At 46.9% G+C, this 60,948-nt stretch overlaps 2 protein-coding genes across 3 annotated transcripts in view; one reads left to right on the top strand and one right to left on the bottom strand.

Moving 5' to 3' along the window:
- Window positions 1-892: 892 nt before the first annotated feature.
- On the top strand, window positions 893-34,680 carry LOC135809279 (cullin-4A-like). 2 transcript variants are annotated; one of them, XM_065322594.1, is made up of 21 exons: window positions 894-1,280; window positions 4,543-4,762; window positions 5,519-5,662; window positions 8,786-8,884; window positions 11,723-11,786; window positions 12,103-12,258; window positions 12,635-12,844; window positions 14,437-14,574; window positions 15,815-15,869; window positions 16,232-16,269; window positions 16,876-16,942; window positions 17,686-17,796; window positions 19,878-19,963; window positions 21,766-21,867; window positions 23,009-23,122; window positions 23,471-23,576; window positions 24,470-24,543; window positions 24,690-24,788; window positions 26,482-26,535; window positions 32,150-32,248; window positions 33,908-34,680. In XM_065322594.1, exons 1-21 carry the CDS (start codon window positions 971-973, stop codon window positions 34,001-34,003), a joined length of 2,442 nt encoding a protein of 813 aa, XP_065178666.1. In that variant the 5' UTR covers window positions 894-970; the 3' UTR covers window positions 34,004-34,680. The 2 variants fall into 2 exon arrangements, with proteins under 2 accessions (XP_065178667.1, XP_065178666.1); XM_065322595.1 differs by lacking the exon at window positions 33,908-34,680 and having other exon boundaries at window positions 893-1,280; window positions 32,090-32,174.
- Window positions 34,681-60,695: 26,015 nt separating this feature from the next.
- The window catches only part of LOC135809278 (doublesex- and mab-3-related transcription factor B1-like), a 3,756-nt gene continuing 3,503 nt past the window's right edge, over window positions 60,696-60,948 (bottom strand). The window contains exon 2 of the mRNA XM_065322593.1: window positions 60,696-60,948. This exon is cut by the window's right edge and continues 971 nt beyond it. The gene's annotated coding sequence lies outside the window, so the exon portion shown is untranslated.

Raw genomic sequence — 60,948 nt, 5'->3', positions numbered from 1 at the left:
CCCACTCCGCTATAAATGCTCAAATAATCTGTCATCTGCCTGCTCCAACTTGACTGTCCTCTTGACAAGTGAAAATCGCTGGCGTTGTCTGGGCCATAAAACCATTATTGGCATTAGTCCAACGCCTCCCTTGCTCCTCATCTCTGCATCTCGTAACGATAGGTCTGGCACATCGAAATCTAAAACTAAAATACTTGGAGCTCTTATTTGTTCAAGCTATATTTTCAGAGCCAGGAAGTTGCAAATGGCAAGAAACCCAGCTTCTCTTCACCATTGGTATCACGAGCTATGATCATTATCAGTGAGCAACGTTACTAGAGGAAAGTCGCTGGAGTGAACAGAAAGCTTTCCAAGCAGCAACGTTTCTTTCTCAGCAAGAACAAATAAAAATGAAAGAAGCAACACCAAGGATTTGTCTATCCCGGTATAGGTACCCGGGTGTGTGTAGCCTCTGGCATGGCAAGGTTCTGCCACAGATTTCCATTACAACGGCCACGGACAAGTGTCCCACTGAGATGCGGTCGCTCGCCCGGACCGCTCCGACGCGGACACCTGCGAAGAGCAGCCTGTGACGTTTATTTTTTTATGACAGAAAACTGCAAAAATAGTTGGGCTTGTCCCTTTAGTCCTACCCATCCGTGCATCATGTACATGCGCGACTGAACGAAAAACACGAACAAAATCTTTCACGAAAATCTCGTGACGCACGTGTTGACTGTTGTTTCACTGCACTCAGCTCAGCTCATGCTCAGTGCACTGGCGCATCATGGCTCGTAGACTCTACCGTACCAGTGTGGCACTGAGTCTGTACCATGCACCATGGAGTCGTCAAAATACTTATTATTTTGACGACTCCCAGGCTCGTACAATCCGTACATGCCTGGTTTATTTGTGCATTGATCTTGACTTGAAAGAAACCTGAGTGTGGTGTGGAGCAGGTGGAAATATTTTGTTTTACATTTTCTTGTGAATGCTTCCCAAACCGAAAAGCCCCTCTCAAGCCTGCGAGGGTGAAAAGCAGCATGAGGGTGATGTTGTAAATTGCAGGAAGCGACGTCTTTCAGACGCAGAAGATAGACTGGAAGAGCGTCCAAGAAAACGTGTTTCTATATCGACCAATTCTTTCTCAGCAGCCAGACGCAATAACATTTCTTCTTTGGTCGATTCAGTCAGCTCATCTACCACAAGAAACAGGATATCTTCGACTAGCCCGAGCTGCAGTATGGCTGGGCTTGTAAAGTCCAGGCCGGCTAAAGTCCTTGGCATAAAAAGCTTATCGGGTGAGTTCGGTTTGCACATTTTGAATTTCGAATGTCAATTTCACTGATCTTGACTTGAGCAGCATGTAGTGAATGCTCTGGAAAAAGATCCTATCGCTGAGTTTGTTTGATGTTCATTCAACTTACTTGGACATAATATATTGGGGATAAAGTTGAGTTCGTGCAATTCGTTCTTTGCTCCTGGTAATTTCAAATATTGAATGGATGTGTTTATTCAAATTCTAGTGCTCTTTATGCAATGCAATGTACTATGTGAACGCAAGCGTTCCATTCTCTAATTCAACGGGTATCAACATGTGTTTAAGTTGTCAATGTGCGAAGATTACACAAGAAACATGCTAAGCACATCGTATAAAACCAAAGTTACAAAACGCTTGGGTGCGAATGCCAGCAGATTCCTCCCCATGGACTGTGGGCAGAATTTGCCTTGTGTTGTTGTTGTTTCAAATCTTTATTCTCACGATAGCCAGTGGCCAATAAGAGATGTTGTTGTTGTTGTTGTTGTTGTTGTTGTTGTTGTTGTTGTTGTTGTTGTTGTTGTTGTTGTTGTTGTTGTTGTTGTTGTTGTTGTTGTTGTTGTTGTTGTTGTTGTTGTTGTTGTTGTTGTTGTTGTTGTATTTTATTATATTTGGATTCACAAAGCCAACCAGACAAAAGCCCAATTACACCGGAGCGGATGGGTGTGTGTGTGTGTGTGTGTGTGTTTGTGTGTGTGTGTGTGTGTGTGTGTGTGTGTGTGTGTGTGTGTGTGTGTGTGTGTGTGTGTGTGTGTGTGTGAGAGAGAGAGAGAGAGAGAGAGAGAGAGAGAGAGAGAGAGAGAGAGAGAGAGAGAGAGAGAGAGAGAGAGAGAGAGAGAGAGAGAGAGAGAGAGAGAGAGGGCATTCTATACATCCATTGGCTGAGTTACACCCAGCCATGTCATTTCAGACAGAAGGCTTGGAAGGTTATGCAGGGATAATCCTGGATAGCCCATACGTACCCTGCTGAACCCCACACAGACCCTCGTGCGCGTACCCTGCTGAGGATTTCAGCAGAAAATTTTAGCACCCCCCCCCCCCCCCCCCCACACACACACGCACATACAGGAAAGATAAAGAATATAGAGAGATCTTCAGTTTTATAAGGGGGAACTTGAAGTTAGGCAAATTTTCGAATTCTGCAAATTTCGTGATTTAGCGATAGGAGGATTTTGCAAGCCATGCCAAATGAGAATTTTTCGAATTAGTTTTCACTGCGTCCACTTCACCGTCACCACCTTTGCGCTCTGCGGCCGACCACACATTCCCCACAACAGCAACAAGAGGTTCCTCCGGAGTACTGAAATATTTTTAATTCCCGTAGCTATGCAGAAGACGTTACTTCAGTAACGTCTGGCGCTAGCCAGGGTCCACACAGCTTTAATTTGGTGTTTGTTTGTTTGTTTGTTTGTGTCACGCCTGGCGCTATCCCGTATCTGTACCGTACTGTACCGTACCAGCAAAGACAGCTGGCTACTATGTTTGTTTGTTTGTGCCATCGACATGCCTGGCGCTATCCCCTATCTGTCCCGTACCATCAAGAGTACGGTACCATCAAGAGAATGAGTATATATGTGAAGTGTATCGGGGGAATGCATTCAGTGCAGTAACATTTTGTGTGGATTTGTGTGCGAGGCCGAGAACCCACTAGCAGGCTGGCTGGTCCGCCTGTCGACCAGCCCGGGGATCGCATGTAGGCTGATAGCATAATAATTATAACGTATCAGATTGAGTAATTATAACGTATATACAGTCATGTAGATCTATAGCAGGGAGTCATATTATGTAAACGACTCCCAGCTGTATGGGGAGATTTTCTGGAAAAAAAATACGAAGCAGGGAGACGAGTGAATGCAATCAGAAAATCTCCCCATACAGCAGGGAGTCATATTATGTAAACGACTCCCTGCTGTATGGGGAGATTTTCTGAAAAAAATACGAAGTAGGGAGACGAGTAAATGCAATCAGAATGGATGTTAGTTGCCGTCAGTATAATAATAAGAAGAAGAAGAACGCCCGTGATCGGCAGAGTCAGCGCCGGTCCCAAGAAACGTCAGGACAGACATCCCGTCGACTCCAGAACGCCCGTGATCGGCAGAGTCAGCGCCGGTCCCATAGCTATGCAGAAGGCGTTACTTGTACTTCAGTATCTCATTGAAACGTTTTTGCAATACAATGATGTAGCTAATCAAAGGAAAAAGCATTTCCATCAGTTCTAACAACATGCACGATGAGCTAGGCAACAAAGCATAGCGCAGGGCCCTGAGCTTCCAAGCTCTCTCGTTCCTTCTGACAGCTGTTTCGGTCAATAGAACCTCATCAGAGAAGGTTGAGTTGTTGAATGGAAAAGAAACAACTACCTATTATTATTCACTGCGTTGTTGTATACGGTGCTGCTCAGTGAAAACTGATGGCGTTAGTCACGTTTGTACCCTGCAAAGCCCAGTATGTATGCACTGGTCTGGCTGGGGCTGAACAGTGCCTGTCGTGGCATTGACTTGCTTGATCAGATTGCATTGAGTAGCACCAAGAGTTTGCAACTCCCTATCTCGAGCTACAATGGGTTCACCCGCGCCGGAATTTTTTTATTGCGTCATTCTTTGGCAGAAGTATGATCAAGTGCGTATGCTTTCCCGCGCGTGTTGTGTAGATACGGTGAGAGTTCATCAGGTTCAGAACACATCGATCGATCATCCGTTGTTCTGATTTGACTACCGTAGAGAGCGATACTATCACCATACTGTGTCCGTTTCATTCCTGATGGTGATGATGGTGACCCAAACTTTGAAGCGTTCGTGCCTTTGTGAGAATTGCAGCTGTTGAGTGCCAGTCAGTGTTGCTGAATACTACAAGGGACAAGGTTTCCTTGTTGCCAAATTTTCCTGGTTTGCAGTAGGTGGGTGATCTTTTGGGATTGCACTGCCATGCCTCCCAGTCCCACCATTCACTACATACACAGTCATATCATGCCTCATCCAAATGCCAGTATCCCGATGTATTCCCCGGGGAAGCTTTAGGGCGATGTTTTAAACGCTTGAGCATCTTCTCGGCTCCAAAGACTGCTCTTCGTCCTGGAAGCCATGAGATGAGTCCCGTTGAGAGCGTGTAGCAAGAGGTTGCTGTTGGTTGTTCCAGCCATACTTCGTTCTAAAGCCTGTGTCTTCTCTGGAGGGCAACACTGCGCTCCATTAGCCAAACGACTTCTGTTCGTGTTGTTTCTTTTGCCCACGTGTATCTGTTCTCAGTCAAAACTGCTAGTGGAGATGCGTATTACACGAAGACATGGGGAGAGCTGAAAATTGCCATTCGAGCCATCTTGCGGCAAGAAGCACTTTGTGTTAGCCAGCAGCAGCTCTTCAGCTATGTGAAGAACACATGTAACCAGAAGATGGCTGCGCAGCTCTACACAAATCTGATCGAAGTCATCGCTGAGCACGTCAAAAAGCAGATTGTGATGTTCCGTTCGTAAGTGGCATGTGTGCGCTCGTGTTGGTGTCTGTTTGTGTGAGTGCGTGTGCACGTGTGTGTGAGTGTGTGTGCACGTGTGTGTGTGTGTGTGTGTGTGTGTGTGTGTGTGTGTGTGTGTGCTTGTAGGTGTGTGTATGTGTGTGAGTGTATGAGAGTGTGCGTGTGTGTTTGTAGGCGTGTGTGTGTGTGTATGTGTGTACATGTGCATGTGTGTGTGTGCGCGCACGCGCGTTCGCCCATGCAGTGATCTGTGCAGTGCTCTATGCACATCCATACTGTGCGAGAGTATCATTGTGGAGCGCAGCTCAAAACAGTGGTCAAACGTTTTGGAGCATTTTCTTAGTATTAACTAGCGTCATTACCTGTTAAACATTGTGCCATCAAAGGAATGTACTCTATCACCTTCATAACCAGATGAGGGTATGGATAAAACAGGTACAAATTCACCTGCATCAATGTTATCCACCTAATATCCACCTATCGCGGGCTATTCCTCGTATGTGTGCGTGTGCATGTTGTTTGGGTGTGTATGCGTTCATGTGACTGCCGTTACTTTATTCTAAATTACTCGCAATGACCATAGCGCACAAGTAGCCAGGTATGCACTTGCAACTTCTTTTTGCACATCTTGTGAAGTACATCCGTACACATGTGACAAAAGATAGAGAGAGCGGTACATGTGCTGCTAGCTGTACACTATGTCTTAGTGCTGCTGCTGCCGGGCATGCTTTTCTGTTGTGCCACGTCTTGCAGGGACAACATGGACCAAGCGACCTTCTTGCAGAGAGTGCATTCACTGTGGGAGCAGTACTGCCAGCAGATGGTCTACGTACGGAGTATTTTCCTGACTCTGGACCGCACCTACGTGGCGCAGACTGGCAGTGTGCTGCAAGTGTGGTAAGATTCACCTGCATCTTCTTTTACACTGCCAAAGAGTACATACCCCCCCCCCCCCCCCCCCCAAGTGTGCAACTCCACTATGGGTGCTGTCCGGACAGAATTTCAAGTTGACATCGTATTTATGACGCCTGGCATGTACGCAGCGTTGTACGCGTATTATTGGACGTATCCTGGATCTGTGGTGGACTGATCTCCATTTGATCCTGTACAAACTAGGGAAAGGAAACACGTGCAGAGGCGCCGAGTCTCCATATCAGACGGGAGATCTCCTGGGTTTTTTTTTGTAATGCTATTCCATATTCCGACCAGAATTGAAAACCTCCTTCCTCAACACAGATTTTGCGGAAAGTATGGTAACCATGTATGTACAGTCCGACCTCGCTTATCCGGTCCTCTTTTATCCGGATCCCTTGCCATCCGGGAGAAAATAGCTGGTTACATATTTACAGCATACGTGATGCATCCAACATAAACGGTGTTCGGTTATCCGGTTCCCTCGCCTATCCGGATATTTTTGTGGAAAATGGATGTGTGTGTTTAAGCGAGGTCTGACTGTACAGTGGTGCTTTCCTTGGTGTGACCGGCACTCTGTTCCCGTGCACGGTGAATTGTGCTGACATAGCATGCCCGTTTTTACTCCTCGGTGTTGGAGGGCAGGCGCCCTTCCCACTGGCTGTCCAATCTGGAGGTAGATCTCCCTACCACAGATGAAGTGAAGTTTGTAGGTCTGCATGTGTCAGGGGCGTCGGAAGGTATCTTAGTGTGGTACGGTCAGCCATCTGAAGTACAATTTGCTCATGGGGGAGGGGTGGCTGAGCCCAAAAATTTGGAAATTTAGAGCCCAGATGATTGTATTTTATTGATTCACGGGGTACCTGGAGCAAAAAAAGTGGTGCGGTCAATACGGTAGTGACCGTACCGTGTCCGACGCCCCTGTGTGTGATGGCTTGACACCCAGTACGGGGATTGTAACTTGTAAGTCACTTGTACGAGGAGCTTTGCATCGTAAACGAAATGACACTAACTTGAAAGTTTGTGGGACCAGCACTGCATGCGGGAGTTGCACACTCTTGTGGGTTATGTACTCTGGACACTACCCAATAGGCATCTAGTACATGTACATGAAAGTCACGACCAGTCAACCAGACACTGAGACTGAACTATGTTTGGTCCCCGGTCACCACGCAGCTCGCAGCAAGGGCCCAAGTTGACACAGGCCATACAAAGCGAACACTGTACACACATTCATTATACGTTCAGGGCTAGTACTTGTACAGAAACACGTGGGCGCCATCTTGGTTCACGTGACATGTGTCACACCATGCTGTGTACAGGGAATCTAGCCGTACTTCGCGTCGACTCTGGCCTGTTCAAATCCACGCAAGTGAGCCACAGTTCTCTCTAGCAGGCTGAGATTTTGCAGGCACCGAGTTCAGATGTGGGCAAAGGGATTCACCGAAGGATTTTTTGATTTCCGCAATTTAGACTTCAAATAACACCCTCAAACTCGGTAAACGTGTCCCACCTCTAGGATCGTTTTGGCGAAATTGGCTTCGGTGAAAGTATGGAGCATCTTCTACTGAAAATTTTGAGCCATCGATTGTCAAAATCGGCTGATGTGGAGCTCACTTGTGTCGTTTTGAAGGACGCCGTGCCACGCGACTTGCGCTGGTTCTTTCACAAACGGAAGACACCAGTCAGAACTGCAGACTGTGACAGTGCAGTGCGCACGGCAAGGAAAAGAAGGAGACGTGCATTTTCCATTTGTTGCACTGTGTCCTTTGCTTTTATTGTTCACTGATACCATGTTCGCAAAATCTTGAGCTAGAGAGAAGACTGACTTACAATCTTATTCATCTAGGCTTCAGCGTGATGCACGTATTCCAGACCATAGGAAATATTGGGAAAGGAACCGGGAACCACGAGAATAATTTTTCTGGAGCGAATCCAATTATTACCATGGTTCCTTGTTCTTGAACACCGCGCTCCACCACATCGTCAATGTTTCTGCGAGGTAAGGATTTCAGGACTACTGTCGGTTTGTTCGACCTCGGGGCGATCTGATCTACGTCCAGCTGGCCATGATACTGAGCCGAACTGGCCACTAGTTCGTTCTTTCTCGACTCGGGTTAATCAAGCCGGTCAGAGTGCGATTTCCTACCCTGGATGCGATCCATGGTGCGGACTGAAAATAACTACTGAACACCTCCTTGTACAAGCACTGACATACAAGACCGGTGGTGGATACAAACTGACCACAGGAAACCCTAACAGCACCCGCTCTGTCAAAGAAAGTCGAAGGGAAGCAGTTCGAACTAGTTCAAGCACCACCAAAAAATAGAAACTAGCACTTGCTCTTGCAGCTAGGTCAAAGATCTGTACTGGCAAGTACACTTTTGCGCAGTCGCGACCTCGCGGCCCCGCATCACGTGCGGGTATCTGATGACGTAGCGTGATTCAAGATGGCCTCTGACGTGTTCCCGTTTTGTGATCCCAAATACCAGCCCTGACGTTGTGCAGTCAATCCGTACTCACTGCACCGTTTGAATGGCAGTGAGGTCCGCACGAACATTGAGCTAGTGCAGGGCCATGTGTGACTCTACTACCCTCAGTGAGCACTCTATTGGACAGCCTGGAACCTCTCTGTTTTATGGGCGGGGAATCAACCGCGCATGAACTGCAGTGCATGAAAAAATAGGGAAGACCTAAGTAGCAGCACCGATCTCCTCATTCTTCAGCACTCTAGTACTGTAGGTAATACAGTGGAACCTGTCTAAGACGACCACTGCTCATGGGACCTTCAAAACGTGGTCTCCTTATCCAGTGTCATTTGACTGGAAATAGCATCCATTGGTCCTGGTTTCAGTGGTCTTCTAGGACAGATGGTCGCCTTATCCGAGTGGTCGCCTTGACAGGTTTTGCTGTACTGGGAATTCGTGATTATCTACAGTAGTGTGGTGAATAGGGAAAATCCCCAGAATCTCAGTATCAAAATTCCGTTCCCAGGAACACGAGAACACATTCCGATTGCTTCACTTCAAAGTCCTGTTGTAGTATAAGTCAAAGTCCTAAATATAATTATATAAATGTGCTGTGTTCTTGTGCCAACTCTACTGGCAGGGATGCGTCCTTGGATCTTTTCCGACAGCACATTGCCACTGACCCTGCCGTGCAGCCTCGCTTGTTTCCAGGTGTACTGAACCTTGTGTCAAGGGAGAGGTAAGGTAATGAAACACACTGGCAGAATCTTGCTTACTACCAGTGTTGGCCTCATTTCTCTATGATGTCTGCTTCACTGTTGAGCTTTTAGTCATAGGGGTGAAACGAACAAGGAATTTCGAATACGAACGATTTCCCACTCTAACAAACGAACTCGAGCGAATATTCTCTAATAAAATAATTATTGTAGTTACCAAGACAGTATAGCCATTTGTACACTCGATTTGTATTTGGCCAGTATTTGCAGAATTCATTAAGTTGTGATGGTAAACAAACCCTGTAATGCATGACTGTATGTTCATCGTATAATACAGTACTTGTGCACAACATTATTAATATTGCAAAAACAAAGGAAGAAATGAGAGAGAAATTGCACATTGGAGAGGCACAGTTCCAGTTGCACCGACAACGGTAGCGATTGCAGCTGCTAAGGATCTGGAACTGGCAGGACAGCAGTTGCCTAGACATGAACAACCTCCTCTTCCAAAACCTCATCAAGCTCAACTACAGCAGCCTGCTTGACGGCAACCCTCCCTGCAGCTGGCCCTTGTGCGCTCCTAAGCCGCTGATTCTGTTGGAGGAAGATCAGCGCATCGATATTCACCGGTGACGGTGCCGACCAGAGCTTGGACACAATGTGCCCTGCAGCCAAAAACACCCGCTCTGACGGCACAGAAGTCGCAGGGACACACACGACCTGCCTAGCCATCTGGCTTAGCAGACTGAACCGTAATTCATGCATGCGCCACCAGCTTAACGGATGAAGGTGCCGCCTTCTCGCCGAAGAAGTTGGCAACATCCTGCTCAGCTTGAACACTGGCAGACACTTGTGCATCATCAGCTTCGCCGAAGAAGAGGTCATGGTCTTTTGCTGGCCTCTTCGCAGGTGGCTCAGCAGCACTGATGTTGTCATCACCAACCTCTGCCTCAGGCGATACCGTCATGCAGCGGTGGAGTATCTCGTGGCGGAGTTCCTCACACTGCGCCTCATCCAAGAAGGACAAACTACCCGGGCGAAGATGGAGTGCAGCTGCAATAGCAACCGTGCCCTCCACATTCACTGGAGACAACATGAACTTGCGCTTAACCTCCTCAGCCAGCTGCGCACAGAATGCTTTCAAGCATGTTGACTACTGCTCTGCTCGTGTATGCGCCTCGCTGCAACGAACAAGTGATGTCGTTATTGGCAGCACAGAAGACATGGTCAGGTACTGCTGGACACTGAGGACTGTCATTGCCTTCTCATATGGTCGAAGGACTGACACCAGCTCCTCCGCCAATGCCCAGTGCTTCTCTTTCAAAAGGAGGGCACGGTGATCGGACTTCGGTGTGAGCATCGGGTCGGTAAGCACAGAAGAAACTGGCATCTTTAACTCGACCAACCGCTGGATCATGTAATACAAGCTGTTTCAACGAGTTGGGACATCTTGTATTAGCTTCTTTGCAACAGACTCCGGCATGTGCGTCTTCTGCTTCTCTAGCAGGTGCTGTGTGCAAAAGCAGCTGTGGCTGAAATGCGCCACCAATCGTCGGGCCTCAGCAAGCAACTTCTTGGTCGGCGCAGCATCATCAAATGCGTGCCGAAGGCACGTCTGCAGTCGGTGGGCAGCACATATCTCGCTGGACTAATCCAGTTTCCGGCCAGCTGCCACCATGTTTGCGGCCTCGTCATGCACAATGGCAGTTACCTTGTCCGCAATACCGAATTCTGCTGCAATGGACTTGATGTGCTCGGCCACGCTGTGTGACCGCCGTCCATTGATCGTGTTGCCAGCACGAAGCTGTGCAACTCCCAAGAATCGCTCAGGAAATGCACAGTGTACGTTGCAAATGATCGTACGGCCTTCGATGTCCACGCATCAGTGGTCAGTGCAACGGCTGGGACTGCCTTCAGCAGCGCACACAGTTCTGCTTTTCCCTCCTCGTGCCTCTTGACAATCACCTTGGACACATGGCTCCTGCTGGGGATCATATACCCAGGCTCCACGGTGTGAAAACAGACCTCCTTCAGAGACTTATAACGTCTTTTTGGAGCCTGCTAAGACGCTCCGGTTTTTGCAAACGAACGGTGGGTCTTTTCTGCTTCTTTTGAGACCAAAATGGTGCAGATTAGATCAAAAATGAATGAGTTACAGCTTGTCAGTCATCGGCGGATAGTCGTCGATTTTTGACTGGCTATTCGGTGAAGGGTTAAACTTTGGCATTTATCCTATAGGTAAAGCCAGGATAACTAAGGGGACAAAGTATAGTAGATTGCAGTACACACATGCGCACTTTGTCCTGGCTGCAGAAGATTCTTCAATTCTTGCAAGTAGCCAGGTATTGTGTGTGGGCGTGGGCAGGCGGACATGCGTGTGTGTGTGTGTGTGTGCGTGTGTGTGTGTATGTTTGCACGCTGTACTTTGCTGTGACAAGGGTAGAATGGAGTTAGTTGCGCTTCACTTGGTATACACGTTATGCCTATAGAGGTTATGCATGTGATGCAGTGGTGGTGAACTAGTGGCTTGTCTTATGATCGCTACGTGTACAGTGTGAGGGTGCAGTTTCACTTGAGCCAGTTCATCGCTGTGTCGCGGCTTTGCCTAAGCATCTCAAGTTCTCAACTGATGATGCAATCGCATCACCTCTATGGTACCGGTTCGCTTAAGATTGTCTTACGGCGTACATTGCACACGAATGACAGGCCGTTACAGCTTGTCGCACGAGTGAGGGGAGCACGGGGGAGGGGGGGGGGGGGGGAGGTTCCAGCTATATGTAATGCAATCTGTCTCTGTGTGTCAGCTACATGTAATGCAATCCGTCTCTGTGTGTCTTCGTCTTGTGTGTGCTGTGCTATAGGCAAGGTGAAGCAATAGATCGGCAGCTTCTCAGCAGCTTAGTTCATATGCTAATGGCTCTTCAGGTAGGGTTCTTTTGTGTAGTTTGTATTGCCAACTGTCATGTTTACGTCTGATTGGAGTTGTCTGTGTTCCGAGGTTCCAATGTTGTCGATGGCTGCAATCGAGGTGCGTGGCCAACCATTGTTTTCCCCAGTGCGTTTGTTTCTTTTTTGCTGCGAAGCTTTCCACTGCTGCATGTTGCATGTTGCATGTTGCATGTTGGTCCTCCTTGGTGTACAGTCTGATGTGTGCTTACTGGACCACTTTTCAACTTATTTTGTTTTTTCCTACTGGCTGCTGCTGCTGCTGCTTCGTTGACATTGGTGGTTCTATGTACAGATGTACGCGGCCAGTTTTGAGGGACCATTCTTAGCTGAAACGGAACTAGTATATTTCGCCGAGGGCCGGCGGCTGTTGCTTGAGAACAATATGTCAGTGCCTGACTACCTACAGCATGTCGACCAGCGTCTGAAACAGGAGCAGGAGAGGCTGAATGTAGGTGGCCTGAATGGCATTGGCTGTACCATCTATCATGATCGGTTGTGTGTGTGCGTGCGTGGTGGTGGTGGTGGTGGTGGTGTGTGTGTGTGTGTGTGCGTGTGTGTGTGTGTGTGTGCGTGCATGTGTGCGCGCGCGCGTGCGTGCATGCGTGTGTATGTAATATGTATGTGTGTGTGTGTGTGTGTGTGTGTGTGTTTGAGTTTGCCTGCGTGTGTGCATTTATGTGTTTGTGCATGTACTGTTGAATTCTGTTGACCTTTGTACTTATTAGATCTACTACATGTATAAGCAGCAGCCATGTTCGAGTGCTGGAGGTACCACATGCTATTTTAGTATTTGCCTCTTCTGCCTTCCATGTTCTTCTTTTCAGGCCTATCTGGATGTATCAACACGAGCACCTCTCATCACTTGTGTGGAGAAAAACCTTGTTGCCCTTCATGCTGCCGGTATTATTTCCCGTGGACTGGACGACCTGTTGGATTCCAACCGGTCAAGGGATTTGAGGCTGCTCTTTTCACTGTTTGAGCGGATCGACGGCTGTCTGGATAAGCTATGCAAGGCTTTCAACGGTTATGTCAAGGTATAGTTGGGTGTGTTTGTCCTCGTCTCTCTTTCTCTTCATCTCTCTCTCTCTCTCTCTATCTCTCTCTCTCTCTCTCTCTCTCTCTCTCTCTCTCTCTCTCTCTCTCTCTCTCTCTCTCTCTCTCTCTCTCTCTCTCTCTCTCTCTCTCTCTCTCTCTCTCTCTCTCTCTCTCTCTCTCTCTCTCTCTCTCTCTCTCTCTCTCTCTCTCTCTCTCTCTCTCTCTCTCTCTCACACACACACACACACACACACACACACACACACACACACACACACACACACACACACACACACACACACACACACACACACACACACCATTCGACCATTGGACGCCCATCGCCAGAGGCGATGATAGCAATGCTACAGCAGAAGCCATAGCAACTTGTGCTGGGATTGCACCATTCAACAGGTTGCAAGGCTGAAGAATTGGCCGCCACTATTCAGCCTGGTCTACACCACACAGCTATGAAGTGGCTTTTTCTGGCCAGTGAATCCCTACTTTTTGGTCTTTTTTATTATTATTTTTTCCACACACAAATCACACCACATACTCCGGCATGCACTGGCTGTTGGTAACCACCCAGGAGAATGAAAGAAAAGTCAGGAAGAGTCTGAGAAGGAGAAGAAAGACGTGTGTGACCATAATCGTCGGGAATCGAACCCCCCCCCCCCCCCCCCACACACACACTCATTCTGATCCATCAGTGCAAACTTTGCATAATTGGATTTCCGAAATCCGAATTCTGTAAAGTTTGCACTGATGGACCAGAGCCTAGCCCCTAGCCTAGCCCCTAGGGAATCGCATGGAGTCGTACAATTCTGTACAATCCCTGGCTAGCAGCTACACTCTGGTTATCGATCACAACGAAGCGTAGAAAACATGTTCTTTGACTTTGTTTGAATCGGAAATCATCTAGGCCACGTACCTGATGCCAGGTTTCTGTTTGCATGCTCTGGGCCTGGCCAGGCCTCGAGAGCATGGTCTGGCGCGTGCAACAAGTCAAACTGGCTGCTGAACTGTCAGCACCTCGGAGTTATGACTTCACTCTGCAGTTGAATAGGGGACAGCTGAATGACGCTCATTCTTGTGAGAATGTCCTTATTCATGCGGCAATCCTGGTCACATGGCACGAAAATCATGTCGTTTTGGCGTTTGCCGTTATCCAAGCTGCCGTTATTCGTTATACCAGAGGTTGACTGTATGTAGTCAAATGGGCGTTTGCTCTAGCCATCGAAAACATGGCGTTATTTGCGAGTTGTCGTTATGGCTTAGATCGTAATTGGCTAGATTGACTATTATATTTTGAAATGGCCATCTCGTAAAGGTTTCCTGGTTTACTGTACAGGCCTCACTTTCAAGCTGGACCATCAGTGTATAAGAGTATGATAAGGCAGTAGGGCACGTGACTTTTGTTAAGTTCGATCTGTGTGTCTGTATGTGTGTGTGTCTGTATGTGTGTGTGTATGTGTGTGTGTGTGTGTGTGTGTGTGTGTGTGTGTGTGTGTGTGTGTGTGTGTGTGTGTGTGCGTGTGGGTGGGTGGGTGGGTGCGCATGCGTGTGTTTATGTGTGTGTGTATTGGAACAGGGCCGTGGGTCGACGATTGTGATGGATGCTGACAGGGAGGGCAGCATGGTGCAAGACCTTCTAGATTTAAAAGACAAGCTGGATGTGACTGTGGAGGACTGCTTTGTGAATATGAACAAGTTTGTCATCTCACTCAAGGTATGCTACATGGTGCCAAGTACCCGAATCGTATATTTGAAGCGCTGTTGTTGTCACCAAAGTACACTGTTTGTTCTTCAACAACACAAACAAATACAGTAGATGTGGAGCATTGATTATCCGAAACCCTAGAGGCAGACGCTGTTCAGAATGGTTCCGGGTAAGGGAAAAGTTCGGATAATGACAGAGTGTATGTGATTACTACATGCGAGCTGAAGGTCATAGGCAATGGCTTCATCATTGAGAATGCGTTCAAGATCATGCACATGTCTAGTAAATCTACGCTGCGTTGATGGGCATGCCAGCAGCACACACGTACATTGTACCTGGTAGATGTGCAGGCTAGACGACCCGCTCTGGTGCGTAGCCAACTCTAGTCCTGCTTCCTACATCCGTTTTCTTCTTTTTGTTCTCCTTTTGGGGGGGGGGGGGGAGGAGGGCGGGGATGGGAGTGGTCCCAGGCATTCAGGATAATCAAATCGTCCGGATAATCGATGATTTTCTGTGTTGCATTTAGGGAACATGTGCTTTTTGAACCAATTGTAACTGATCCCAGTGATCCGTACCAGTTGCTTAATTCGAGGGCCGTTTGAAGGGAGATGTTTCCATTGCCCACGTGTTTCCTTGGTACCACCACAAAGCACACACTTTCCTAAAGGATAAGTTGCACAGCTCGTACCAAGGGACTCGTCCTGAGCCGTGAGACACGCATGCACAATGGCAACAATGACAATGCCCGTTTTCTTTTCTATCCCGAGCGAAAGTACATTTTGACTAATTTGTTGCAAGTCCTGGCCTGGAACAAGGGTAGCGGATGGGTTTATCGTTCTTTGACCAATTGGAAGAGTGTGACGAATTCACATCCGCCGCATTTTTAGCTGTATGTATGCTTTGATCCTTTTAAAGCGTGGTGGTGTTCCCCCGATGCTGGCAAGTCAAAGTACAGGTTGACACAGAAAATGAAGTTGTGTTTTGAGATACTGTAAGTCGACGAATTTTCGGCCCATTCAAGTTTCGGCCGCATCAAATTTTCGGCCTGTACTGCTGCCGCTTGTATACACTGTCACACTAAACCTTGCAAAACAAATTTCCGGCCAAACATGATCAGGCCGAAAATAGCCGAAAATAAATATGCGCCGAATATTTGTTGACTTTAATACAGTAGCTGTAGAGTTCTTAGTTGAGAGTTGTGCGTCTGTGTGTGCTAATGGCTTGTGCTTCCTCCCTGATATTTCTGTAGGATGCATTCACGGTGGTGGTGAACCAGAGAGCGAACAAACCAGCAGAGTTGATCGGTAATACTGCCAGATTGGATAATCTGTGTGTGTGTGTGTGTGTGTGTGTGTGTGCCCGTGTGTGTGTGCCCGTGTGTGTGTGTGTGTGTGTGTGTGTGTGTGTGTGTGTGTGCCCGTGTGTGTGTGTGTGTGTGTGTACATGTAACATGGTGTGTGTGCACATGAGTAGGTGGGTGGGTGGGCTTTTGCTGCCGTGCACGCGTACATGTGGGCACACATATGTAACTACCTGCATTTGCAGATATACAAGGTGTTAGTGATCCAGCTATTGGTATGCTATTGGTATGCTGTTGTACATTTTTCAAATCCACGCTTGACTATGTTGTATGGCTATTGTTCCCGGCCTTTTCTGTATCCTGTAGCCAAGTTTGTTGATGTGAAGCTACGAGCTGGAAATAAGGTGAGAGCCTCTGAGTACTGGCTTGACTTTGTTGCTATACTGTTTGCACAGTGAGATCAGTCTACCCCCCCCCCTAGAGTGTGTGAGTATTAGCCCTGCCTTTCTGGCTGCATTGCTGCATCACCCAGGCACTCTGCAGAAGGTGCAGGGCTCCCCAGATGGCTACAAGTGTGATCCAACTCACCAGACACGCTCAGCTACCGTAAACCGGGAAACGTTTTCCGCCAGTTTTAGTTCGCGATTTGCGAGCGCAGACAAGTTTGCACCTGGACATGTTTGCGATTGGAGTCAGTTTCCTCAGTTTCTTCACTACAGTCCTACGTTTCATGCCGGCTTACTTTTGCGACTCCACACCCATCACCAAAACCGAGAAGCATTACAGATCACAAAGGTTACCCGCTTTACGGTGATCAGTGTCGAGTCTTGCAACACTAATTTGACCCTAAGGACACTGGCTGAGATGTTACTATCACTTCACTGTCACCGTCCTTGATTAACTGCTCTTCTTTTTCTGACAATGCATGTCATTGCTTTGTGTACACGGCTGTGTGTGTGTGTGTGTGTGTGTGTGTGTGTGTGTGTGTTTGTGTGTGTGCAACTCTACAGGCATCTACTGATGAGGAGCTCGATCTGCTCTTAGATAAGGTGATGGTCCTGTTCCGCTTTATTCAGGGTGAGCTTTCAAGAGTGTGGTATGAAACTGTGCGCTGGGGTCTTCGTCTTTTTGTTGTTGTTTTTTGTGTGTGTTTTTTTCTTCTTCTTTTTTCCACATTAATTTCATCGTTTTTCTCCTCTGCTTGTGGGCATGATTTGCTCGACATCTTCCAAAGTGTAATGTGTGCATGGCAGACGGCAAGAGAACAGAAGCTAACTGTCATCCTACGAAACCAGGCCACCACACCTGGATGATATTGCGTAGGAATTTTGATAAACACTAACCAACAGAACTGTACACTCTGGGATAGTTGTGTCCTCTTGTTCGGACATGTTGACACTGCCTGACTATTTTCTTGTAATACAGAAAGGCATTGGTGTCCATGTAATGTGTGGTGGTTGTATCTTTTTCTGGGAGTAGGTCTAGCTGCCTGAGTAATGGCACAATCCAAAATAATGTTCTGTGCATGTGTATACTGTATATCTTGCATTTCTTGTGTGTGTATGTGTGTGTGTGTGTGTGTGTGCGTGTGTGCGTGTGTGTGTGTGTGTGTATGTGTGTGTGTGTGTGCGTGTGTGTGTGTGTGCACATGTGCATGTGTGCGTTTTGTGTGTGTGTGTGTGTGTGTGCTCGCGCCCTCGCACGCACGCATATGTGTGTGTGTGTGTGTGTGTGTGTGTGTGTGTGTGTGTGTGTGTGTGTGTGTGTGTGTGTGTGTGTGTGTGTGTGTGTGTGTGTGTGTGCCTAATACTGTCACCCAGGCAAAGACTTTTTTGAGGCGTTCTATCAGACTTGCTTAGCAAAACGTCTTCTTGTTGGGAAGAGTGCATCAGTAGATGCTGAGCGAGCAATGCTCTCCAAGCTGAAGCAAGGTAAGTGTGTGCATGTTTTTGTTTTGGTTTTGCTACTGTTTGCTTTGCATGTTTTTCCCAAGGGTGCCTAGTTATAAGAAAGCAAAGGAGCAAAAATCTCTCTCTCTCTCTCTCTATCTATCTATCTATCTATCTCCCTCTAACTATCTATCTATCTACTCAAATCTTTGGACAGCAACTGTTTCGCTCTGTTAGAGCTCCTCAGCACAGCTCAGAGGACCGAAGCGCAGCTCTTCGCAATGAAATACGTTTCCGTGAAGCAAAGCATTTTTATAAAGAGCTGCAAACCCTGCCAAGAGTGCTCGAAATGCTCCAAGAGCAGTGAGCGTTGCACAAGGCGAGCGGCAAGGGTTCGCGCTAAGGTAAGAGCGCTCAACCTAACGGCATTGCTGACTGCTAGGGAGCATAATACTCAAATCTGTGGACAGCAACTGTTTCGCTCTGTTAAGCCTAGTTCACATTCGACGGGGCGCGACGGGACGCGACGTAAGGATCGACGGGACGGACTGACGGCGTCCAATGTGGACACCAGGAACGGGAACGCAACCGTACTACCGTACAGATCGGGAAGCGACGGGAAGAGTTGGATCGATCCAACTTTTCATACCGTAGACGGGCGTAGACGGGGACGCAAGCGTACAAAACGGCTGCAATTCGAGTGTGAACAGGAGACGGCGTCGTGCGCCGACTACTCCCGATTCGTACTTGGAAATTTTTAGCATTTCGAACACTGCGCTTCCCATGATAAGACACAGAATGGCTAGCACGACTTGAGTTGAATTTTAGCAACATAAGATCTCATGTCACCTATTGCATTTAGGGATAGTTCAGAAGCGTGACAGATGAACTATTCTATCATTTCCTGGGGCTATTATTTGAATGCCACAACTTTCAGGGCTAATTTTTTGGTCTTCATGAAAAACTGGTATTGTGAACTTGATTCCGCTTCTTTCAAGGAGAAATAATTGAAGAGAAGTCCCGAAAAACGAGAAATTAGGTCCGAAAGTCACCCCGTCACGGACCGTGCCTTATGACTCGCGCCGTTCGACGTTGAACGTCGCAACGACTGCTGCATGTCGTGTCGTACCAATCGTACAGGATTTTACAGCTCACCCCAGCCCTCCCGACAAGCCCTTACGTCCCGTACCGTCGGCGTTGCGTCGAATGTGAACTAGGCTTTAGAGCTCCTCAGCACAGCTCAGAGGACCGAAGCGCAGCTCTTCGCAATGAAGTACGTTTCCGTGAAGCAAAGCATTTTTATAAAGAGCTGCAAACCCCGCCAAGAGTGCTCGAAATGCTTCCAGTGAGCGTTGCACAAGGCGAGCGGCAAGGGGTCGCGCTAAGGTAAGAGCGCTCAACCTAACGGCATTGCTGACTGCTAGAGAGCATAATACTCAAATCTGTGGACAGCAACTGTTTCGCTCTGTTAGAGCTCCTCAGCACAGCTCAGAGGACCGAAGCGCAGCTCTTCGCAATGAAATACGTTTCCGTGAAGCAAAGTATTTTTATAAAGAGCTGCAAACCCCGCCAAGAGTGCTCGAAATGCTCCAAGAGCAGTGAGCGTTGCACAAGGCGAGCGGCAAGGGTTCGCGCTAAGGTAAGAGTGCTCAACCTAACGACATTGCTGACTGCTAGGGAGCATAATACTCAAATCTGTGGACAGCAACTGTTTCGCTCTGTTAGAGCTCCTCAGCACAGCTCAGAGGATCTATCTATCTATCTATCCCGCTCCTGTCCTAGCAACAGTCGAGCACTCTCACCCCAAACTGCTAACACAATGGACCAACCAATGAGAATGGATATAGACTACTCGCTTAAGAATATACCGATACCTACGGAGAAGGAGTACAAGAAGGCCCCCTTCTCCCCTTCTCCGTATATATTCTAGTGATTGTTAGTCTTGGTAATATGCTGTCTGATGAAGTGTGTTGACACGAAACTCGGAGTAACAGCGGAATGAGACTTGTTTGATTCATTGCTGTGTAATATTTGTATTACTTGCTCTGTCCAGTGGACATGAGCACTGTAAGCAGCCTAGGGACTTTAGACAACTGTCTATCTATCTATCTATTTCTCTACAGAATGTGGACCTGGATACACGAATAAGATGGAGGGAATGTTCAAAGACATGGAACTTTCAAAGGAGATATCATCGGGTTTCAAGGCCGTACGTTTGTTGCTTTTACTTGTAAACTTTTTTCTGGTCATCTATTTATATATTTTGCCTTGGAAGTCTGCATTATTTTATAGTTCACTCCTGAAGGTCTGTATTGAAGATATACATTTTGTCTTTTAGCCCTTTAGGCCCTAACGTTCGGATATATCTATACCGGTATGCAGAGTATACTATAGGGCGACTTCAAACTGTCGTAGTTTTGCAAATACTTGATCAAATCGCCTCATCGAAAGGTATCGGCAAGAGTACATAAACCAGAGTGTGCAACTGTGCATATCTGATCTGAAACAGCGCAGTTCGTGCTAGGGCTGAAACGATCATTCGATAACTCCTAACGATCAACCGATATCGTTAACGATCGATTTATTGGTTTTATCGATTCTTGTTGGCTCTACCTGTGTACGTTGAACACCAGTTTAGGAAGAAATTGCATAAGACCTTCGCTACATTAGAGATTTTTGGCACCGCACTGTTGACATCTGAATCTTGTCATCACCCTCTGGCAACTGCTCTTATCTTCTCTCCCGATCTCTTTCAAAGCCACAAATGAAGTTTATTGTGCTTGAAAGTACATGATTGTACTCATGTTTTCGATTTCGACAGCATGTTAAAGGCGGGGACGCATAGTGCTCCTGACTACAACCATAACTCGGTTGGCAGAGTATCAAGCAAGCGGCTTCTATATATACCCTGATTGTACTCGTATTCACTATCGGATGGAGTCCAAGGGCTAGAATACTGTCACTGATATGCATGCATAAAAATCGTTAGCACTCGTTTTGAACACTAACGATTATCGACTGCACTCTTAACGATCGATATGCGAGTTATCGGTATAATTGTTTCAGCCCTAGTTCGTGCACTACGTCACCATGATGAGGTCAGCCAAGCCGCGACTTGCATACAGCTCAAATTTTCATGTTCCATAGCCCGGAAATCAGCCAAGTTTGCTTGATTTTAGACGTCCTGTTTCAGGATTTCGGTGTTTTGTGTGACTGTGTACGCTGCGTACATCCACCGACAAGTAAAGTCACCAGGCTATCCATCTCAAAAAACCGAAATCAGGACAAACTCAGTGAACTGCACCACCGCGACTGGTGACGCAACTTTTCACCGTGCCTGTGGCTTACCATGCCGTCAGAAATGACGTAGTGCACGAATTACGCTCCCACAGGAACCATCCCGAGTTGCACACTCTGGTTTATGTACTCTTGGTATCGGCATTAGAAAACTCTCAGCTGTCGTCGCAAAGAAACCCGGACGCGGTCCAAGGTCCTGGAGTGGAGTTATGACGCTCGACCGAAAAATCACGTCTCAAGCTGTTTTTTTAGCGTGTAAATGTACTTCAGCTGGGGATTTTCCCATTTTCGCACGTGCCTAGCCAGTCAGGTGCTATGACGCAATCAGGCTACGGGCATCCCGACTTCTTTGCAGTAATCTCAGCGCTTTGCGATAAAATTTGAGGGAATTGCATCGCGAAGAGTATTTTGCTCACAATTGACATGACCCTGGCGCGTACGCTTGCTTTGCTCACTGTACATTTACGTTGCTGCTCGTCGTATCTTCTACAGATGTATTCCTTATGGATAGAGCTTTCCAGGAAGCCCAGGATTGGGATAATCGACCTAGAAATGATGGAGTTGTTCAACTTATTGTCGGAGAAATATGTCCAGGAACTGCGATTTTGCATTTTCTGAAAACAGTTCTCGGGCTTAAAAAAATTCTTGTCCTCCTTTAGCTTGTTGCGGTAACATATGATCTGAATGTATTTGTTTCTTGGCTCTATGTGTTAGGTGGCGTGTCGACTCGATACTGACATAGAACTGTCTGTCAACATCCTCACAATGGGTCACTGGCCTACGTTTCCTTCATCTAACGTCAACCTCTTACCACAGGTATGCATCATGATTGTGCTAATGGAGCAGTAGCCCAGTTGTACAGATGTACGAAGTTCAGTACTAGGGCCGAAGGTGTGTACAAACCCGGCTGGGTGTTCATTGTGTGCTATGCATGCGGATTTGACCAATTTTAGCCTCATAATTAATGGCAAACATTTGCTTTTCCAGCTTCTTCACTTTGGTTAGAACTAATGACTAGCTAGATCTTTGTCAGAAAAAAAGGTGTCGTATGAAATGCTTTCAGGGCCCATTTCTCAGTGGAAATAGCAGAAAACACAATAGGGTCCTGCACATTCAACACCCAACCGGGTCTACGCTATTCTACGACATTCTACGGGATTTCGTGCATCTGTACAACGTGCATAATGCCTATGGAGCAGTAGCCTAGTTGAACAGTGGGCCCGTTATAATCTGGTACCATTTGTGCCAGGGAAATTCTGCTGTATTAGGGAGGGTGCTGGATTAACAAATCTGATTTTCTGCTGCAATGTACACAAAGAGGACACGTTGGATACTGAAAGTTGTGCTGGTTTATAAAGTGCTGGATTAAAGAGGGACCACTGTAGCATACAGGGAGACGATGTGAGACACCGAATAGGCCTAACCCAGTCCACATTCATTATTACAGCAAGCACTGCATTCGCCAACGAATTCTTGCTGCACTATTTTTTACTCATACCAATATAAATCCTTCCATGTAGTGAACCCCTTGAAAGGCAACCAGCCTTTTGGTAGTCCTATGCTAGATAATACGAGTAGTAGATATAGTGCTTTCATTCTCTTTGCACTATTGCACTTCAGCAACAGCTGAAAAAAGTACTCCTTCAGTTTCAGTAAAGGGCTTCATGAAAGTCATGTCTACAGCTTAAAAAAACATAAAGCTATCAAATACTATTGGTACCCATGATCTGTGTTGTGTATATCTTCAATAGTATCTTGTCATGGCTGGTTCTCTCTCTCTCTCTCTCTCTCTCTCTCTCTCTCTCTCTCTCTCTCTCTCTCTCTCTCTCTCTCTCTCTCTCTCTCTCTCTCTCTCTCTCTCTCTCTCTCTCGCTCTCTCTCTCTCGCTCTCTCTCTCTCTCTCTCTCTCTCTCTCTCTCTCTCTCTCTCTCTCTCTCTTTCCTCTTCATCTCTCTAGATGGTCAAGCTGCAGGATGCCTTTTGTAAATTCTACATTAGCAAACGATCAGGTCGCAAGCTTACGTGGCAAAACACATTGGGTCATTGTGTTCTCAAGGCAACGTTCAATACGGTATTGTTCATTATTACGTGCCTAGTCCTCATTTAGATCATATGATAACACTCAAGCTAGCACGGGTACTGCCCCTGCGCTTTTCAGAACTATTACTCATTACTTATCATGTAATTAGGCAAATTTGCTGGTTTTTTCTTCGACAAATAATAAAAAAAAACTTGAACTGAGTAATTTTGTCTAGTTGTTGGCTTGGTTTGGCTTAGGTTTGACTATAGATCGGTACATCTCTTTGTGGAGCTTTACACAATGACGCTTTTTCTGCAGTGTATTCAGGGTTTGCTTACGTGTCTACAATGTCTCGTGTTCTCTTCTCTTTGTCACGGTGTAAATGTACGGTGCTTGCAGGGAAAGAAGGAGCTACAAGTGTCGCTATTTCAGACACTGGTATTGTGTTTGTTCAACCAGTCTGACACAATCACTTTTGGGCACATCCAGCAAAGAACAGGAATTGGTTAGTGCACTTGCTGTACGTCTTGTTATCATTTCATCTTGCTCTTTTCATTGCATGCTGAACCTGTTGATAGTCTCCGCCATAGTATGCTAGCCATGTTGGAAGGCGTTTCAACCATTGTGTGCTGAATGGGCCATCGCCTGTTGGGTTGAGCGCAAGGTGATACAGTCACTGTTGAAGTTGAGCCTACATCCCCTCTCTTCACAACACAAAGGTCACATGACCCTTGCTGTTCTTGCACCCTCCTAGAGTGTGCAAGTGTCTCCTACGTTCACTGATCTCATTGTCAGTGATGTTCACACAGAAAGCAACATGCTAAACTTTAGTTTTCATAGCAAATATGTTTTTTCTAGCCTAATCTCCCCCAAAGTAAGTCTGCCCTTCGCCTCCTGGACTACATGTGCGGAAACACCATTGACTATGTTATTGCAGTGCATTGCAGCCTTGCTGCACGGACTGTAATCCAACATCCCTCATCTCTGTAGTAGGCGGTGTGCTTTTGAAGCCCCTCGTTGGCCCAAGTGCAGCAAAGGCAGAGAGAAATCTTGCCGCAGTTGCCGAACATTGCTTCATAAGTTACATGTATGGCCTTGTGCCGTACTGCTGTATGTACACGCTAGTCTGAATGTACTCTTAGGGGTTCCAGCTGATCTACTACTGCATAGACTCACATTTTTGTTGAAAAACGTCGACGTGGAGACAATAATATAACCCACAATTTGAGTACTCACTACTCACCGAGTAACATGTCAGCTTGAGCCTTGACTGATTGTTTGGGAGTATGGAGGTTTCACTTCACAGCTGTGGCATGTGTGTGTGTGTGCGCGCGCGCGCGTGTGTGCGTGTGTGTGCATATGCATGTGCATGCTTCTCGTCTTCCTATATTGGCGCAGAGGCTGCCGAGTTGAAACGAACACTGCAATCATTGGCTTGTGGCAAAGCCCGTGTTATCACCAAGGAACCCAAGGTACTGTATGTTTCATCTTGTTCGGTCAAGTCCCTTGGATATATCATTCTGCGTATGAACTAATGTCACAAGGAGTGTAAAACCGTATGCTGTATCTGACTCGTTTCCCTCGTGATGCGGCTTTGGTTCTTTGCGTTCGGTTTCAGGGCAAGGAGGTGAATGATTGTGATGTTTTCCGCTTCAACAAGGACTTCAGTCACAAGCTGTTCCGTATCAAGATCAATCAGATTCAGATGAAGGAAACGGTAAGCGATGAACGGGTGTGTGTGTGTGTGGGGGGGGGGGGATTGGCCGACTGTGCAGGGCAGCAAGTGAGACGCAAGCAAGGCGTTTGAAGAATGAGCCTTCATACTCTGGATCTGGCTGCCGGATCGAATGGCATTTTTTAATGGATTTTCAGTCATTGACCACTTTGTAGCGGGTCTGATCTTACATGATGTATTGAGGGCTTGGCCCGGGTTGAAATCTCAATTGCAACAAGAAAACGTGCTATGATAGTTACAGGCGTACTTGGCGGCAGCATTGCATAACGCTGCACAGCATTCATGCCACATTCACTTGTTGTTGGCAGTTGTTTGACGAGCCAGGGCATGTTGAATAGATACAGGTACAAAATACAAATTACCCAAGTTCCCGCTGAAGTAGTTGTGCAGCTGTACAAGACTCCATACACCGACTTTTGTTCGCATATTGATCAGCAGGCGACTTGAGCTCCTGCACCAAGGCACTGGCCTCCTTGGGAAAGTAAGAATGGTAAACATTGAGAGGCCAATGCAGGTGCACTATTGACTCTTCATGCTAGGTTTAATCTCACCTTTACTGTCACGTGTATCACGACATGCTTGCTTAGCTGACAAGCGAGTGCTGTGGTCAAAGCCAGGCCAGCCAGACCAGCAGCTACTCTCCTGTGCTGCTGTGCCGCTCAATGAGATCGGATCGTGTGAGTCCAGTTTGCGCCCTGCACCAGTGATCATCCCAGTGTTCACAGGTCTAGAGCTACACAGCATCCGGCACGTACTTGACTCACTTTATCTGATTTCATTGTGCAGCACGCTGGTAATGCTTTACTAAAAGAAGCTCAAATGCTACATTTCACGGATTGGCCTCGTGTGACAGAGCATTTTCTTTGGGAAATGTTTCAGTTCCAGTGACACTCGACTCACTTTATGTCACGAAAAACCTTGTGCCTTGCGCTGGATGTCGCATAGTAACCCTAAAAAAACACTCAAAACAACTGATTAAAAAAAAAGAAAAAGAGGACCATATTATATATTTACTGCCATATTGCCAGGTGTGTCTTTACCACCATATTCAACCATGAGGACCATAAGTTCGCAAGTTATCTGTTTTGTCCAACACTAACGATTATACAAACGGGCGTTTCGGAAAAAGGAGTTTTAACAATGAGATAAATAGAACAATTGATGCCGACATACTACCATGAAACAATCATGAAATTAAAAATGTATAAAAAATGTGATTCATAAACGTTTTGCTTTCGACGGTCTGTCACATTTCTCACACTGTACACTTAGATTCTTTTCACTCTCAACTTTCGTTTACACTGCTTTCACACAATTGCGGCAATGTAATCACCCTTGCACCCTTGCTGATGTTTGTAGTTTTTGTAACCTCCAATCATGACATTGTAGCTTTGTTTGAGCACATTATAATATCAAGTGTCAAGTCAAGTCGGCGGAATAGCGCGAGCTCCAGTGTGGGAGCAAACCCTTTCCCTTTACATTATAATTATTGTTTATTCAACTAACGATTATACACAACAAACACACACACACACACACAACGGATAACTTGTAAACTTATGGTCCTCTCTTTTCTTTTCTTTTAATCCTTGGCTCTCCATTAGAGTGTAAACCAACTGACGTACATGTATGAATATGTATGAATATGTTATTGTCCTTGGCTTTGTTTGCATAGCAACAAGAGAACAATACCACTGCCGAAAAAGTCATTCTGGATAGACAGTATCAGGTCAGTCATACTCTCTGATCTATGGCAAGCCAAGGGGATCTATGCTTTGTGTTTATGTATCTATCTATGCGTCTCTCTCTCCCTCTCTCTCTCTCTCTCTCTCTCTCTCTCTCTCTCTCTCTCTCTCTCTCTCTCTCTCTCTTTCTCTCTCTCTTTCTATCTATCTCCATCTCTCACTCTCTCTCACTCTCACTCACTCTCTAGCTAGCTAGCTATCTCTATCTCTCCTTCTTCGTTGACCCCAGTACAAATGTCTTCCCAACCTGTTTCATCGGTGTCCTAAGCAGTGGCTGATGGGTGAGGGGGACCCCCTAAAATTATTAATGGATAAGTTCCGCATACATATAACGTCAAGAGTACATAAACCAGAGTGTGCATAACGTCAAGAGTACATAAACCAGAGTGTGCAACTCGGGATAGTTCCTGTGGGAGCGTAATTCGTGCAGTACGTCATTTCTGACGGCATGGTAAGCCACAGGTACGGTGAAAAGTTGCGTAACCAGTCACAGTGGTGCAGGTCACTGAGTTTGTCCTGATTTCGTTTTTTTTAGACGGATAGCATGGTGAATTTACTTGCCAGCGCATGTACACAGCGTATGCAGTCACATAAAAACACCGACATCTTAACCCTTTAAGAGCCGCCCCATACTTGAATGCGTCGTAAACGACGCATTCAAATGCAAAACTTCAAAAGATCGTAACTCAGTCTAATCTCGCTCAAATCCATCGATCGAAATATCCAGGGCGAAGAGAAAACTCTCACCTGTCGGGAGAAACAATCCGCGAAGCGCTGCAAGCAACGGTTCCCGAGATAAATCACTCGTAAGTTGAGCCGCGATCGCGGCAATTTCAAAAGCGCGCAGTGCAACTTTAGTATTGAGATTTTTGAGACTTTTCGTCACGCTGGTTTACTCGAATTTGCACGGGTTTCACTGTTGATATTGTCAAGGGTACACAGCAAAAAAATTGGAACTCCACGATCGAGTAGAATGAAATATCTGGAGCGGGACGCAATTGGACGCATTTGGGGCATTTTTCGTACTGTCGCTGCGATCTAGCGCTGGATAGACGGTGTGCTGGCTATCATGATCGACCTCATTCTCTTCCTCTCGCGAATACCTTTCCAGGAAGCCCTAGATTGTGAGGATTGAGTGAGTAGAACTGAAGCTATGATCCGAGGAACATGAAAAAATGCAGATTTTTGAAAATTTCCTGTGGCTCTTAAAGGGTTAAAACAGGACGTCTAAATCATGCAAACTTGGCTGATTTCCGGACTGTGAAACATGAAAATTTGAGCTGTACGCAAGTCGCAGCTTGGCTGACCTGATCAGGGTGACGTAGTGCACGAACTGCGCTGTTTCAGATCTGATATGCACAGTTGCACACTCTGGTTTATCTACTCTTGGTAACGTACTTAGGGGCCATCCCGAATTATCGGTAATTTTCACAAAACGAAAAAGTTTAGTTTTGACCCTCCCCCACCCACCCCCATGAACGAAAATATATTGACTTGACAGCTAGAATGGACTGATGTGTCAGCTATCAATATTTTCATAACGAAACTCTCCTCAACTGACCCACCCATGAACGAAACTTTTTCTCTTCGTGAAAAAGATCAATAATTTTGGATGGCCCCTTTAACCCTTTAGGGCCCACAATTATTTCAAGAAATGCACTGCATACGCGAGCCCAGTTACTTATCTGATCGTAACTTTGGTGTCCTTTGGCCGATTTTGTTGATCTTGGGCTTTCTGGAAAGCTTTTGGTCAGAGAAACACAGCGATAGCCAGCAATCCATCACTCGATCCACAGAACCAGCTTTGCAGCGCGATACGGCGCTCCAAAGCCAGCATTGCGAGCGCCCAACTCGAATTCTCTGCCATTTCAATAAATTGCATCGCAGATCGCTCAATTTTTTTACTGGAGAGCTGAGAAACATGCCTTTGCGATGACTTGAACTATCTGTAGCTGTGTGGGCCGCAAGTCAGGGAAAACCCCTAAAACGAGTTCAAAATGCACGCGCTCGAGTTGACTCTGCTGAGCGAATTTAATTCGAGTCTGTATCTCGGATCGCCTTCGGGTTTTTTCGAGCCGATAGCTGAGACAATTCTAATGTCAATAGCCCTTTCGGTTTTTTCGAGCCGATAGCTGAGACAATTCTAATGTTGATAGCCCTTTCGATTGTCCGATTTGGTCAAGGGACAGTCGAGTTACGCCAGGTGGCGCTTTGAAAAGTATGCACTGTACACTGGTACGGATATATCCGTACTATGGGCCTCAAAGGGTTAGTCTATCTACGGAAAGTCTAACGTAAACTGCATGCGCATCTGTGTTCCGCCATACGGAGTTTTCAAATCACGTAGCTGCCCTTGGCAACTCCGAACGCGGCATTGTACGACCAGATCGACCTGGCCAGAGAGTCATAAATTTGTACCCCAATCCACTTACGGACCAGTTACGTTATCAGAGCCCTATCTACGTACTCTACGACAACTTTCCGTAAGTGGAGTGCAAACTCGCGAATTCACGGGTTTTCCCTCCCACTACTGTAAGACATGTATATATAACGAGGAAGCAAATCTAACGTTTTAACGGATGACATTTCTTCGTTATAATAAGATCCGTTGCGGCCGTACTGCTTCATATATGCTGTGTGTGGATATGGCAGAATACTGCAAGATCGTTAACATATCTTCTCGTTAACCTATGAATTTTGGACAATCGTTAAATTTGCAACTCGTTATAATAACATGTCTTACAGTAACGTAAAGTTGCTCAACTTTACATAGTGCGGAACCTTTCTAATAATAACATTACTACTGGAAAACATATGCATGTTCATATTATTCAGTGGAGACAATACTTGGATGAAGAAGAACGGAAGGGGACTATTCGACGTCACGATGGGATGCTTCGACGGTGCCGAAGTATGCGAGCTAGTTGGGACGTATGCACTGTCTAAGATTGCACACGAAATCAACAGCAGTGACGTCGGACTGTACCGCGATGACGGCCTAGCAGTGCTACGAGACGTGACAGGCAGCGAAGCAGATCGAATGAGGAAGACAGTCTGCAAGATATTCAGCAACCTCGGACTACGACTAACCATCGACACCGGTATGAAGGTTGTGAATTTTCTGGACGTGACGCTGAACCTAGCAGACGGAACATATCGTCCGTATAGAAAACCGAACGATACACCGGTCTATGTCCACAGCCAATCGAACCATCCGCCAACAATCATCAAGCAAATACCGAAAGCTATTAGTAGGCGGCTAACCGATATTTCATCAAACCAAGATGCGTTCAGAGAAGCCGCACCGCTATACAACAGCGCGCTTAGGAACAGTGGCTATGCTGAAGGACTAGAGTACTTGGAAGAGAGAGACAAGGATTCAAGCAAGAAAAAGAAAAACAGGCGGCGGAATATCATCTGGTACAACCCGCCATTCAGCAAGACAGTGGCCACAAACATCGGACAGAGATTCTTGCGACTAATCGAAATACACTTCCCCGCCGGATCCAGACTACACAAGATCTTCAACCGGAATACAGTTAAAGTAAGCTATAGTTGTATGCCGAATATGTCTGCAATGGTCAAGTCACACAACAACTCAGTTAAACGGAAAAGTGGAAACAACGATGGACAGCCCAAGGAAAGACGATGCAACTGCAGAGACAAAGCGCAGTGTCCGATGGACGGCAACTGCCAAATCAGCTCTATTGTGTACAAGGCAACCGTCCAAATAACCGGAGAGGACAGACAGAAGGAGTATATCGGCCTTACGGAGCCAGAATTCAAGAAGAGATACGGCAACCATCTGACATCATTCAGACATGAGAGACATGAGAAGAGCACAGAACTATCAAAGTGTGTCTGGAACCTGAAGCGTCAAAACAGCGAGTACAGTCTTGGTTGGTCAGTTATCGCCCAGACTCCAGGTTACAGTAACATAACCAAGCGCTGTCCTCTGTGCCTAAGAGAGAAGCTGGAGATCCTTCAGGCGGACAAGCGTGTCAACATCAACAAAAGATCGGAGCTAGTTAGCAAGTGCAGGCATGAAAATAAGTACTACCTCTCAAAATTCTCACCATCAGCCGTCACATAACCTTCTCACCACTCGCAGTCGCAGGTGATGTGCTGCTCATAATTACCGAATTGTCCTTCTTCTTGCCTCCCTCAGAAGAACATGTGGTCGCATGAGCCTAGGCCTAAAGTGTATTCTTTTTTTTTGCGCCTATTTTTGCACCCCATCAACCAACTCACGCATTTTTACAATTACACCATCAGCCCGGATCATCCATTCGCGCTATGATCCAAGCTTGCAGCCTATATCAATCTTATCTTCTGAAAATTGTAGTCAAGTTGCTGTCTGATGATCGGTTAAAACCGTGAAACTCAGAGTTACAGAAGAAACGCTTTTCGTCCCTCTCAAGTGTGTGTACTAGGCTCTGCACCTTGGTGTATTGAGCACTCTCACGAGCAACCACAACTCCCTCCGAGTTTGCATGTTCATATACATGTACCGTAAAGTACCGCCAGAGCGCCCCACCATCTCGTCCTTTCGTGGTCGCCTTATGGAGGTGGATTCCTGTCTGTAGGTCATACGACACGGACCTTGTACAAACATTGCACATTGTGCAGTCAATCCGTACCCAGTTTACCTTCGAGCTCCACATAAAAGCATACCAAGTGTGACCTTAGTACACAAAGGTTCTCACATCGTACAAACTTAGTAGCATTCTGCCATACGATTTTCTTCCCCTGGGTGTAAAATCAAGGTGGGGCGCTCTCGCGAGACGGGGCGCTCTGGCGGTACTTTACGGTATTAGCTATTCAGTTTTGGCTAAACTGCACCCCCTGTAGAGATCTCTGGATCCGCCCCTGCTAAACGTGAGGCTTCTCACACTTACACGTAACACAACACACACACACACAAACGCATACACACGTGCACACACACACACACACACACACACACACACACACACACACACACATTATTTACAGCATAGTTTGCTGAGTCTTAGAACTAAGTTGGGCTAATCGTAAACTGGCCAAGAAAGTGGTGTGCTCAATTTTTAACACTCCAAGATGTTTTCTTTTGTCAACTCCCATATTATCTTACTTTTGCATGGAAGTACGCACGTCAGGCATGCTCCTTTCACAAGCATTACGATGTTCAGAATGTTTTGTTTTGGGTGATGACTGAACAGCCAACATTGCATTGTATGGGTCACCCCCTCCTTTGATCTTGACTCGATCATCATATTGTGCACTACTGTACAGGCAGAAAATTTCGTCGGTCGATAATTTCGTCCAACTCCAAAGAAAGGGAGTTCATCCGGTTGTAAATTTCGTCCATGGATCATAAGAGTGTATTGAAAAGCTGGACAAATCGACATTACATTGTAGTCCGGCATTTATTTAGTCCCAAAGCTCCTTGGACGAAAAAGACGAAATTAAATTCCAGACGAATATTTCTGCTTATACAGTACTTGAAACTTCTCCGTCTGAACTCCTGCCTTGTATGCATGCTGATATCTGCTGTAGATTGACGCTGCCATTGTTCGCATCATTCCTGCCTTGTATGCATGCTGATATCTGCTGTAGATTGACGCTGCCATTGTTCGCATCATGAAGAGCCGGAAAACACTGCCGCACAATGAACTGGTCTCGGAGTGTTTTGGACAACTGAAATTTCCAGTCAAGGTTAGTTGACCATCCTTCTCCGTATGGCTAGGTCCAGGGTTTTTTCATAACTCCATACCTACTGTATCACAATGGGACAAGAGTAGTGGTTGGTGTTCACTGCGCTGGTCACCTTTTTTCTTCTTCTTTTTTTGCTCACTATGGTCACCCTCCCAGCTCGAAAATAATAAAGAAAGACTGCTGCAAATGGTAGCTGGTGCACTGCAGCTGCCTCTGTCTCTGTTCACTCTGTCTATCTTTTCTCTCTCACTGTTGACTTGTCAGACAAACCAGTGAATATTGGCTTTCATGGTGTGCCAGCAGCAAGTAGAAAACTTGGCGTAGAAAAGCGAGGTCCATGTTTGCCTTTCAGCAGCAGCAACATGCAACCTTAAATTTAATGCCTAGGTGTTAAGTTACTGTAGGAATTTGGATTAGAATCCGAGGAATTTTATCGACCCGGTCAAATTTGGTCGATACCGTTGTATAGACGTGTATGGCTGGCTTTGCATGTTGTTCTGTAAACCCTTTGACAGCCCTAGGATAATCACTAAAATCTGACTTAAATATTTTTTATGTTCCTGTGACTCCTACTCAAACAACTTTCACAGACTTGGGAACCCTCGGTAAGTCTCTTCACCCCCTGCGAGAGGAAACGAATGAAGCCATACGTGATGACAATGATACGACATGCCCAGTATTGGTGAGCAGCGATGGTGCCGAAAATGCTCGAACTGCACGCAATCCTGTCCTATTCGAGCGATTTCGTGTTCCAATTTTTTCGCCGCTCACTCCCGAGATCCCAACACCACTCGGGTGAAGCTATGTGCTTGGAAATTTCCGTTATCCGTGACTCAACTTGCAAGTAACTATCTCTGGTGTTGTACCGTAAAAATAACCAAGAGAGCGCCCCAGCTTGCGAGAGTGCCCCACCTTGCTTTTACAGCCAGGGAAAGGGAAATCGCATGACAGAGTGCAACTACGTTATTCACAGTGTGAGAACCTTGGTGCACTGAGGTCACACATAGCATGTTGTTGTGTGTAGCTCGCTTTCCCTCGAAGGTGAACTGAGTACAGGTTGACTGATGTGTGTATAAGGTACATGTTGTGCTTTTATTTATAGTCATTCGACCAAACAAGCAATGGTGCCTTCTCCCAAAGAGACGACTTATAAGAGGAGAGGGCAGAAAGAGAATGGGGAGGGGAGAAAAAACAGGCACGTAAGGGAGATAGAATGGAGAGGATAATATAAGAAAAGGGTTTGCTCCCCACACCGGAGCTCGCGCTATTCCGCCGACTTTACTTGACACTTGACTGACTCACGACTGGATAATATAGTATAGATTAAGAAGCCGGAGTAAGATCCAGATCTTTGGCGCAGTACAAAAAGCGGTTTAGGCAACTGGGAGAATAAGGAGGTCTTGCGAGTGCAATGCATCACGCAACCGCTTCTTCTCTCCAATGGATCAAAGTCACTGATAATTTCCTGAGTCCCTGTCAGCTGCGCATTTCTCTTCGATCTGGTTATCTGAATCACTTTTTTGTTTAAATTTGAGCAAGGTTAGACTAACTTAGAATCACTTTAAAAAGTTTCTCATTTAATAAAAGATATCTATGTATTGAAGCACGATGGTCTGTTCGCAAACGGTGTAACGTGTTGCTTGATTGCTCTGTGTTCAGGCAACGGACCTCAAGAAACGAATTGAAAATCTTATCGACCGTGATTACATTGTCCGTAATGAAGACAACGCCAACGAGTACAACTATGTGGCGTAGTTTTCTTCTAGGGGGGTCTGCACTCCACGTGAGTATAGACCGAGAGTTAGGATGTCGCTGGGATGTTTTGCACATACGCTTAGTCTTTTTCATCAACACAGGATGTTGCTTTTCACATTGAGCCACTTGCAGAAGGATGCTCATTTCCACGTATTGCTTTATTTTAACTATGCTCCTTTCCTGCGCTTTCACTTTATATTAGTCCGCTCGGAGGATTTTTATTGGCGTATGCCTGTGTACATTTGAGCCAGGGCTATGGACCCAAGCCAGAACCTGTATAAAGGCCTTAAGTTTTATTCAGTTGCTGCTGTGCGATAATAGAGTTGATGTGTATGTCGTATACAGCGACGGTTTCGTGTGTGTGTGTGCGTGTGTGTGTACGTTTGTGTTTGTGAGTGAGAATCTAAATTGTGTTAGCGTTGAGGTAGGTGTCTTTTGTTTTGCACGTGTGTTTGTTGAGTCACTTCTGTAGATCCCAAGCTTGTATATAGTGCTTCTGCTTCTGTCTCCACCCGCTGCCACCTTATATCTAGCGCATTTCCTGTTATTTTATTCGTGAGGCCTTAGTGCCATCGTCAATGTACACGGCTGTTATGTAAACTTATTACTCGCAGTGCAAATGTGCTGTTCAAGAATCTGTATCTCTGTCCCGTCTGAATCTTGCTGGTACCACCTTATTTTAGGTTTTCTGCCGTCTGTATGCGTTTCCTGTGATAGCTATGTTCTTTTGGATTGGATTGGATTGGATTGGTTTATTTAACGTCGAATAACAAACAGGCAGTGTTGCCTTATTACATGAGATCGACTAAAGACAAACAGGCACACAAATGTAAGGAAAAGATTAAAAAGAAAAAAAAGAAAATAGAAAAAAAGAGTAGGATTTAAGACAGCAGCTAGCTAGCAGAGGAAAGATTGCATAATTATTTGATCAGTGAGCAACGTAAGTCGGTGAATTTTTCAGGTGGGGTAAGAGAGCGGTCCGGAATTGACCTGGTTTCTTCAGTGATCGTATAGATGCAGGCAACTTATTCCAGAGAGCGGGACATTGATATGAAGGGCTGCGTGTGGCAGCGGCAGATATGATCCTCGGGAAAAGAAGCAGGGGAACATCTGTGCTCCTCGTTCGACGGGTGTGTGACAGAGGTGTGACAAGGTCATGAAGAAGCACACTACAGTTATTATGAATTACACGAAATGTTAGCAGGAGGAGTTTGCGGCAATACATTGATTGCAGGGGTTGAATGCTGAGGCGTTCAAAAAGAGGGGCAGTTGGAGACAGGAACGGAGCAGAGCAGGCAACACGCACAGCTCGCTTGAGAAGTTTCTCAAGACGATCACGTTGTGCAGAGGAAAGGGAAGAGGAAAAGCTGTTGCATGCGTATTGGAATGTGGGTAAAATTATACATCTCAAGTAGGTTGAGCGGCATGGCATTGGGAGGCACTGCCTGTGGCGGAAGAGAATGGCAATCTTTGAGGACACTGTCTTGGCTATATGGTCAACCATTGTGTTCCATTTCAGGTCGTCATCGATGTGCAAGCCCAGGTACTTGGCGCTTGTCACTTGCTGGAGGAGTGTAGCTGCACAGTGCACATTCAATGTCTTGTCGTCATGACGATTGGCAGGAATAAACAATATTTGTGTTTTTCGACTATTCAGGATTAGGTTGCGCTCACCAAGCCAGTTGCTGAGATGGGTGATGGCTGAAGACAGGTTGTGTGACAGCACTACCTTGTCCTTCCTGCTATCGTGTAGCATGATGTCGTCCGCGAATTGGGTTACCTGGACGGCAAACTGATCCACTTCACTGGCCACATCCCTGACATATATGACAAACAATAGTGGTCCCAGTACAGACCCTTGGGGAACCCCACTTGAGCACGTGAAAGATGAGCTACTATCGCCGCTGATGACGACTTGTTGTTGACGATTTGAGAGGTAGTCGCTTAACCAGTTCAGGGCTGTGCCGGAGATTCCAAGCTGGAATAGGTCTTCGACAAGTGTCTGATGCTGGACCTTGTCAAAGGCCTTTGACATGTCCAGGAAAGCAGCGCCAGTTGACAGCCCGTCATCTCGGGCTCTTAGGAATTTGTCTGTAACCATTGTGAGAGCATCCTCTGTAGAGTGCTGGCGTCTGAAGCCAAATTGACAGGAAGGGTAAAGATTATGTTCAGCCAGGTATTGACTGAGTTGCTCATGGACGATACGCTCAAGCAGCTTGGAGACTATAGGGAGCAAAGAGACAGGTCTATAGTTGGTGGGTTGACTGGGGTCACCACCTTTGTAGACGGGAGTGATGTTGGCGATTTTCATGTTCGGTGGCAGCTGGCCTTCGGACAATGATTTGTTGAAGATGAGCATCAGTGAGGGTGCAAGAAGGTCAGCGCATGATTTAAGAATCGTTCCGGGCAAGCCATCACTGCCAGTAGCTTTTGTCATGGCTATTGACGATAGGAGCTTACGCACACGGGCAATGGTAACAGGCTTAAAGATTGAAAGGCTGTTCGGAGACATGGGGCCTTGAGGTAGAGTCAAGGCTGGGGGACGTTGAGGATCATTGACAATGCCTGCAAACACATTACCAATGTCATCCGGGGAGCATTTGGGAAGAGTGTGGACTGGCTGCCGTCCGCTCAGCTGATTCAATACACGCCAAGTCTGCCTTGGGTTCCCTGTAGCGTTCACAAATGCTTCATTGTAATGCTGTTCCTTCAGTGCTCGGCTAGTGCGGGTAACCTCCCGTCTGCTCTGCTGGAAGCTGCGGTAGTCCACATCAAGTCTGGTTCTCAGCCACTTACGATGCAGTTTATTGCGCCTGCGTACAAGCGCTGCGAGCTCCGAGGTATACCATGGTGCGACATTGTGGGCACGGTGCTTCCGAGGCCGGAGTGGTGCATGTTGATCTACGAGTGACATGAGACACTCGTGCCACTGGGTCCACATTTCGGTACAGGTTCCCTTCATGGAGCACAGGTTAGCACACTGGATATCTTGCCGAAACAGGTCCATATTGATACGTCTGATGTTCCGTGTCTGTGCAGGAGCTGCAGGAGGAATTCGAATTGGAACCATGTTGAAAGGGGTTGTCACAGCATGGTGGTCGCTGAAGGAGATAGCATGAGTCGTAGCAGGAGAAGCACATCCCATTGTGCTATATACTAAGTCAATTGTAGTTGGTGGTCCTCTTAGTCCAATACGAGTGGGGCTGCGTACATGCTGCTGCAGTCCATAACTTGTAGCAATATCAGCCAGCCGCATATGATTACTGCAATTGCGACTGGTGTCAACATTAAAGTCTCCACAAAGTATTGTCTGCGTCGTTGGGCTGCAGGCTTTACTCAGCAGGGCTTCAAAGGAGTCCCAGTATGAAACAGTGCACCCTGGTGGCCGGTATAAGCTCCCAATCAGGCATGGCTGATGGCTGGTTTTCACTTCAATCCAACAGCATTCTATGCCTGGAGAAACGAGATCAGGCCTGGGTTGGCAGTTGAGTTCAGCTTTCCAATAGATGCAGACACCACCACCAACATTTCCGCTGCGATCTAGCCTTTCTAAGTTATAGCCTGGGAGGTGGAGATCGCCAGGAGTGACGGATGAGTCCAGCCATGTTTCGCAAATTACAAGTATGTCAGATTTTGTTCCTTCAGCAAGATCCAGAACATCACGCAGTTTGTGGCGCAGGCTTCTGATATTGATGGACAGGATATTCAGTTCATGAGCAGCAGGGTCGTTGCCTAATCTTCTTCCAGTCATTGCACAGATATATTATCCACATCCTGACTTAGAGATGCAAATGCGTTGCCAACAGTGACACTAAACTTCGCAGCTTGCGTCTCTGGCGGCGAGTCACGCTGATAGCCCCGTGATTTCTGGCCTGGAGTCCGGGCCGGTGCTCCACAGGTGTCATCTAGGATATCGCAATCCACGCTGTATCCGCTCTTACTGTCGTCCGTGGGGCTGCTGCTGCTGTTGGTGGTCGTGGTGCTGCTCTGCGCTGTTTGTTGATCTCCACTGGCATCAGACTGGGTGTACTTATCGAAGTTCCACTCTCTTGTGTACACAGGCCTTGGCCAGAAGCGCTTGTTGCTGAGAAACGATTCGTCCGCTGCACTGGCAACAATACGCGCAGTGGAGGATTTTTCTTTTTGAAATATTTTTACGTCAAACACTTGGACATTGTGGTCAGCCTCAGCTGCTCTTGCTGCGATAAACTCCTTCAGCTGGTCTGCAGTAATTGCATGCATCAGATTTCCGACAAACAGGACTCTCTTCTTCGCTGTCGGTTTGGTGGAGGTGATGAGTCGCCATGTGGCGTCCGAATCCTCACTCATCTCTTCAAATTTCGGCAAGCGATCCACACGTGGCGGGGTCAACTCCGAGCTGGGTCCGGGTGAACCATGTGTACGGGAGTTGGACGGCTTGTTGTTTGAGCTGTCAACGTCGGATCTGACACTGCTGGTCGACATGGTCAGGTCCATCTCGGGATCAATGGGTCGTGAACTCTCTACGGGTACGGCGGACTGTGAACGACTTTCTGTGGCTGTACTACGTTTCTTTCGATTTCGGCGCTGCCTCTGGCTGGTTGTTTCTTGCTCTCTCTCTAGGTCTGCAATGGCGGAGGAGTTTGATTTACAAGACGCACACGTAACATTGCCGATGTCCAAATTTTGGCACAGGCGAGTGTCAATGGTACGAACATCACAGGCTTCGAAGAGCTTTTTATTGACTACAGTCGACTTCGCTAATAACGACTGCGGATATAATGACAATTCGCGAATAACGACAGAATTTCCATGCCCAGAGCAAAGTCCCATTTGCTACATGTACATGTGCTGAGTTGTTCACACCTGCTATTCTAGGCTACAGCAGTGTAGATTTAATAGGAAGACTTCAATTCTTAAAACTAATCGCAGTGCATCGATCCGCCAGGCCATGGAAAAGAGGTAAATTAGGGGGAGGGGGGGGGGGGCAAACTGCCTGTATTGTATGCATACTGTTACTTGGGAATTCGCCCCTGCGTGTGCCGTTTTCAGTCTACTCTGCGTCCAAACTTCCGTGTTCGACGAACAAACCTTACCGGTAGCTCAACCTGATAATAAGGGCTATCGTTTAGCACTCTCTGATCTCAACAATCATTCGCAGACTGTCCAACCGTCCAGACCTTGTCTGGACAGTCCAGATTTGAGAGAATTTGTCCTGTGTCCTGCCGACGCCTTTTGTCCAGACTTCATGAAAAATCGACACATTTTAAAAATTTTGTCCCACGTTCCACTTCTTGACTCCGACATGACGACAATGGATTACGATCGATCACACGGATAAGATGGCTGATGCGTGCACTCATCGGACACCGAGCTCGCGAGCTCATGTTCATGCGGCTTGCCACCCAGTAGTACCCAAAAGCACATTTTGTTGGCTGCCGTGGCAGCTTTATATATGCCCACCTGTATCACGTCGGAAGGATCTTTTAGAAAGAAAAGAAATTTTAGACCGGCTGTAGAGGGTGTCCAGATTTGGGGCGGCCAGGAGGTTCGACAGTCTGTTCCTGTAATGTGCATCTGCGACTCTTACTCTGCGTAGATACTCTGCATTGCAAAGGGAAATCTATTTCACAAAATAATTATACTACTTGTGTATTAATTCAGTCCATGAACTTTGACCCTGAGCTGTAGATGTCTACGAGTCGTAGATCTACGCCAGCGCAGACTACGGTTGCTTTGACTTGTCATGGTATCATGTTGCGTGGAAACCGGTATTATCAAGAGTAGACCCAGGTGCTCGAAGTCCGTACATGGTATCCTAAGTTCGTACGCCCATAATTTCATGTTCTGTTATTGTATTCGACTCAAATATTTTAGGGAGGGGACAGTGTGGTATGTTCTCCTCGCGTACCAATTTTCAGGGATCTACGATAAGCAGAAGTCCCATACCATATGTATACCACGCGAGTGGGTTTTCGAGTGTCCATACGAAATACAAATTGGGTTACATTTCATGCAAAAATCAACTTTGCCAAGACCGATTTCGAACGGACACAGCGTCAAACAGACCTTCACTCAATCATCAAGAGCCAGCTTAGAGCTGACAATGGCCAGAGGAGAAGAATTTACAGAGAACCACCAATCCTTGCAGAAAGGTTGACACTCCTGGCATCTCCACCACTGTTTTCCCGCGGTTTTCACAGCGCAGCTGCTTCTTCTCTGAGCCGACTAAAAACAGCTTGCATTTCGGCAACAAACTACGCTTTTGCAAGAAATACTGGTGGAGGCACATGCCAAACATATCCCTTCGGTGCTTTCGTCGTAACCGAGGGATTGTAAGTTAGCAATTAGCGGAAATATGTGTGTATTTCGAGTCACCTCTGATCAGTACGGACTTAGAGTACCCTCTGCGACACCAAAATTTGATATGAAAAATCAGCGAACTCCAGAGAAACAGATCGGATCGAAAGATGGCCTGGTTCAATCGAGCCTGGCCTCAGAACAAACTTGGACAAGATACCTTCCATCCACGAGCAGGATTCTGGCAAGTGATCATTGCTAGTGTGAGTTTCAGCTCGGCAAACACACACTGTAAAAGTGTACGGACTTCGAGCACCTGGGTCTACTCTTGCCTATTATGTTGCACCTTGGCCTTGGGTCCTTGGCCGCAGACAGAGCTAGCTAGAGATGTCGCTTTCTGAGCAGCTAAGAAAGTACAAAGCATCTCTTTTCTCGTCGATCTATCTTTTGTCTTGAAGTTTTGAACCCGCGAAAGCGAGAGAGGATTATTAAAGCAACGCGATGATGCGCTCGCTTCGTCCGAAAAGTCACACTCATAGAGGTGTTGGAACTCCTCGCTCGTGACGATCGTGACGACAGGCCTAGCGAATGTGCTTTCATCCAGCTAGGATGCATCTTTCACTTCCAAAGATCAGAACACGTTCGCGGAAAAGGGATACGCTGGCGGTAAGCCGCCGCCAGTATAACTTGGCTTAGCCTTCAGCATTGTCGAGTTTCTGCCATTGCAGAAGTTGTCACGGAGCGGCCAACTGTCGGGCTGTTGGCGTCGGGGTTTTGGCTTTCGGGCTAAGGCGACCAGCCGGTAAAAACCTGACTCTGCTGCAGCTCGGACATCGGAGGCGAATCACAGCTATGAATGTTGGAGCCCAGCAACAGTGCTGCGACAGCGTCCAGACTCCTCCATGTGTTGCTGCAAGATTGTTGTTACAACTCGGAGAATGTTGCAGTGTACCAGTACAGCAGAAGCGCCGCATATCTTCCCAGTGAGGTTGTAAGGCGAACACGGCCGAGTCCATTGCCCAACTCTGTGGGTTTTGATTGCACGTGTTACGATAAGATCTCCTCATATCCAGGCCCGGCCAGGAGGGCAGGAGACGCCACAGCCGGCCTCGTACAGGACCACGGACACACGTAACGCACCCTTATCAAGTGACTCCTGACAGGATGGGTTCAGGAACTGGCTCCAGGACCTTGAGCGTATTCTAACGCACCCTTATCAAGTGACTCCTGACAAGATGGCTTCAGCAACTGGTTCCAGGACCTTGAGCGTATTCGGCCAGAGGCTGGAGGTGACGTGCGTGCAAGATGTCTTCCCACGGCCACCATGGGCATCATGGTGGACATGATCAAGGACATGGTTGCCATTCGAGGCTGTAGCTTATCGGAACCAGCAGTCACGTTTGAGCATCCCAACACTGCCCCAGTGTTACGAAATGTACGGTGGCAGCATCGAACACATTGGTTAGGCATTAGCTCTGTGAGTCAAGCCGGGACAAGCAGATGATCATGTCAAGTAGCTCTGTGAGTCAAGCCGGACAAGCAGATGATCATGTCAAGACAGCCGCCAGTAACTAACAATCCGTATGTACTTTCTTACTCCATGTCATGTGTGTGGCTGGCATGTGTTATTCTCACGGTGTGTATGTGTGTTTGCACGCGCGCGTGTGTGTGTGTGTGTGTGTGTGTGTGTGTGTGTGTGTTTGCATGCATGTGTGTGTGTGTGTGTGTGTGTGTGTGTGTGTGTGTGTGTGTGTGTGTGTGTGTGTGTGTGTGTGTGTGTACATAAGTAAGCACAATGCTGCTCAATAAAACCTGATGTCGTGTGAATCAAGCTTGCGCCCTACGCCAGCTCACACCCTAGTGTTCGCAGGCCTAGGGCTGCGCTGTGCCCGGCGTGGCATTTACTCATTTGATTGGACTTCAACACTGCAACACTGTGTGTGCTCGCACGTGCGTAACATGCTGACTTGGTACTAATCAGGTGCGGATCCAGCTATCTCTCCAGGGGGGGGATTCCGGTTTAGTCAATAATGAACAGCTGATACATGTACATGCACATGCATACGGTCTCCAAGTGCATTTACAAAATTTAGGGGTTCCCGGTGACGGAACCCCTGGAACCCCGTCTGGATCCGCAACTGTACTTGCATGAAGACAGTAACAGCTGTAGTGGCCATGTTAGGCTGCGAACAGTAAGAACTGCTGTGTGAGAACTGCCTGGTTGACAGGCAGCTGTTGAACAGTGTACACGATGACTAGAAAACGATTGTGTGTATCACGCGCCTAGCATGACGGCGACTGTAAAGAATTTCAGTATAAGCATGCTGGCACGGTATCGGGCACATGGGATACACATGTACACGGTGCACGTCTGTAGTGGTGTCGTGCATTGCACATTGTGCATGACAGCTGTATGTGTTTGTTACACATTCACGTTCAGATGATCCCACGCGGCCTTTGGGGACAGCACACTGCTAGCATTCTTGCAAGGACATGGAGTGTTTTTCGCACTTTGTACTTGTCAACTTGTCATTGAAATGAATGTCATGAAACTCATCTTTTTGTCTTGTCGTCGAATTCTGACATACACCCGTCAGCATCAAACCTTCTGGAACGTGCCACTGTTGTACCTGAGGGCCTCTTTGACTCTTCATGCTTGGCATATGTGGGCAGTCATATGTTTGTTTGAATACGTACACGATACATGCCAGCATACGCTGCTGCCTGGGAAGCCATGCTTTGGCATGTGCAATTACAGTCGGTGTTTGCTTGCAGCAGGCACATGGGTGGTCTCCTTGACATCCACCTTGAGACTGCGTGTACTGGAATCCTGAGCAGTCGTCACCCCCTGGATTGCCTGTAGTGAGGCAGCAGGTATGCTAGTGCTGAATCATGACGTGTTCATGTCATTATCTTCTTCAGACTCTCCTCGTCCACGAGAGAACTTCCTTTGTGCGTCATTTCATTAGAATGCTCAAGGTGAGGCAGGCTGCTGAAAAGTGCAATGTGTGGGCAGCCAATGGGACATTTGCGTTGTTAGTCGCAACACCTGTCCGAGTCCTGGGGATGATACTGACCGCCGTCCGTGTCTTCGTTGACTACCCTGTATACAGAATGTGACGATGAGGACAGCATGGTCCAGCTGTTCTAGTATATCCTGCCCTATTGTTTGGTATGTCAGTCGACCTGCAACTCTCTTGGTATGAAACCACATCAAAAGAATGAGCATATTGTACTTTGGAATGCTGTACTTTGTTGCGAGTTCTAGGCTTCTAGCAGAGGTCTAGCACAAGTCGTACCTTGGTTGAGTAAGTTAGAGACGGGTCTAGACTTTACAGCTAGAATGATGTCTTGAGGCACTGACGAGGGCAATAACACTCTCACATGCAGCCGGAGCATGAAGCATCCCTCAGGCCACGCAGGGAGTTATGCGGTGTAACATCTCACATCTGTTCATCTAGATAATTTGCTGTGAAGTAGCCATCATGTCCGTCTGCAGATTCCTACTTGTAGCACCGATCTACTTCACCCATTCTAACCCAGTCCTACCTCATTCACTTGGCCCATACATCTCAGACTTTCTCTCACCATGGCATAGCGAGTGGTGGATTGTGCTACATTGTGGAAGAGGATCGTATAAGATTTTATTTCAAGTTGATGCGACTGATTAGTAGCAAGTGATACTGTGACACCGGTGGCACGGAGGAATTCATGTTGGCTTGTCTGTGCATGTGAACGATTATCGGCAAGGTGGAGTGACTGTACATAGATACTACAAGTCTAAAGACTTAGCAATTTCACGCTTGCACCTGACTCGTGCGTTATGATCCCCTCAGTATTTCTTACCTGCCCCCCCCCTCTTATGTTCAGGCTGCCCGTTTTGGAGCCATCAGTTGCCTGATGATCGTGGTCACTGAATACGTGAAAGTCAGAGTTGTGACACAGCTTCCAATCTCTCGGCTTGTGTACTCTTGTGTACTCTTGTGTACTCTTGTGTACTCTTGTGTACTCTTGTGTACTGCCAGTGACAGTAACTGTTGTTCGGGGAAATGTGTTTTAGGTAGAGACAGGCCTTAGATACTGTAGCTACTGATATTGATCGCATGCCATTCGTTACATGCTGGTATTGGCGAGTAAGGGATTATATTACGTTGATGTGCACTGCACCTGAGCACCTGAGTGACTGTATTGTACTGAAGCCACCGGCGTGTTCAGCTCCTTCATCTAACACACTTTAAGGGTTGTGCTTGCCGCTGCGTAGACCGTAAAATCCCGCCAGAGCGCCCCGTCTCTCCCATCCGCCCCTCCCTGACTTCTTGTCAGGGACGTGATTGATTGTATCCTCGTATGACTCTGTCGCAGTCTGTGATGCCGTACTGTACTGCAGACGCGTGCTCGACCCCGTTGGAAATGTACGCAACAGTGCCCACCCTCTTGACCAGGGATCGCACAAACCCTGCCTTTTGTCGGGTCTGTACGACTCCTGGCTCTAGACCTTTGGTCGGTGTACGAGATGCACGAATAGTTTTCGTAGGGTGAGTACTTTTTCATGTAGCACTGAATGCGGCAAGTAGGACTCGCCCATCCGCCCCTCCCCACCTGAAGCGTCGAGGAGGTGGGGGCGCTCTAGCGGGATTTTACGGTACACGCACATGTTCAGTCAAAATAATGACGATGAAGCCTTGGGTATAACAACAACTCGCAAATATTGGCACAACTTGGCTTCAGGCCTATCTGTAGTGACCAGTTGACTACTGTAAGACATGTTAGTATATCGAGTCGCAAATTTAACGATTGTCCAAAATTCATCGGTTAACGAGAAGATATGTTAACGATCCTGCAGTATTCTGCCATATCCACACACAGCATATATGAAGCAGTACGGCCTCAACGGATCTTATTATAACGAAGAAATGTCATCCGTTAAAACGTTAGATTTGCTTCCTCGTTATTATATACATGTCTTGCAGTACATGGTTTCGACCAATACGGATAGCGACAACTGTCACTTGCGGAAAAAACGACAAATTTCTCGTGCGCGATCGCACAAGACAGAACAGACACAATCGAAAGAGATAAGATCGAGGAAGCCGAACACATGTTCGTTGGATAAGCCGGGTATGTCCACGTTGAGCATGCACAGGCGTACGCGCAATGCATGTGCATGTACATGTACACCAGGTCGTGCCAGGGACTGAGGGAGTTGATTGTACGTACACTATTAGAAGTCGACACGAAATCATAGTTACTCTTTACCCAATTCTGCATGTAGACAGCAAGCTGTTTCGGCCATAAAGGCCTAAGCAGTACAGCTAGGAGCTTTAAGTAAGCCGAGTTGCCAGCCATGGTGCGAAGGTGGTACAACAGACATTAAGACAACTTGTTGCTCTAGCGCCAGAGTGCTCAAACTACGAAAGGTAGCGAGCGATGCGTAATGCAGCAGCACTAAAGCAGCTTACCGAGAGTGCTCAACAAGACATATATCGAGGAGCGAGATACCCAATGCTGTAGGCAGCAAGCTGTCACAGTTTCGGTCATACAGGCCTCATCAGTACGGCTACGAGCTTTAAGTAAGCTGAGTTGCCTTTTAAGACAACTCGTTGCTCTAGCGCCAGAGTGCTCAAACTAAGAAAGGTGGTGAGCGATGTGTAATGCAGCAGCACTATTGCAGCCTACTAAAGTCTTTATGAATTTTTATCAATCGTTTTTTTCCATCCCTTACAGTGTTCAATCTCTTGGATGCTACCCATTTTCACCATCACCAGTACTGCATGACTTATGGATATCAAAAAAGTTGTTTGTGTTCTTTGACTACTGTATAAGTACAGATTTTCGTTCACGAAATCTTTCGTTAGATCACTCCACCAGCAGGTTCGTTACGTACTAAATTTCGTTTTTGGTCGAGGTCTGTCACCCCGAACGTTCAGAAAAAAACTTAAATAAACTTTAGTAGTGGTATTTTGTGCCCCCGTAACGAATAATAGAGAAAGTTAATTTCAAACGAAACTTTGTGCTTATACAGTATGATATTCTGTATTTTCCAGAGCATCACGAGATGCCCAAATTCCCTGTGTTTCACGTAATTTCCCAAATTTTCTCCCCGGGAGGTCCCCGGACCCCTCAAAGGTCGGCCAGACCACTCCCAAACGCATTCCTCTGGCCCTGATAGGGCCATACACTCTTCCCAATCTAGACAGGCCATGTGCTGCCCTGACATGACTGTTCTGGCGTGATTATTGAGAAATTAAAAGTCTTTTTGACGTCAGTGGATTTCCTCGTATTTTGTATTTATTTCAGGGCGGCATACACAACAGGAGGATACCGTCCTCTGTATGCAGCTCAGCAGCAGAAGAGCAGGGACTGCAGTTATTTTTGCAAGGTGAGTGTCACATTTCAGATTAGATAGGTTGTCCGATATTTCGATGACGCATGAAGCACAAGCTTCATGATTCACGGCAATACATCATGCAGTGGTGGCAAACAGTTTGCGCCTAGTGTTTCAGACTTGCTCTGCACAGCCCCGGGGCAAATAGACAGTATCGTTGGTCCCGATCCTCTCCATGTCCGTTTTGAATGCACTTGCTAAGAGACATGCGGTCTCCGGCACGTGCAAAACAATACACGATCGGGGCAACGGTTGCCAATGTTAATAGCTGCACGTCAGTTTTTGGATGTTCCGTTGCACGAGGCGATACGCTTGTGTATTTTGGCCACGCGACCTGATTTGAGTTGACACGCTCACTATCTCAAGAAAGGCAACTGTCCGTACCATGATTGACAGTTTCTCACAATGCATCTGCCCAAAATATCTTTCATCGCGTGCTGCATTCTCCTCATTTAAACTTGTTGGCACTCAGTGGAGTGAAAATCATATCAGATTCAGCACGTAAAGCAAAGTTTGTTCCAAATGATAAAGATTTGGAACTAGCTCAAAGGTATGCGAACAAGTATGTTGCATTCGTATCAAATCCGGTGAATACGACCGTGAGTATGGGCAACGTATACAACAACCGTGAACTGATGTCGCCTCGGGCACGGATCTTTAGCGTCTGCAGACCAACTCAGCTCACACCTGCCTGCTAAAGATGACGGATCATGTGGACCTTGGGCTTGAAGAAGACACAGAGAGTTTGCCTTGGTCCAATGTCACTGCCGAGGGGCAATGCAACCAGATTCAACGGTCCTGCTTGAAATGATGCGAAATAACTTTCTAATCACGTTGTAATGTGGAGTCAAATGGGAGTCTGCCACCTGGCATATTGAAGACATGGTACATATTATAATACCATTGATCTTATTCATCATGAGTTTTTAATATTAAAGTAACAACACTGAAGCTATCGTTAGGCTCCATGGCCCTGTAAAAAGGAGCTCCACCTGCACCTTGATACTCGAATGTGTTGGCATTCCTGCGCATGCAGAAAAGCAAGTCTGACTGACTCAGGCTCACGTTCAGCTGTTCAATTTATGGTGCTGTATACACTAAAGATGGCCATGTCGCATGAATACTATACAGGCTTTGTAATGAGTGACCGAGTGACAAGGCAAACTGGATTTCTCTCACGACTCACAGGTGCACGTGTAGTAGTTACAGGGAATGATATTGAACGAAGAGATTGCACGAAGAGACAACGTAGGTAGTACAGAACTTATACTGAAAGACTCAAGTGAAGGTAAGACTAACAAAAAACAACGGAAGAAAAAGACTCGGCAACAACTGAACTGGGAAATTGACACACGGATCTATATACGGTAAGAGATTGAAGTCCAGTTACAGCTCCGAGCGCTAGATAGCAATCTCTAAATGTAAGCAAGGGTATAGTGACAGTTACGCACCACTGGCCACATAAGTGTTATTGTGTGGAAGGAAGAATACAGATACTATCTAATGTAGGTAACAAGAGACCTGATGGTGCCAGCAATGACTAGTGCAATACATCATGAGCAATACAATCATAGTGGTTTGTGTAGGAGAAAGTCCGTCTACTACAGGCTTTAAACTTTGCTTATGCATAGTTGAAGTAGGATTGATGACAATTGCAGTGAAGATAAAATGGAGAAAATCGAATGTGAAGATTCCAATCTCGGTGGACTACAGGCATTACATGGCTCTGACACAGAGTTCTTTTTCTTCCCCAGCCCAACTCTAGACTGAAACTGTCAGTTGGGCTCAATTCTCATCACAGCTGGTATATTAGCTTTGGGATCGCGCCTACAGCTGCTTCTGTGGGTCCTGCAGGCTGCCATAAAGGAGACTAGTAGGTCTGTGAAGCAATGCAGCATGGCATGTTGCTGATCTCAGCTAAGCCCTCGGGCCTGCAGCCCTTTGGATTACCTGTCGATCTGTAACCTAAGGGCAATACAAGATATCACCAGGCAGTTCTGTATAGACACTGGTTGACGATCTGCCAGGAAACCATCACATGCCATATGCTCTTAGGCAAACATATTGCGTTTGATACTAGAATGCAGTGTTTCTTGACTATTCAATTTTACACGACAGTGAAGCCAGCCTAAATGGGACCATACTTATATCTTGACATGTAAAAAGGATGGTTCTGTTATCAGTCCACACACGACCGTGTATGCACGTATGATGGCAGTATTCACCTGTCCAGTGCTTGTTAGAATGTGAACTGATAGTGACTGTTGCCCTGCTGGGAAAACCCACCGGCACTGTGACCTGGAAATTGCTAGTGTGTGTGTGTGTGTGTGTGTGTGTGTGTGTGTGTGTGTGTGTGTGTTTGTGTGTGTGTGTGTGTGTGTGTGTGTGTGTGTGTTTGTGTGTGTGTATGTGTGTATGTGTGGGTGAGGGTGGGTATGGGTGGGTGTGGCTGTGTGTGTGTGTGTGTGTGTGTGTGTGTGTGTGTGTGTGTGTGTGTGTGTGTGTGTATGTGTGTGTATGTGTGTGTATGTGTGTGTGTGTGTGTATGTGTGTGTGTGTGTGTATGTGTGTGCATGTACGTATGTGTGTGTTCATGTATATGTGTGTGTATGTGTGAGTGAGGGTGGGTGGGGGTGGGGTGGGGGTGGCTGTGTGTGTGTGTGTGTGTGTGTGTGTGTGTGTGTGTGTGTGTGTTTGTGATCGAGAGCAAGAGAGAGAGAGAGAGAGAGAGAGAGAGAGAGTTTGAATAGTACACGACCATCGTACCAAGGGTTGTTCAGTCTGGGTGCCTAGCAGTATGGCCAAAACACGCAAAACACGTATGTATAGCAGTGTACTAGTACCCCACCAATCAGTGAATGCACAGGTGCAGCACCATCTTTCCCTGTACCTTTACAAGTACATGTATATTTTGTAAACATGTATGTACCCCTGTGTGTGTGTGTGTGTGTGTGTGTGTGTGTGTGTGTGTGTAAAAATGAAAAATAGGGATTCACTGGCCAGAAAAAGTCACTTCAAACAGCTGTGTGGTGGATACCAGGCTAAACATAGTGGCGGTCAACTCATCAGCCTTGCAAGCTGTTGAATGGTGTAATCCCAGCACAAGTTGCTATGTCTAACATAGCTGTTCTCTATCATCGCTTCTGCGATGGGCATGTCTGAGGTCTGAGGTGTGTGTGTGTGTGTGTGTGTGTGTGTGTGTGTGTGTGTGTGTGTGTGTGTGTGTGTGTGTGTGTGTGTATGCATGTGTGTATATATATATGTACCGGAATGCTGGTTTGTAGCAACTGTCATGCCACTGCCCTTGCACTCTTACGTGTGTTATTGCACATGTGTCAGTGCCAACAGGTATGCCTGCCATGAACATAGGAAATGCCGACACCACAATGACACTGGCACTGCTGACCCAAGTTAACTCACAACACGGCCATGTACATGTACGGGTATCCGTGTTATGGCTTGAACTGGCTTGTATAACTGCAGAGACTTGTACGCACGTGCTTAGATTGATGTGCGAATACCACCGGAACTATCGGTACCACGCTGCATGCAAGCAAATACGTGCACTGTCATGATTGCAGTACCGTCATGGTTGCAGTACCACCGTCATGTGAGACTGAACTGAGTATTTTAAAGTCCGGAATCTTATCAGTAGCTCACAGTAGCTTCCTCATTCTTTGAACCTTCAAGATTGCCATCTCTCTAAAAAAACCATGGTGGGATGGCGATGGTGAAAAGTGCCCTTCTGCCAACGGTCGCATGATTGGCTTTCCTAGCTGCCTGACATTCAACGTTTTCTGCCCATGCTCCATGCTGCGTAGATGTGACACTCACACAGTCAAGAATATCTGACACAAACACAGCCAAGTTAGTATCCTAAGCGTGCACACATGTACTATATATGATGGGCATACCCAGAATGAAACGCGTTCCCCAGAGGTTGACGTGTGTCTACGGGCGTACATGTACATGTACATGTTATAATGTATGCGACGAGCACATAACTCGCTGCTAACAGCTGATGCGCCAACTTGTTTTATGGAGCATTTGTGTTGCCCGGATCCCTCTCCCCCCCCCCCCCCCGGCATATGGTCAAACTGGTGCTGTTATCACAAAATACATGAAAATGCCGCAAAGAGTTAACTCCAGAGTTGATGACTACAATGGGTCAGTGGAAGAAGATCTGAACCTATCTATTCAGAGTTTCATACTGCTACGCAATCATGAGGAGACTCTGCTTTATCAGCGTAAACTTGAGGCATACATGCACATGTAACAGTTTTGATCAGGTGCATTCATTTTGGTATGGGCTTGTCATGATAGCCATGCAGTTTGGTGGGATGCACGCCTGGAAACCCCTCGTTGGAGAACACAACATACATGTACTCCCAAAGAGACGAACAAGAAGATTGACAAAAGGACTCTCGTCTACAACCTCACGCATGCTCATTATCACCACGCGACTAGACGAAGACAGTTTGGGGAATGTCATCACACAGGAAAACAATACACCATTACCGTAGAATGCCGCGTATGAGCCCATGCTCGCGCATAAGCCCAGGGAAAGTACGAACATCACACAGCTTCATCGTACAAGCCCATGGCCCGGGCCTAATCGTACGAAGAGTCGATATATTATGGACTCTCGGTCGTACAATGTACATGTACGTAGTACGTGTAGTTTTTTTTTGTACATTTCAACACTTGTATGTGTCATCAGTTGCTTTTGTTTGCACTGTGGCTTTCAGCAATGTACTTTAAAACTTCTCACTTCCTTGATACTTAGCAATGCACAATTTTGGTGTCAGCGTATAAGCCCATGTCCGCGTATAAGCCCATGTTCTTGTATAAGCCCACCGAAATGTCCTTGTGAAACAGATAAGCCCATGAGCTTATCCGCGGGATTCTACGGTATACAACACCGTCTATACCCCATGCCCGCTATGCACCTGTGTGCGTGGGTGTGTGCGTGGGTGTGTGCGTGCGTGCGTGCGTGTGTAAAATGACCAAAAGGTAGGGATTTACTGGCCAGAAAAGCAACTTTAAGAGCTGTGTGGAGTAGAACAGGCTGAATAGTGGTGGTCAATTCTTTAGTCTTGCAAGCTGTTGAATGGTGCAATCCCAGCATAAGTTGCTACGGCTTCTACTGTAGCATCGCTACGCATCAAAAGGTCAAAAGGTGTGTGTGGGGGGGGGGGGATGGTTGCCATGGTAGTGGCGGTGGTGGTGGGGGGGGGGGAGCTAGTACATGTGTAGGCGTGACCCTACAGTGGTGACCCCTGACGCTGCGCTCTTCGGAGTTTCAACATGTCATCCCTGAGCTCGGCCTGGCATAGTCGGCAGTTTCTTGCTCGCCCCACTCTCGGGATGCCATCAATCGCCGGCTTTTCACGTTAAACTTGAACCTCAACATCTCGACTCTGGATATGCCTCAGAGCTGCTGTGTTTCCCTGCCACCCTCCCGGCCCACCTGGATGCCTCGCAGTCCTGCCTCGGCACACCATCCAGTCGTCTTCGTCATCCGTCTTCTTCCTGGCCTCAAGCTGGAAATTGGCCACCTCCACACCCCATGTACCAGTTCCACTGTGCATGCACGCAGGCACATGCCCGGCTCACCGGACTTGGAACAGCGCTCGCCTACAGCCCTTCAACCGTCCCCACCTCACTCGGCACGCCTCACAAATCATTGCTGATATCCTGCTAGGCCTGCAACATGCAGCCACCTCTAACATGGTAACACTCATCTGTCGCGCATACGTTTCCTCATTTCTTTCTGCCTCTGACATGCTCTCCATTTCTGTCATGTTGATGCACCTTTGACACGTTAAATCACCTCTGTCACGCATGCCTTTCTTCCGCTTACTGCCTTCCGACCTTTGTTTTGGCCTTTGTTGCCACATTCCCAACAAGTGTCATGCATGCAGTGCTCTCTTTCTGTATATGCTAAGTGTATATTATTTGTTGCCTTTCCGCTCTGTACGTGCCGCGCTTCCTTTCTCTCTCTCTCTCTCTCCCTCTCTCTCTCTCTCACTCTCTCTCTCTTTCTCTCTCTCTCTCTCTCTCTCTCTCTCTCTCTCTCTCTCTCTCTCTCTCTCTCTCTCTCTCTCTCTCTCTCTCTCTCTCTCTCTCTCTCTCTCTCTCTCTCTCTCTCTCTCTCTCTCTCTCTCTCTCTCCGATCTCATCACTAGCGAGGGAGTCCTGTAGTGACTTGATGCTTACGTTGTACTCACAAATCAATAAGCAGGTGCAAAAATAGTAAATCTTTCTCACTCACAAATCAATAAGCAGGCGCAAGAATAGTAAATCTTTCTCTTTGGCCTCAACTGAAAGAAAGAAAGCGATCAATTTTTAAAGGATTGGGAGAACTTCAAATTTCATAGGATCAGTCGGGGAAGTGAACTGCCTGAAAAGAGAAAAAATACATGCCAGACCCACCAGGATCTGGTGGGTCGTTATGTACGCATGTGCAGATGTGCATACATGTCTACATGCACTCCTTCAGGTGCATCCACGGGTGTGTGTGTGTGTGTGTGTGTGTGTGTGTGTGTGTGTGTGTTGGGTGAAGGGGGGGGGTACATGCATATGTGCGAGTGTCCGTGTGCGTATGTGTGTGCGTGTGTGTGTGTGTGTCTGTGTCTGTGTCTGTGTCTGTATGTGCGGGGGGGGGGGGGGTTCTGGCAGGGGTACCAGCAGGTTCCCAGACTTCTCATCAAGCACCATTCAGCCTGTGTGTGGATGTTTTTGTTTTCATTCTTGCACTGTCCAGAGTCTCGAAGTGCTATACAGATCTCAAGCATGTTACATGCGCCTGTGTAGAACCAAAGACTGCTGGAATGGTGGCAAGCTAACTGTTACACAAAGAACGTCTGCAACACCAAGACCAGAGAGCTCTACAGTTAATCTACGAGTAAGGTACGCAGAACTGGCCTGACACATGACAATGCTGTGATTTTAACTGTTTGTGTGCAAAATATAAATTTGCTTTTAAGACGGTTTGCAGGGAATGAGGCTGTCAGATTATATTCGAAGCATCATCACATACACATGCATGTACATGTACATGCATGTATTGTATAGATATCGCATGTATGTGCATGTGTATGTATACATGGCGTTGAAGTGCGATGCGTGCTTCAGTCGTCTAGCGTTGCCACACCGAACTACATAGTAAATGTACAATGTAACTGTACCATGGCCTTTTGAAGGTCTTGTGGACTACGGGCTTCACTCAGCTGAGGCCGGTTGCTACCATGTTTGGTGTGGTGAGCAGGCCACCTGAACATCACCTAATGTGTTCCGGACTAGCGGGGCAGGATTGCACACCACGGAGAGCAGATGTTAATAGTGGCCAGGTCTCGGCCCTTGCGGAGATTTCAAAGAGAATAATGTATTCAATTATCAGAACAAGCCAAGAGTTTATTATGCACGGGGGAATCCGCAACTACATGGCACTTGCATCATCACATGAAGTGTTTTCCATCAGCATAGACACAACATATTGCAGTGGTATTGGCCTATTAAGATTGGAGTGGCAACTGTCCACCATGGCAATTATCGCCTTCCCAGTATAGTTACCAGATCCGACACAAAGAAGATATGGACAACGTAACGTGTAACCAGATCGTGTGTTGAAAAGAGGCTGGAACTTCCGAAGTGAGTGTGTACGGCGCTTGAAAACTGAGTTTCTCCACAGCCACCTGTTATGCGTGGCACGTCTCGTCTTGATTTCCATCTGTAGCTTGCTTGTGATCGACGCGGGGCTGATTGTGGCTTTTGGTTCGTCACGATTTATGAGCGTGTTACTTTCTATGTTGCAAGCACATGTTACGGGGGGGGGGGGGGGCAGGAGTATCACAAAATGCATGGGAGTTCCAATGGGTAGCGTGAATGAAATGAGCAATGGAAAATGTGGGTGCAACAAACCGAGTATTACATGATAGATCATAGAATCCTACTCTTATCTCCAACACATACAACATCTTTACGTAATATTGTGCAGGTATTCTAAAACCATATTGGGTGGGTGAGAATCTGTGAGATACAGACAAAGGAATGGAGCTGGGGCAACATTCATCTGTACCTGTGTGGTTTCGGGCTGATTGCTTTTCTCTGTTGGTGGAGTTGAGAAGCTGAGAAGTACATGTACATGTCCATGGCGGTATTATGCTTGTTTGCCTACTTTTCCAGAAGGTCAAATCTAACCAGAGCTTTTACAGAGTGTGCCGGAGTTAGTTACTAACACTGCTGGACATTCCTCAGCCTCAGTGGCAGTGCTGGCGGTGATGCACAAAGGAGAAATGCAGAAACTCTGACCTTGGTCATTGCGTGTAGAGTGCCCTGGTGAAGATGCAGTACAAGCAGAAACCTTCTCGCCCTGTTTGCTTCAGGAATCAGGATTGACCGGAAAGCCAGGACTCTTGTGAGCCTGTCCTTGATATGATTGAATTAGGAGCATGTGTACCTGTACTTGAAAGTAGTGGGGAAAGACTCATAGTGCACATAGTGCACATAGGATCAGTACTGTGACCTAAAGTCCTTGTGTCTTTCATGTATTACCATGACCGGCAACACTTAGAATAATGTACATGGCTAGTAGTACTATTAGCAGCTAGTCTTGGAGTCAGTCAGTGTGAGTGTGTGATACTGCGTACCTCTACACCAACTTACTGTGCGACTGCCGGGGCACATCACTCAAGATTACAAGAGCTGCCCTAGGGCTGTATGATTATTCCCACCACATGGGCAGGACCTCCAGCATTGATGAGCGGTTAGAGGGGAGATGACTGTCCCAGTGCAGTGGCTCACTGCACTGGGACAGTCATCTAGGGCTAGGGAGTTGTTCCTCTGCAGGGGCGTGTCCCTAACAAGATGTATGATAATTTGTGTCTAGAAGACATGGCTGGTACCAGAGAAGAGGTTACCTGGTGGAATGACACGCATACAAATGCTGTTTTCCTCTGTGGCTAAGGGTGACAAGAGTACCTGGTCATAACTGTTTGACCACAGGAGAGGCACTCTCAAGATGGCTGCTAAGTGCCCAAGCACTCACTGGTTAGTAGTGTGTGGAGTGGCTTGACATCATACCAGTGTCAAGTGCCTTTCTCAGTATGGGCACTGTGACCCAGCCAGACATGCTTGACAAGCAAGGTGAGACTGATACTTGCTTTTGGGTGACTTCAAGCTGGATACTGTTCCTGGGCAGTGCGCGGTGTCTTTGTAGCTAGCCTCAGCCGATCAGAACCAGCTGTTTGTTTGATGATAGGCAGGGGAAGTATGCCATGGTTGGATTCAGTTGGTATCCTCCACCCATCGGCAAGCACAGTTCAGTAACACTGCTAAGTACTTGTATGTGAGGGAATGTTTGTGCGCCGCTCACACTCACACCATTACCGCATGCAATGCAGTATCCATCACGGTAGCAAGGTGTCGGGAGTGGCGATGCATAGCAATGTGTGAATTTGGAACAGTTGGTCATCTGGTCACATAACTTGCGGTTTGATGTTGTCAAGTGGGCTGTGTGATGTTGTGAAGAGGAATGGCCGAACGCCTGGCGACAGGATATCATCCTTGTGCCGGTCACATTAGCGTATCTTTCGTGATCCCCCCACTCTGTTGTCAGTAGCAGGCTGACGGTCAGGGGCCATAACGTTCTTCGGTTCATACATAGCATACATGATGAGCTGCACGTGTAGCATAGGCCAAAGTACTCAGGAGTCACGTGAGAACTCAGTGTTGCGCTTAGCAATGTGGCATACGTTATTTCTTTTTTGATCTACACACTCAGAGACTGTGTCATGGCCCCACACTGATTGTTTTGCGGTGTTACCGCACCCCCTCGCACTCAAGTGTTTCTGCCGCTGCTGCTTGTATGCTTGTGTGTCACCACGTGGCGCTGACGGGGCAGTTTGACGTCTTGCCCAGCGCACTCATTTCAACTCTTGTTTTTTGGTGTCAGGTCTGTCATGGCCGTGCCACGGCCTTGCTTGCCCGTCGGGTTTGCGTTCGAAAATTGGCGCCGACAGGTTTCTGTGATTAGGCCAACACAAAAGTAAGCTTGTATCGGGTCAGCAAGCCCACAAAAACGGTATTGGCCAGCCGGAAAAACCTTATGTTGCTGAATTTTGGCTCTTACTATCAATGATTTCGAGGCTTGCATATGCTATTGACGGACAACAGCAATGCAGATGTAATTGAAATGAAAGACTGTCTTTGTGAAGGTGTTGGAGAGAGGATTGATCGGCTGCAGTGGGGCTGCCGAGTACTGAAGACAGACTGGGATATCCGTACATGTATAATGTGCACATGGTATGGATCAATGTCACAGTTGATCTACTGTCCCTGGACAGAATGTGTACTCGTGACAGCGTGGACGTTTATTGAATGTATGCACGCTGTGCGCATGCATGCATAGTGCAAACGAGCGCTTTCGCAGCTACCATCAGGCACTTGCATGCACCCATTAAACACATATGGGGCAAAAGAAAGGTTTAAGAAATTGGGAAAAATGACCAGGTCGGCCGACCTATTTTGTTTGGGCTTTATGTTCGATGTGTGCTCCATCCAGTATCGTCAATAGATATTAGCAGTATCCCATAGAGCTGAAACAAATATCTTTAGCTACATAAACGAACATTCGTAATGTGAGAAACATTCGAACGAAGAAAAAAATCCGTTTGGGACTATAGCCAGGGTATCAGATACACAATGTTAGTATGATCTTAGATCAGACAGAGAAACACGCAGAACTTCCGTCTATTCGTATGTGCACTTGACATGTACAGTCCGTATCCCCTATAAGGTTGGCGGCTATAGTAATATACCGGATATAGTGATCAATTTCTCAAATTCATTTTCATTTGCCATAACTATGTATACACAGTTATCGCGTATAGTAATAATCGTCTATAGTAATATATCGCCTATTGTGATCAAATTCATATTTCAAAAGAACTTTATTACACTATTTTTGCATCGGTTATAGTGATTGATGTAAAATCAAGCGATGTTAGAGGAGAACAGGGTGTTACTTCTTCGTGAAGAACTTCTCCAGTGAGTGTTGTTTGGTGAGTTTTGCTCGCACAAGTTGCCAAAATATGCCTCCATCATGAGGAAATGCTGATTTTGTGTGTCAGGAGCTACAGCCAGCTACATGACATTGTGCATGTATGTAGTGCGTATGTGCACGGCGCGCTGAGTCGTTTGACACCCCACTCGCATACATTGCATGCAGTATCGGTCATAGTAATATATCGCTTATAGTGATAAAATGCTCAAAATCAAACACCAACGCTATAGGCGATACTGACTGTACCATACTCAGCTGCTGTGAAGTGCCACATCACTCAGAGACTAAGATTTGCTATGCAGATGAGCGGTGACTTGAATGTCTGGAGTGTGTGTAAGCGTCACACATCCATAGTGTGACTGGTCACAGGAAGTGAACTCACAGACAAGTCACAGTGTAATGCAGGTATGTAGTGCCATTGAGAATAGTTACACCGTGAGAATCCGGCAAAAGCTACATTGCTTCTTTGCAAGCTGTTGCATACCCTCACCCTTACCGATCTTTTAAAAGAACATTTGTTAGACTACCAAGAAACTGTGTTCGTTTCAGCCCTAATATCCAGGCATATTCTCTGCTTTTGGTATTACGTATGTGGCTTTCAAAGTACTTCAAAGCACCAGTAAATGCACATAATCCTCAATTCTATTTCGGCGGGTGCTTGGCGGAGAACTGTGCTCTGTGTTCACTACAGAGTCCTATGCAGTGTTTTCTCCGGGATTGTGTTGTTGCATTTCACGTGCATATGCGACAATGGGAGTGTCTGAGCCTCCAAGAAAGCCGGGCTAGCAAGTATACTTTAGGTATCCCCGGCATCTGCTGATTTCTAGTGGGTGTCGTACATGCAAGAACTGTTCCAGTCACTGTTTTTGTTGGGTATGCATGAGTGCTGCACGGGATGTGAATGAGGAATGGTTTCCAATCCTAAACAGTGAGGTGTTTTTGTAAAGGCCATACTCAGTTTGCCGTAGAGGTATGGTGAGAGAAATTCGCTATTTCAGTGGAATACGATCTCACCGCATAGACTCGTTCTCTATGTATGCGGCGTATCTACATGATAGGTGACGCCATTACTGACAGGTGCGTCTTTGCTGATACTAGCATACGTCTGTGAAATGAATTGTAACGTTGTTAGCGAATTACGTGTGGGATCTCGTGGCCGTGTATGAAGTTTGAGTATGGGTCCCTGAAGGCAATGTGGCTATCACATCAACGTCAATGAGACATGGTACCTCAGTGACAGAGACCAGGCTAAGTCTACAAGTAATTCATTGAGCCATCCTACAACGTTACACACCCGGGTCAGCGTCTAGCCTATGGTGTGGTGTGACTCCAATTCCAGTTCATTGAGCCATCCTACAACGTTACACACCCGGGTCAGCGTCTAGCCTATGGTGTGGTGTGACTCCAATTGCAGTTTGCACACAGCCAGACACGGCAGACTGGGAATGTATTACAAGATATCTCCTGACAAGCCATCACCAGTGGCTGTCACGTTGGGCTTGACAAGAACAGTTGACATGCTCGTCTTGTGCGCAGGCATTTCCAACACCATCTTGCGACCGCGTGGATGAAGCCATGACCGCGTGTTGTGTTCCTGAAGGCTTCCAAACTTGCTCTGGGGCACACCTGGAGGATCAAGATGAGCTGTTCTGCGACATTCGCTGTAGCAGTGGAACAGAAGATCCTAAGATGAGAAAGAACTGCGTTGCCGATGCTGACACCAAGACTCAATTGACCCATGCGTCAAATGCCACAGCATACCTGTCATGAGCCAAGCTCACGATAGCCATAACCCAACATTCAATGTTCTCGCAGGCACAGAATACACACAAATACTCAAACACACACAGTATAGCTATGTACTACGCCATGTCTTTTCGTCTTATCATCATAAGTTCACGGTGCTGCCAAACGGTCGTGGACAGGGGAAATAGCAGACTGCTGTCAAGTGTTGCTAATGCACTAAGTGCAATGGACATTCACCCCACTCCTAGTCAGCTGTTGTATGCGGAGATGTGGCTGATTTACACACACCCTATTCAAGTCACAGGTTGGTGCGATAACTGTACACACATACCACATGGGTATCTCCTTTAACCTAGGCTAACACTTACAATAAGGCCCATTTACTAGTCTTGGCGTAAGATTCAATCACCGTATGTTGTACGTTTGGACCTTGAGCGATGTGGACGGAGACAGGTCGGGCTCTCCTATTGCTCGTGCCATGTCTACTCGGTCCCAATGTGACCGTATCTCTATGCCAATTAGCTGTGTACTGGCGAGCGTGCAGTGCTCCCTGACGCCGTAGCACACTCTGTCTCACATTCCTATACGAAGCTAAGCGTGCCAGTCACGACATCTTGCAGATGGCCCAAGCCAGATTGTCACAGTAATAGGTGCTAGGCACGATGGACAGCTGACCACCGAGAGCGCCCGAGGTAGGACAGCCAGACAAACGACGCACACGTCACATGGGACACACGCTACTCGCACTGATTGCAAATGTCAATACGCCCTTGTGATCTCGAGCGTCCGTAGCACCAACGGCATCTGCATTCAGTCACCTTGGCAGCTGACATGACGGAACACAACACCCGTACAGTATCATGCAGCAGGACTGGGCATGCAGGACAAAACAGAACCTTAGGACACTGTCCAGACACATCACTATCCAATGTTAACTTCTGGAATGAATTACTGCACCGAGATTAATAGAACAGTCGAGGAAACTCACCAGCAGAATTGCTCACCATGCAAACACCTCCAGATACAAACAACATTGACACACACATGCACATGCACACACACACACACACACACACACACACACACACACACACACACACACACACACGCACACACACTCACACACACACATGCCCACATACCCATACCCATATGCCCATTTCTAGACTTTGCGATGAACTTGACCATCTGGTCATCATCTAAACAAAGCCTTTGGATCATGGCTAATGGCGTCATGTGTTCACCAAATAGTGGATTGCTTCATTCCTCACTGGTAGAATATCTGCAGCAACTTGTAACAATGCTTCCATGCAGAGGGTTGGGTAGGTAATAGTACCAACGGATATGGCAGTGTGTTTGCCAACTCAAATAGAACATTTGACATAATTATAAATCAAGCCGAAGAAGTTGCATCCCGATATCCGAAGGTTTTTCGGATCAGGAAGACCATCACCTAACAATAATAATTAA

This window comes from Sycon ciliatum, chromosome 2 (genome assembly GCF_964019385.1).
Source record: "Sycon ciliatum chromosome 2, ocSycCili1.1, whole genome shotgun sequence".
Taxonomy (NCBI): Eukaryota; Metazoa; Porifera; class Calcarea; order Leucosolenida; family Sycettidae; genus Sycon; species Sycon ciliatum.
This window is presented reverse-complemented; position numbering and strand designations above follow the sequence as displayed.

Excerpts from the sequence above, each read along its gene's own strand:
- LOC135809279 (XM_065322594.1), top strand. The coding sequence starts at position 971 with ATGCTTCCCAAACCGAAAAGCCCCTCTCAAGCCTGCGAGGGTGAAAAG. Across the intron at positions 12,845-14,436 it reads CTTTCAACGGTTATGTCAAG|GGCCGTGGGTCGACGATTGT; the intron begins GTATAGTTGGGT and ends GTATTGGAACAG. Across the intron at positions 19,964-21,765 it reads TATCATCGGGTTTCAAGGCC|GTGGCGTGTCGACTCGATAC; the intron begins GTACGTTTGTTG and ends TCTATGTGTTAG.